The sequence below is a fragment of the Lynx canadensis genome, chromosome E1 (assembly GCF_007474595.2).
Source record: "Lynx canadensis isolate LIC74 chromosome E1, mLynCan4.pri.v2, whole genome shotgun sequence".
In the NCBI taxonomy this organism is placed as follows: Eukaryota; Metazoa; Chordata; class Mammalia; order Carnivora; family Felidae; genus Lynx; species Lynx canadensis.
The window spans coordinates 60,006,528-60,074,432 of NC_044316.2; the positions used below are offsets into that span (position 1 = coordinate 60,006,528).

Below are 67,905 nucleotides of genomic sequence, written 5' to 3' on the forward strand. Positions count from 1 at the left end.
ATTGAACTGTCTGGTGAGCACATGAAGACTGAGGGACACTCAGGGTGATGATGAGGTCCCTGGGCACTTCAATGCTATCCACTCAGCACCTTGACCTGCAAATGAAGAAACAAACCGCCAAGGTCAGCCTGGGCCTGTGGCAACATCGAGCGTACTGTCGTGCCGGCTGGAAAAGCACTATCGCCCTGCCTCGGTCACCTCACCACTGCCCAGACCACTCCCACCCTGCCATCCACCACAGACTGCTCTGGGCTGCCCCTGGGCCTCTAGAAGCTTCCAGGACACTTTGCCGTGTTGGTTTTCCTTCTGGATGTGCTGACCCATCACCTGCCGTGATTGCCCATCCTGGAGGCAGGGTCTCTGTTCATGCTGAGCTCAGGGTGTCTGTGCTCTGGGGCCACAGGGTTTGGGACAGAACTGGAAAAACATCCCTCTGCAGTTCACCTAGAAACATGGTGACAGCAGTCAGGAAGGTGGAGAACAAAGGTGTCAGTATGATTTCCTCCAAGGCATTAAAACGTCCTCTGAGGCTGTAACCAGTCTAACAGGGTGGCCTGGGCTCAGAAATGAAAGAGCCCCGAGCTCAGGGTCACCCAGGAAATGAGGCGTCCAACACAGGATGGAGGTAAGGTCCACCGGGACTGGGAGAACATGGGCTGGGGCCCCAAGGAAAGTAAATTCAGGTGGAATTTTACGTGCAAATGTGAATCATAAAAGCATCTAAAAATGAAGAGAAAAATACTGTGAATATATTTCTAGAGTCAGGAATGGCAGGGCTTTTGTAAGCATGACGTAGACCCAGAACCCAAGGAAAAGACAGATGGATTCAATTACATAGATCATTTAAAATTCTGATGCAGAAAAATACATTTAAGGGTCAAGCAGAAATGATATCCTCAAGCACCAAGTGGCATGACTCATCAAGAGGCAAGTAAGCATTTGTAACTCACGCTCTGATAACCCCACTTTCAGGATTTTATCCGAAATCCAAAAGCCAGATGTAGATAAAGATGCTCATTTCAGCGTTGCTGAAAGTCAAAGATCCCACAGAATGTACCACGGTTCTAAGTAGTGATGACATGGCATTGAGGTGAGAAGGTTGTGGTCTCGGAGAATAGCAGTGACATCACTGAGTAGACCAAAGGCAGAATGGCGGGGCACAGATCTTCTGTCTTCCAGGAGTCGGTGGAGGGGGCTGGTGGGAGCTGGGGAAGAAACCAGAAGCTGGGAGATTTCACAGCCAAGCAGAGTTTTCGCTTCCCAGGAGGTGGCGGGCAGGCGTCCGGGCTCCGGAGCCCAGTGGGGATGATGGGCTTACCAGGCACAGGCACATTCCTGCCCCTCGGTCTCCAGACGGCTCGGTTTGGCAGGGACTGGCTGCCGATCACCTCCGTGGCCGGGCCACAGGGCCTGGTGGGGCTTTTTCAGGCGCTCCCGGCCCCCGGAGGCCGGCCTGCGGGAGTCCCACCATGCCACCTCCCAAGGGTCCCAGTGGGAAGGGCAGGAAGAGCCAGCCTGGCCCAGGGAGCGTCGCCCACGGAGTCCGTGTCACCGGGAGGCACGCCCAGGGCTGCTGCACTTTGGAGGTTCTTTATCAACAACAAAGTCACACTTCAAAGTGCCTCCCTGTGTTCCTCATCTTTCCAGGAACTCATTCTTTGGGAAGCGAGCTGCACCTAAACCAGCAGGCACCACTGTTCACCTGCCCTGGCAGCTCTCTGCTGTTGGAGACCATGCTCAGCTAACGGACCCTCGCGGGGGTGGGGGAGGGGGAGTGACAGTGCTCGTGGGGTGCCGCGTGTGGCCCCGTCTGGGAGGGCATCCTGAGCGGCTCTCAGAGACCTGAACTCACGGGATTCAACACCTGTGCACACCCAGCTGACAGGTGTTCCTGATCTGCGTCGGGTAAAGAGCCGGCCTTGGGGGACAGGACGCGGGGGCTCCTTTGTCCCCTGGAGAGAGCACCCAAAGAGCACCCCCAGCTGTGGGGCCACCGTCCCCCAACCCCCACCAGGCATGAGAAGGGAGGGGAGCGCAGCTAGCAGAAGCTGGGAGCCCTCATCCCCGTGTAGGGGGAGGCAGGGGTGGCCAGAGTCCAGCCTGGGCCTCCGACGCCCACACACCACCAAACCAGGAATCCAAGAGCCCCAGTGCCAGGGCACATTTTTCCACCGGAATTCCAGACAGATGACGCGCAAGCAGGAAGCGATGCTGCCAGCGGCCCACAGCCAGGAGCCCAGACTTGCTTCTTCCAGACCGGCCGGTGCCCGGCCCCACGTGGGGGGCGAGGGGCCAGTCCTCCCGGAACCGGCCCAGGCCCCAGAGGCGAGCCCCGTGCCCTGAGCTGCCCAGGGCATGCCCCCAGGCTGGACAGCTCGGACCTGCCCCCTTCTCCCCACCCCCGGCCGGATGCTGACTGGGGTCGGAGCAGGTGGGGGGCTTCAGGCAGTCCGTGGCCTGGGGAACTCTTGTCTGGCGGGTCCGGCCCCACCCTGCCCTCCCTCCATGCGTGCACTTCCTGGTCCCCAGGGCCGCCCCCTTGGCGAGCACACCACTGCTCCCCTTTTTCATCAAGTTCTTATCCCTCTTTCACACCTGAGAAACGCGGACGTGGGGGCTGCCAGGCCACGTGGGGCCCAGGTGGGGGTTGAGCCAGGAACACCTGCCCCCCAGCCCCTCTCTGCCCTCTGTGGGCCTCAGGCCCCCTGCCGCAGGACAGGAAGCCCAGAGCCTGTGTCTCACCCCACAGCTCTGTGTCAGCCTGATGTCCCGAGGCTGCCTTGGGCCAAGGGGCTTGGGGCCAAGTGAGGGCTGGGCCTGGGGCCTGACCGGGGAGGGCGCCTCCGTTTCCGCCCTCTCCCTAGCAACGCACCCCCCTTCCTGTTCGGCGCCCTCCCTCCCCAGCCCGTGGCCTTCGGGCAGAACGGAGGTGGACAGATCGTGCCCACTGCATGCCAGTTTGGGCAGCAGGCAGCCGGTAGCCAGGAGCCTTCTGCACGGTCAGGAGGGGGCCTGGGGTGGGCGACTTTAGGGCTGAGGGAGGCGCTGACCAACGGCATGGGCAGGTGTGCCCACCCTGTTGGGCGGGAGACGGAGGGGTGGCTGAGGTCGGGGTCCCAGCTGGGGTCTCACAGCTGGGTCCTGACCCATCTGAGGGGTCTGGGCTTCCTTCTGAGGGGTACGGGCCCCAAGGCCCCCGAACACAGTGTGTCTGAGCCAAGACCCGCACGAGGCCTCGGCGACGGCTTGCGAACAGCCAAACCCACCCGCCCCCCTGCACTGGCCCACAGAGACAGGCACAGAGAGTTCCGCCATGTGGCCAATACCTCACCACCATGTCCCTTGCCCCACAAAACCTGCCAGCCCCCGGCAGCCCCACAGGTAAGGAGGGTCTCGGCTGTGTGGCTGGGGTCTGTTCTGGGGACTGGGGACCCAGGAGGCGGGGGCAGGTATAAACATATGGCCCACTTTTTCCTGGGGAGAAAGCCTTGGTCCAGTAACCCACCCTGGGCACGTGGAGACCCTGGGTGGCGCCCATCCCCTCCTCACCCTCATGGGCATTTTCCAGGAATAGGCCCCCCTCACATCTGTCTTCTCTAGCAAGGGGCACGAGAGGACAGGGAATGCTCCTGGGCCCGGAAACCCAGAGAGCTCAAGCTGGCACCGGCCAGCTGTGTGACTGGGGCAAGATCACGAGCCCCCGCCTCTCGTGTCCACGGGGATTGGGACGTCACCCATGATGCCCACCGTGAGGCCTTCTCAGGATGAGGGACTGCCTGTACCCCCAGCTCTGTTGGGTCTGCTTGGCCTCCAAGGTGTGGACCCAGAAGAAATGTCAGGGCAGGGCTGCAGGGGGAACAGGGCTCGGGCACTCGCTCTGGTCACCGGCTGCGGACCCTCCCCTGCCACTCTGTGGGGCACAGCACACACCTGGTGGGGGTGAAGTGGGGAACGGAGGGCAGGTGGGAGGCTGGGACGGTGAACAGGAACCTGCAGAGCCCCTGCCCAGGGAGGGGCGACCCGGATTCAGGGAGGGCAGTGGGCCAGCCCTACACTCACTTCTTCTGAAATTCAAGATCGAGTTGAACACCGGTATTTACGTCAGTCAGTCCAAAAGGGTCTGGACGAGCAATCAGTGACGCTCCTTCCTTCCCCGCGGCCCCCTGGAGCCTAGGGGCCTGAGGTTCAGCTGACGGTTAGTTTATTGGTGTCCTGTCCTCTGCTTGGCCTCAATCCACTGTCACGATGTCTGATCTGCTGCTTTGTACTTTGCCGGCGCTCCCCCAGATTATACGTGCCGTCTGGGGAATCGATTCCCGCTGCCCCACCTGGCCTACCCCGCACCCTGCCTTGCTATGCAGAGCATCACCGGGGCTCCTGCAGGGTGTGACCAGCTTGGTTTCTGGAAGATGCCGTGTCAGGAGGGACTCACATCACTGATGTCTCAGGTCCTCGGCCCCCAATGTGTCTCCCAGAGCCGTGCACTCACTGGACCTTCTCTACAGGTCATGGCATCATCCACATTCAAAAGTCAGTCTCCGGCGGATGAATCTGGATGAGGCCCAGGCAAATGATTATCTGTTCACAAATGGGAATTTCCACCCAGGGCCCCGGGATCCCCTCTTGAGGAAGGATCGCTGCTAGCTTCTGGGCCTGATGTCAACAGCACGCCGAAGCAAACACACAGTGCTTGGTGGTGAAAAGCTGCTTCCCCCTAATTTACTTACGGACGACAAATGATCGAAACATCAGGAAATCAAAATCCAGGGTGATTCATAAGGCACCTTGTTCAAAGGAAACGGGCTGAAATGGGGAGAGGAGGACGTTCTGTTCCGTGTGGCTGCTTCCCAGCGGGAGGGCGCCGTGAACAGGAGGGCTACGTGAACTCAGGGTCTGCGATCCCGTGGTCGGGGTTGCAGGTGAAGGCGATGGTGACGGCGTAGCGGGTGCCCCAGTGGACCTTCTCCACACGGTGCAGGTTCTCGGACCCTGAGGTAAAGAAGGACACCCGGCCTGGGACAGAAGAGAGAAGAGGGAAGTGACCCGGAGGCCACACACGTGGCCGGCCCTGACACAGCAAACCAGGAAATAGGACAGGTGTACCCACCATGGGAACGGCTGCAGCAGGACACCTCCATGCGTGAGGGGCACCCCAGCCCCCGCCCTGGCCCTCTTTGTGGTGGGTGGGCCCAGATGTGGGGGCCAGGTCCTGCCAGCACCGTCCAGGGTGCCCCGACAGGCCACGTGGCCTCCCCAGGCCCACCCCTCACAGGCTTTCAGGTTCTACTCCCATGTCAGACAAAACCAAACCCTGGAGAGTGATGGCAATGTCTTACCAAAGAATCAAGAAAGATATGTCAAGACAAAACACCCAATGCCTCGTCAGCTCCCTTCAAGTTGAGATAAAAGGTCTTCACCTTTCTGCTAGGGAAAGGCAGCTTCTGGGAGTCCAGAGTAGGGGCCCTTCCAACCTGTCCATTTTCAGACAATTCCATGTTCAACTGCTTCTGTCTTTAACTGGCCTTGCACACAGCACTATAGAATTTTCTACAAGCGAGCTGACCATTACCAAGCCATGATGGAGGAACCTGAGATTCAGCAGGTACTATGCTCTGGCCGCGTGACCGGGCCCCATGACAACCACATTTCCCTTCACAGTTACAGCTCAGCCGGTTGAGCGTCCGACTCTTGATTTCAGCTCATGTCATGAGCCCAGGGTTGTGGCATTGATTGAGCCCTGTGTCAGGCTCTGCATAAGCATGGAGCCTGCTTGGGATTCTCTCCCTTTCCCTCTGCCCCTCCCCTGCTTATGGTCTCTCTAAGATAAAAAGAATTAAAACAAAACAAAACAAAAAAACCCACAACACAAAAAACAATAAAAAAAACCCACAAAGCCACTGCTGGACAGTTGACTGCTTCCGTCAATACTTGCAAATTGACCGTAATCTTTGCAAAGGAGAGAAGCCACCTCAGACACGCCCTGCTTTCTAGCTGTAAACAGAGAACCGGGCTCTGTTTGGAAACAACAGAGCAAAAGAAATGGTGAACACACAGGAAACCTATGAGTGTGAGCCTGGGGGCTCCTGGAACTCACACACAGTGCAGTCCCCTCCTCTGGACCAACCCAGCCACCCCCATGGGAAGGAAACACTTTCCCAGTGCAATCTGGACCCACCACACTTTCTGAGAGTTACCTTTATTTATTTATTTTTTTAATGTTTATTTGAAAGAGACAGAGTGCAAGTCAGGGAGGGGCAGAGAGAGAGGGAGACACAGAATCCGAAGTGGGCTCCAGGCCCTGAGCTGTCAGCACAGAGCCTGACACGGGGCTCAAACCCACCAACCATGAGACCATGACCTGAGCCGAAGTTGGATGCTCAACCAACTGACCACCCAGGCACCCCGAGACTTACATTTTTAAAACACATCTTGTCCTTGGTCTCTTGATTCAAACTTGAGACATGGGACAGCAGCCAGGCCTGTCTGCACAGCGGCCGCCGGCCTCCCGTGCCCATCCACCCCCTCCGCCCATGTAGACAGACGCAGTTCTCAAGTGTCTGTGGACGCACAGTAAGAGTAGGGGTCTCCGTGTCCCTTCCAGCGTTTCCGCACAGTTTGTAGACAGAGGTGCTGAAGAGCAGAGAAAAGAACCTTGGGACAATACAGAGCCTTCCACCATTCATGCTGTTGGAGCCTCAGAAGAAGTTAACATTGGGACAGAAAAAGAGAACTTGAGGAAACAATGACCCAAACTTTCCCCAAAGTCGTGAAAACCTGGCTTTTAATCCAATCCAATCCAATCGGTGTAGCCAACCCCGAGTGGGACGCGGAGGCCCATCACAGTCAAACAGATGAAATGAGTCATTTGGGAAAATCTTGGAAGCAGCAGAGAAAAAAGGCAGTGACCATGGGGACAGTGACCCTGACAACGACTCTCCCTCAGCAAGAATGGAACCTGAAAATAAAATGATGTTTCTACAGAGAAAGGAAAATTCTATCACTCCAGAATTTCACAGCCAGTGGAAATATGCTAGAAAAGGTGAAATGAGGGCATTTACAGAAGAGCCACAGCCGGCAGACCCATGGGGCTGGGAGTGTTAAGGCGGAAGAAAAATGGTCCCCGTTGGAAACCCGGGTCTACGGAAAAGAGTGAGGGTTCTGGAAAGATCGAATGAGTGGGAAAATGTAAGTGTGTATTTTATTGTGTGTATTTTCCTGTGAATTTCCACAAGAGAGGAGAGACTGTCCAAGACAAGAACCATAACATTTAAATTGGTCTCATTGGTGGGTGAGCTGCTGTGCGTCTCTCCAGAGTCAAACGACAGCTCCCACGATGTCTGTGGGGACAAATGTACCTCGCTGAGCCCCAGGCAGGGACAGCACACAGTCAATCGTATAAAATAGTGTGGCTGCCTCTCATCTTGTCCACCTGGAAAGAGGCCCTCAGACCCCATCAAGTGCCAGTGTGGTAACTAGAGAAAAGTACGGCACTGGCTGCACAATCCTGAGCCCCTCTGTCCTGTCCAACCAGCAGGTAAGCCCTACACTTGATTCTGACTGGTGAAAAGTCCATAGTAATTAAGTAAGAGTAGGTACCACAGAAATGCTCTGAAGAACCCAGTGGCAGGCCGCTCGTATCAGAACCACAAGGAAATTATTAGCAGAGGATGAAATCACCATCTGTCCAGGGACCAGCGCTGCTAACTCACCACACGAGGCAAAGAGCAAGACAGACCTGTAACATTTACACTGGTGGGTGGGGCTCCCAGGGCCACATCCCCCAGAATCTTGTCTCCCAGGGCCACGTCTCCTAGAACCATGCCCCCCAGGGCCACGTCACCCAGAACCACAACCCCTAGAACCTTGTCCCCCAGGGCCATGTCCCCCAGGACCATGTCTCCCAGAACCACGTCCCCTAGAACCTATCCCCCAGGGCCACATCCCCCAGACCTGCGTCCCCCAGCAGTGGGTCTCCCAGGGGAGAGTCTCCCAGGGCCACGACCCCCAGAACCATGTCCCTCAGGGCCGTGTGCCCCAAGGCCACATCCTCCAGGACTATGTCCTCCAGGGGTGCATCGAGTTGTACTGCCCACCCAATTCTATAAACACAAAACATTTCAGGATTCACAAAAAGGTACTTTCTGGCTTTTTACACTCTTCAGTAAACAACTTAGATATTGAGCTCAGCAACTGAGTAACCAAGCGTGTGAGAGAAACTCAGTGTCTGTAATCCTGCGTGTTCTTTTTCTCTGGGACAACAAGGGCACCTCTCAAAAGCATGTGCATGTAACACCCAGCCTCAGTGACAGAAGCTTCTCTGGTTCTTTATCCATTAAAGCCTTGGAACTGCAGGGTGTCCAGGGCCCCTCCTGCCCACTGACTGAGCCGAGGTCTACACCTCTTCCTGTGCTCACTCCATGGAGGGAAGAGAGCAAACCCCGAGTGGTTTAATTTCCTTTTTATGCCTTTTGATTTCCAAGCCACTTGGTGTCCAACTCAGAGCTACTACAAGGAGCAGTTTGGACCCACCGGCTTGGGGGACTGCCCCATGGCTGACAGGAACATTCTGGCCAAGCCAGGTGGGCACCCTCACTGGCCTGACCGAGCTCCCAGCGGGTAGGAGCCCAGTGAGCAGGTGAGGACAATGCCACAGGCACAGGTGAGACGCGGCAGCAGGTGGACGGCACTGGCGCGCTGTCCGAGGTACCTGGGCTGGAGCCAAGTGGCCGGGTCTGTCTGTGAGTCCCCCCTCTTCCCCACAAGTGCCAGAGGGAGGGACACATCATCTGCCCAGCACCTGCTCACTGGGCAGCTCTGAGTGTCCGCACTGTGTCCGGGGAGGCAAGCCCCAGTGCTCAGCACTGTTATCAACACCGTCAGGTTGGGAGTATCACCTCACGTGAGCTGCTGAGTCCCTCTGGGGAGTGCACTACAGGGTAGGGAGGGGAGGGCTCTGGGAACCGCTGTGCCATGGCGGCAGCGACCGTGGGCGATGGGGCCCCTGGGTGTCCAGGACCAGCAGACGCATCCAGGCAAGCGCAGCATCGCTGGGCACCTGCCCATGCCGGGGGCTGCCGCGTGAGGGCCCTACCTGCTCTTGGCTCCACTGTCTTGTTGGCCCCCTCCTCCACGAACACAAATCTCCCTCCGCCGAAGTCGTCCAGGTAGTCAGAGAGGTAGAGCAGCGAGGTGTAGTCAAAGGAGCCATAGGTCACCTGTGGGCAGAGCGGAGGGAGCGCGTCACCACCGAGGTGCTCGTGGGGCACGCAAGCCCAGGACACCGCTCTCAGCCTTCAGAGGTCAGCATACAACACGTGCACCTAACAGAGGCCGCTCACTGCCTTCTTGACTTCAGAAACACCTTGGTTGAGCCCACGGTCGTGTGTTTTTGCTGGGACTCTGGCACAGCTCAAACGCCCGGACAGCTGTCTTCCGGAAAGGCAGCGTGTGCGGGACGCAGGGCAGACAAGCCAGCACCATAGCGATTCCTGGGACGGTGGCAGCGTCATTGCTGACCAGCAGGGCCAGTCTCCTGCACCAGCAGCAACGGCAAGTGCTGTCACTCTTTCAGATGCTGGGCGACTCCAACCTTTGTTCTTAACTCCAGTAAAAACACGTGCCATAAACTTACCATTTTAACTACCTCAGTGCGCAGCCCGGGGGGCAGCAGGCATGTTCTCACTGTTGTGCCACCATCCCCCGTCTGTCTCCAGAACTCCAACCTCCCACATGGAAACTGTCCCATTACACGCTCACCCCCGCCCCCCGCCCCCTGGTGCCGACCCTTCTGACAACTCTAGAGACCTCATAGCCATGGGATCCCACGGGATCTGTCCTTTTGTGTCTGACCCTCTTTGTGTAGACGCTCGTTTGCAGAGGAGGGGTACGTCTGAGCACGGACCCTCTGAGAATCGACCCCCACTCCCACCTGGACGAAAGAATGGAAACGGGGCGGCTATCGCTTGTTTCCTCAGATGCCCCGAAGTCGGGGACGGAAGGGACCCCTGGAAGCCACTGCAGGCCAGGGCTGCCGCACAGACACGTCATTTTCAATGTGACACCTTCAGGGTTTGGTTTAAAACCTCGGGCTGCCGAGAAGCTAACTGTAATATGAAAGGAAGATGTAATTTCCAAGGGCTTCAGTGACACAGATCAGAACAAAGAGCTTTAATAATTAATAAACGGAATTAGTGAGAGATGCACTTTTCTCGTGCAAAGAATTTTAATCACATAATAACGTATTCCAGGCTGATGAACCATTCAATTAGCAAGTCTGGGGTAGGAGAGGAACAGTAACGGAAGAGTCTAAGAATTAGTCTGAAACGTCACCCCGCCAGCCCTGACGCGCAGCCCGACCCCTGCCTCTAAGCTGCTGGGTTGACAGCCAGTCTTACAAGATTTTACTGACACCTGTAGGCATCAAGGGAACGGGACGCAGAAGCCCCAGGCCAACCTCCTGCGACATGTCTGACCACAGCTTGAAGAGCCTTCTCCCCTGCCACCATCTTTACCCCCATCACCATGACAACAGTCATCTCCTGACATGAGGTGGCCAACCAGCAAGGCTGCTGTGGTGACGGAGACCCAACATCACCTTGTGCCCTCTGCACCAGGTCACGTGAAGCTGGATTCTACACACCTGGGCTTGGCTCCACAACCCCACCAAGAGCCCATCTCGGCTTCGCCTTAACTGACGTTCGTTCACCAAACAAACACCAGGGTGATGGGAGACCATGATCTCCCAGGGTCCGCTTCTAGAACACCTTCAGCAGTGAACCTCACATGAGTTGAAAGCATACATGAGCCACGTAAGCTTAAAAGAGACCCAGGTACAGCAGGAGGGTCCAGGAGCCTGACCCTCTCATACCCACCCATCCCCAGATGCTGCACAGGAACCCCCCCAAAGCTCACGTGAAAACCGGGGACCTGGGTAAGGAGGAAACTGGAAGCAGCGGGCTCTGCTGGGGAGTCTGTCCTGAGCTAGAGACAGGAGCCCCGCGGATCACGAGCAGGTGCCACGGTCCAGTTCTCTTGTGTCTGAGGACGTCTTCTCGCCATGCCCACACGTGAGCGGCCCTTGGCTGCTCGCACTGCCCTGGCTCCTGCAGACCCTTCTGTGGCCTCCTGGCTCTAAGCACCCCTCTGGGGAGCCTGCAGCTTCTGACTTGTCACCGGGGCCTGTCTCTTCCCGCCTGAAGAGTATGATCTTCGAGAACGCGGCCAGGGCGTGTTTCTCTTGAACCGACTCTTCCTGGTGTGTGGACGGCTGTCCTTCCTTCGTGCAGGAAATCCTCCTGGACTCCAGCCCACGCGTGGGGCCCCCTTCTCCATGTGCTGGAAGTACCTGTCTGTCCTCCGCATACATCGTCTTTTCCCTCAGCACCAGAACACCCTCTTCTGCCTCTGTAGTGTCCGAGATCACCTTACACCAAAGGTCTCACCCTGTCCCCGAATGATGATCTGACAGTGGTTACCAATGGGTCAATAGCTGCCAATGCCACGAGGTGCAGGGGGATGGCGCTCCATCACAGCCGGATCTGAGCACATGGTGCCTGCCACCTGGAGGCCAGAAACCCCACACTCCCAGCCTGAATCTGGTGGAGCCCCAGAGCGGCGTGGGCCCACACGGGAGCCACTGGCCACAGATGCCACTTCTGTTTACACTGGCTTGAGCCGATTACATATCGGGGTCCTCAGTTTCACTAACCACACGCAAGTGCTCGCAGATGCATGCTGCCTCCTCCGTCAGCTCAGTCGAGATGAAACAGACACTAGGCGTCTGGCTGGTCTTGAAGCCAAAGCCACATCTGCAAGCGTCCATCCCAACCTGCCTCATCACTCACCCCGGTTCTGGGTATTTTCCACTTGCTTTTTTTGTTCTAGCATCTAGGGACACAAGGGGTGTCCTGGATCACCTGAGCACATGGCAGCCCTCGGGTGTCTCCCGAGGCAGGTCTCCCCTGGCAGCATGCCGAGACCGTGGGTGTGCAGGGCGGTGGGGGGTGGGGTGGCTGCAGGACAGGCAGGGACAGGCTCCTCCTGCAGCTGGTCAACATCACGGATCGAGAGCAGAGCAAGGATGGGAAATCCAGAGGGTCCGGAGTGGTCAAGAGATCTTCCCATGAAGAGGAAGAACATGGGGGCGGGGCAGGCAGGCCCGAGGAGAGGCCACCTGCAGCTGCGGGGGCAACAGAAGGCTGCCCAGGGGGCACGTGGTGAAGCTTATGGCACCAGTGGAGACGGCCACAGAGGACAGAGTGCCCACCACTTCTTAAAGCACTTTTCACCATCACTTGGGGACAGGTTCCCGCCCCCCCACCCCGACTACATCCTCGGGGTTCGGGACACACCTGAGCATCAGAGACAAAGATGTGTAAAACCCCAACCACAGAAAGGCCGCAGTGGACACTCAGAAACCCGGGCGGGCAGCTCGGGCAGCCACGAACAAGCCCCGGGGCCCATGCTGGAGAGCGAGTGCCCACCTTGTCCACGTGCGCGTGCCAATACTCGTCGTGTGCCGTCCGGGCTTGGGTGCTGTTGATGCGGGAGAAGAACGTGGGCTTGGTCAGGTGCAGCGAAGATGCGCTGATGCCAAAAGCCTGGGCGATCGTGAGCTGGACCTTCTGCCGCACGTCCCTGTAGAGAGGACACAGGCGTCACCCAGGAGCAGCGCAGCCTCAGAGGAGAGGATTCTCCACGGGCCCCACGGAGCCCACGCAGCGCCACGCTACAGAGTGACACGGCTGTGGGAAAGCAGCAAGATGGACAGACGTACATGTGGCCCACGCACGTGTGAAGGCGCATCGTGTGCAGAGCCAGGAACCCTGAGGACCGGCTCCTTGGGGCATGGCCAAGGGCGGGGGCCCCGTCTGCGGGGACAGACAGGCAGCTGCCGGGCGAGTGGCCCTCTGCACAGGGTGCCCGTGCTCCCGACAGAGGCCCGGAGGACGACCTCGGCCCTGTCTGAGAGCTGCACTGTGCGTGGTCAGGGGCTCGGGCCATTCCTGCCGCGGCAGAGGGGTGCTGCCCCCGGAGACACCAGCCCCTCCCTGGCACGTCCAGGGGGTCTGGGCTCCCAGCCCTACACACGCGGCTGTGCGGCGAGGTGCCACGGGGCACGATTCACCACACGGGCATTCGTGGTGGGGGCACCACCCTCCCTGGACCACTGCTGACCTGCACGGCCCATTCCACAGAGCCCCAGGGAGCCGACTCCTGGGAGGCCAGGATGCAGGGGAGCAGCGCTACACAGGCTGAGCCACACCTGTGAGGCGGACACATGCACTTGCTGTCCATCTACCTACACGCGTCTACACACGTGCACACACGTACCTACCTACACACATGCGCACACACATACACACACCATACACACTAACTCCCATACACATGCACAATACATGCCTGCAAGACATAACTACGCATGCACATACCTGCTCCCATATACACATACATACGTGTACACCCCCATACGCGCCTACATGTACAGGTGTGCACACACACACACATGTGCACACACAGGTACCTACCTGTGTGCACACTTACAGAATATTTGGTAAACTAGGTCTAGGACCACAAATGATGGAGCTCCAGCCCAAAAGGACATAAATCATTCCAACATTTCCAAACCACTGATGATGATGCTTCAACATGCACACCACGTGCTCAAGGGTACTCCCACAAGGCAGGGCACTAACTGGGGGTGCGCTAGACCCTTCCTGGGGTGGGGCTCCCCCAAACTCATCTCAGTAAGTAGTTATTCTAACATTAGTGATGCCCATGGAACTTCTGTTGGGCCAACAATTATGTTCAGAATTCTTCGGACTCCTCCATGGGGTAGGAGGGACATATGCATTCAGTAGCTCTTATCACCCAAGTCATAAAAAGTACTTATGAGCACATCACTTATCCAGCGGGCTCCGTTTCTTCATCTTTGTTCACCTTCAACGCCCAAAGCATTTCAGAGTTTAGCCAAATGTCAGAGTCCGACAAACTGAAAGAACTTAGAGACTCATGATATTCTTTTTTTTTTTTTTTCAACGTTTATTTATTTTTGGGACAGAGAGAGACAGAGCATAAATGGGGGAGGGGCAGAGAGAGAGGGAGACACAGAATCGGAAACAGGCTCCAGGCTCCGAGCCATCAGCCCAGAGCCTGACGCGGGGCTCGAACTCACGGACCGCGAGATCGTGACCTGGCTGAAGTCGGACACTCAACCGACTGCGCCACCCAGGCGCCCCAAGACTCATGATATTCTTCCATCTGTCACCAAACAGCACACGGTGTGGATGACGCGTTGACAATGCGATGGTGCTCCTGGAATCAATCCCAGCTTCACTCCACGCACAAGCTTCCTCTCTCAGCTTCTGCAGTACTTTCTGCTTCTCTCTCCTGGTTTCCTCACTTTTATTCTATGTTCACCAACTTAACATTTCCACCTTGGAGCCAGAAAGAGCCCCGCCCACTTGGGGCACACTGGCCTTCCACTTCTTGGTTCCCGCTGTGGCGACAGTTCCCGCTGTGGCGACGGCTCTCGCTGTGGCGATGGCTCCCGCTGTGGCGACGGTTCCCGCTGTGGCGACGGCTCCCACGGGGCCAAGACAGTCCTCAGCTTTCATGGTTCTGGCTTCTGTGCATATCATGCTGCGTATTCTCCCTGATGTCAGCGCACAGATGGCGGCTGAGAAAAGTCTGGAAGCGATCTGGTGGTTTTTATCTTCGGCACATCCAGAAAAGGCGGTTTGGTGACTCAGAGTCCAGGACACGACGTGGACGTGGTCCTGAGTGTAACAGCCCGAGGTGTGGTGCGGGGAACAGTTCAGACCAAATGTTTGCCTTGAACATTGGCCAGATAGCCCATCTCAGCCACCATTCTCCTTCCAGGTTTGTGAGACCCACAGACGGAGCGTTGCATTTTCTGTGAATTATCGTAATCCTTGTGTGGGAGACAGCAGTGGAGATGTCACCCAAACCCTGCTCTGTCACTCTGCAGATGTGGTCTGTGATGATCTAGACCATAAATTAGATCACACTGGTATCTCGTGCTGGTAATATTCTGGTCATGTCTCCAAATGCTCAGTTATTTTTAACCATAGAATAGACAAGATGAGAAAGAAGATTTCTCTAAACACTGCCATCTACTTGACAACACTCTTCAACAACATATTTTGAAAAGTTTTCATTATTTTTTTAGTTATTATTATTTTAACAATTGGTTTATTGTGTGAAACTGATTGGTTCCTCCCCTCTTTCTTCATTGATAATTACCAATCTCATTTATTAAACCTTAAGCTGCTAGAACACAGGGGGCATCGCCTGCCTCTTGGGAGCCGTCATATCCAGTGCCCACGTGCCCAGCGACAGCATGCATGCTTCTGGGTGCAACCACCGACTGGGTTTTCTCTCCAGAAATACAAACTCTTTTTCATTTGTGCAACCCTTCCTGGGTTCTGTGTGCGACCACAAGCCCTTCCATACTACAGAGGTGACCGACCCCCTTCCTCTCTGCATGTTCACACTCAAATGAGACAGAAATCTGCTGTTTTCCCTTCATTCACGGTGTTCATTCATATGTTTCATCGACCTTATGAACGTGAAAATACCGACCCACACTTTTTACTAAACGGTAACATGGTGAATGACGTTAACTGGTCACTGGGTAATCACAGACTGAGGCTCCTGCACCACCAGTGCCTGGCTGGTTGCACCAGGAGACCCTGTCGCGCTTCAGGCCCAGACGTCACAGCCACCAAGTGAGGTCACTAGCGCATGGCAGGGATCAAGTGCACCACTCACTGCCGTTACTATTCATGTATAGAGTTCATCCGACCCCTCACTTCTCTCTGGACCAGTAGCCCAGCTTTGTTTTCCAGCTGTCTCCCTGGAGACGTGACCAAGGGGAAGCGGCAGCTGTGTTTCCAGCCCAGGAGGCCTGCTGGCTGCTGGTTGGGGATGGGTGCTGGAGCTGAGGGCGCACAAGGGCAAAGTGGGGGCCGCGTGGGGACGGGATGCCCGGTGGCGTGACTGGCGGCCCTTACATGACCTACACGGGGACAGAACTGCACACACTCACACAAATAAGGTGAAAGCAGGGAATCTGAACAAATAGGTGGCATGGTGCCACATCCTGGGGGCGACACCCTACTCTCACACGAAGCAGTTGCAGTCAGGGATCCTGGGTGGAGGGTACAACAGGGTCTCCCTGTGCTAGTTCCCAAAACAGTATGGAGGTCTTGATTATCTAAAAGTTAAAAGTTTTAAGTAAAAAACAAAAACACTCCTGGGGCACGTGGGTGGCTCAGTCGGTTGAGAGCCAGACTCTGGATTTCGGATTCAGGTCATGATCTCACGCTTCATGGGAAGGAGCCCAGAGTCGGGCTCTGTGCTGGCAGCGGAGAGCCTGCTTGGGATTCTCTGTCTCTCTGCCCTTCTCCTCCCCCCAAGATAAAAAACAAAACAAAACAATAACAAACGAACACCTTGCCCCAGCGGGGGAGCTGCCAGGACAGGAGGGCTGTGTCTGACAGGGCACCAAGTGGGGGTGGCACTGGCATGTGTGGTGTGGCTGGGGAGTGGGCACAGCCCTGCACGGCGGTTACAAGAGCTGCTGGACCCCCCTGAGGCTGGATGTGCCTCCGTATGCGTGAGCTGTCGTGAAGGCCAGAGAACAGCCCTGGGCCGAGGGGCACACGCAGCCTCCACTGGGTGGCGTGAGGGCGATGGCCTGGCTAGACCCACAGCTGCGGAGGCGGCTGCCCTGTGTACTACCCACCAGCACAAAGCGTGCTCGGGTGAATTCCGCACCTCTGCCCTGACTGCGCAGAGGGCCGGAGAGGAGCCAGGGAAAGGAAACCTCGGAGCCGGGAGAGTAGACCAGTCCGCACAACCCCGCCTCCCCTCAGTATTTCTGCGGCCACTCGCTGGGTCTTTGGGTTCCCTGGCCTCCTGGGGGCAGAGAGGTACCACCCCTTCATCCACCTGCCCGGATTCCAACAAAGTGAACGGTGCATTTCACCTTTCGTGAGACCCTCTGTTCACAACATGCCCACGACAAGCCAGGGGCTGTTGGGGGGGGGGGGAGGGGGGTTGAAAGGGAACGCTGCTGGGGCGTGGTCAGCCGGCGTGGATGGGTGGTGGTCTTTGAGGGCGTGGTCGAAGCATGGATTGGATGGGTGTGACCAGTGGGCCACGGACTGGGAGGTGTGGTCAGGGGCAGGTTTGGACTAGGCCGGTGTAAGTGGATAGGCACACCACAGGGGGAAGGGGACAGGGTGATGATGGGGTGAGTGACCAGGACCAAGGGGGTAGGCGTGGCCTGGCCAGGGTAATGGTGGGGAGGGCTTGGCATAGGCCCGGGGTGGGTGAGGTCAGGGGTGGGCGTGGCCTGGATTGAGTTGAGTGGGCGGTGCTGGCGGGGTGGGTGTGGTCTAGGGTGCGTGGCGAGCGGGGGGGGGGGGGGGGCAGTGGGTGGGCGTGGACTGGATGGAGTGGAGTGGATCCGGGGCTAGTGGGCGGGACGAGGATGGGGTGGGGTTGACTGGTGGGCGGGGTGGGTGTGGTCTAGGTGGTGGGTGAGCAGTGCCGGTGGGCGGGGCACACTTGGGTTCCACCCCTGGTTGGGCTGGGCTTCTGGGCACACCGACCCTGGGCCCTCCCCACTCAGCCCGCTGTACCTGCCTCCACATCTGACCTCCTCACCCCTTTCCTCCTCACCGGTACAACTGGAAGTCCTCTTCTGAGAAGACGGTTTGTATTTTATCTCCAAAGTATCTGCGAAAAAACATAGTGTTAACAAATGCAACATTTCATTAAACGTTTATTGTTAACGTTTTATTATATAACATTTAAATCTTTTCCTTATTTCCTTTAAACTCAGTGTTTCCTCCAACTAACCAGTAGGTCCCTGAAAACTAGCTTGTCCTAACTGCTCCCTCTACAGTGACAACTATGTGATTAAAAGGCAGGGAAGTCAATACCAGCAGAGTGAGGGTGACATTCAGCAAGGCTGGGAGAATCCCTTTCCTTCCCTGGCCTCAGGGAGGATCAGAGTGCCCCTGACTCTTTCCAGCTCCCCTTGGCCCCAGAGCCTGGTGGGCACCGCCCCCCCTCCTTCCTCTAGCTGTCCCTAGGCCTCAGGTAGGTCCTGCTTTCCCAAGAAGCGCTCCCTGGGTGTAGCGCTAAACTATTCCCTGCAGCTGGTGAACAGGGACCCTGCGCCTGAGAAGGGCCACACCTCCCACTTCCCAGCTAAGAACTGCACAAGGGTGCAAGGTCATACCACACAGAGAGGGTCGCAGCCCCTCTTGGGCTCTCACCTGTACAGGTTCACAAAGTGCTTCCCAACAGACAGGGCTCCTGAGTGCAAGTCCAGGATGGACGCCTGGAAAAGACGTGCACAGAGCACAGGGTGACGGGGTTTGAAAGTCGCCAAAGGTAAACGCAGACCACTGAGATCCAGCCTGGGCCAGGGAGCAGTGCTGGGTTTCAAGAAAGTTGGGCCCAGGGTATGTATAGGACATCTCGTTCTCTCCTGCCTAGTCCGATTTTCTGAAAACAGTCCACAGTCTGTGAACTCCTGCAGCTGAATCACACCCCACCCACCCTCCCTCCTTCAGCCCTGTTGAGGTGTAAGGGGACCACACATCACACGCCCATGAACCACCATCAATCACCAAGATAACAACCACATCCCAAAATGTCCTTGCACCCCTTTACCATCCTGCTCCTGCCTCTCTCCACCCACCCCTCCCCACCCAGGGAACCACTGATGTGCTTCCTGCCATGACAGACTGATTCACACTTTCTAGAATTATCTGTGAATGCAATCATGTGGGATACGCTCTTTTTGGGTCTGGCTCCTTCCACTCAGCATCACCTCTCTGTGGTTTGCTCTGCCTTCGTGTCTACAGACGTCCACCATCCTTGTTGCTAAGGAGTACTCCGTGGTCCGGGATGCCACAGCCACGTGGCCTGTTTCCAGTTTGGGGCTATTACAAATCTGCTCTGAGTACTGGCGGACAAGTCTGTTTGGACAGATGCTTTCATCCTCTTGGGAAATCCCTAGGAGTGGAATTAGTAAGTCATACCTCTCTACAGGATGGCCAAAGTGTCGTGAACTCCCTTCTGTGGGCCCTTCCCCATATCTAGGAGAAGTGGTCACCAGCACAAATCATTTTTATGCTGTCTGGGAAGCTACTATATCTTTCCTCATTGATACAGCAACCAGCCTGGAGGTTTGAACATAATTTGAGGTTAATAAATGTTAACTGAGGGGTGCCTGGGTGGCCCAGTCGGTTAAGCGTCCGACTTCAGCCCAGGTCATGATCTCACGGTTTGTGAGTTTGAGCCCCGTGTCGGGCTCTGTGCTGACAGCTTAGAGCCTGGAGCCTGCTTCGGATTCTGTGTCTCCCTCTCTCTCTGACCCTCCCCTGCTTGTGCTCTGTCTCTCTATGTCTCTCAAAAAATAAATAAATGTAAAAGCAAAAAATTTTAAAAAAATAAATGTTAACTGAGCTTAAAGACATCAAATCTGATAATTTGCCACAAGACAGTTTCCTGGGGGAATGCCCAACAATGAATAAGAAATGAGTCCATGCACAAAATGGGTTTTTAATAAATGCTCCCTCTGAATCAAATCAAACCGAAATAAAAGGAGCTTAATTTCCAGGTAAAAGTTTGCAGAATAAAATAAAGCCATGCAGATCATCAGAGAAATACTTAGAAATTCTACCAAAGTCTGTAAACTAATCTTCCCAGGACTTTCAAACATGTAGACTGATTCAGGTCCGTGTAATGGCGATAATCCAGGGATCACCAAACAATGCAGAGGGGACTGATCTTCCACAGCTCCGCTCACTGGGTGAGGAGACCCACGTTCAGGATGCCACACGGGAAGGCAAGCTGACGTGCAGGGCTCGCAGGGACAGAGGCTGCCCAGGAGGCAGATGAGACACAGTGCTGGCCGCCTGTTCCCGGCAGCTGTTGTAACTAATCACCACCAACTGGGGGCTTGAACCAGCAGAACTTTATCCTGTCACAGCTACTGAAGCCAGAGGTCCTAAATCCAGGTGTGGGCAGGGCCACGCTCCCTCCAGAGGCCCCAGGAGAGAGTGCCTCCTGCGTCTTCCAGCTTCTGGTGGCTCCAGGCGTCCCCTGGCTGGTGGCGGCATCCCTCCACCTCTGCCTCTATCTTCCTGTGGCTTCTCCTCTTCTTCCTCAGATCTCCCTCTGCCTCTCTCGCCATTGGACTTAGGGCCCACCCCAGTCCAGAACCATCTCCTCTTGAGTCCCTTAACTTAGTGGCATCTGCAAAGACCCTTTTCCAATTAAGGTCCTATCCCCAGGTTCTGGGGGGGTGAGTCGTTCATGCGAGCCCTGAGCCCCCTGCACCTCACAGATGACGGTGCCCACACCGTGTCTGTGGGCACCTCCTGCCTGGGGCCTGGGGAGTGTGTCTGCCACCATTTCCCAGCAGCCCTCCCACTTCTGCCTCTCCTGTTTCCAGGGCTTGTCACCCTCCTCACTGGGCTCCTAACTCCCCCTAAGCTCACTGCCTGAGACCAGGTCCATCTGCCCCCAGCTGGGTGTCTGAAATATGAATGAGATCTGGAGCAGGTTGCTGTGACTCACCCTGAAGAGAGGGGACACTCCCATGTCCACCAAATGTGGCATGGGGGGAGGGGGGTACCCAAGAGCCCTGCAAATCCAGTGCCGCTGTCCCTCGGATGGTGAGCAAGTTAAAGGGGTAGAAAGAAAACTAAAGCAGGAACTCACCCCTCCATCAGATCCTCCCAGGGACAGCCCCTTCTCGGCTATGCTGTGGGGAAAGGTCATTGTAAGTCAGGATTTAGGCGGTAGAATAGTCTATGATATAGCCGGGCAAGTAACAACCAGCACGATTAATGCAATGTTAACAGATCATTTACTGTTTATGATATAAACACACATTCAGACCAAAGGACTCAATTTGCAAAGGCAAATGAGAAAATGGCAATATTTCATCATGGTCTTGTTAATTATATATGACACAGTTTAGAAACTACTGAGCTTAAATTTAATTTCCACCTTTGGCACTGAGAGCTGGTGCCCACTAAAATAGGCTGAACTACCCCCACTGGGTCCCTCTGGGCTGACGCGTCCCCCCCTGGTCATCAAAGGCTGGGGGGACACACGCGTCCCCCCCTGGTCATCAAAGGCTGGGGGGACACCTTTGCAATCCCCAGCTCAGGAGGTAGAGGCCCCACGGTGGCCTGTGCTGCATCTGACAGGACCATCCACATCACTGGAGACGCAAGAGCATTTTACAGACCGATCACAGCCTACCAGGAAGCTGTACTGGGGACAGATCAGCCCCTGAAATATCACTGACTCCTGCCCAACAAGTCCCTACACTGTTATGTAGAAGCATGGGGACTGTCTCCCTGCTGGGACCCTCAGCTGGGCACACCACCGGCAGAAGGCAGCCGGGACCCTTGGCTGGGCACATGGGCAAAAGGCAACTCGAGGGTCAGACTCTGCTCCACTGGGCACTTGGGATGCGTGTCTAAACAGCTTTTGTGTCTGAACAAGTTGTTGTAAAATCAAAGCCTTAAGATCTTGTTGTTAGGAACACCTGGGTGGCCCAGTAGGTTGAGCGTCCAACTTCAGCTCATGTCGTGATCTCACAGACACTGTGAGTTCAAGCCCCGTGTCGGGCTCTGTGCTGACAGCTTGGAGCCTGGAGCCTGCTTCGGATTCTGTGTCTCCCTCTCTCTCTCCCCCTCCCCCACACGCGTGCGCTCTCTCTTTCTCTCTCTCTCTCTCTCTCCCTCTCAAAAATGAATAAACATTAAAAAAAAGTTTTTTAATCCCAACAAAGGAAAAGCCAGTGTCAACTGTACCTGAGTAAGACTTCCTGCCCCACCCTGAGTCACAGCTAGTTGGCCAAAGGGCCAATTCCTAGCCAGTCTCGGCACAGAGACTGAACTGCTCTCTAGTGACCACCTGCTCTCCACAGGTGTCCCAGGGCTCCGCCAGCAGCTCAAGGAAGCAGCACTGCCCCGACCTCCTCTACAGGTCAGAACCACTTCCCGTGAAGAGTGGTTAGGCTTCAGGCAGGTTCCATCAGCGGCCACATGACTGAGGGCAAAAGCCTTCGCTCCTGGAAATTGGAAAAGCCTACCTTTGCCCTTGGAAGCATACAAGAAAATTCTTAGGGAGTTCTAAATGAATCTCCTTAAATCATCTTTTTCGTAGTAATTGTCTGCTTCCTGTCCCCCAGCCCCACTTTCACACTTGTTCAGGACAGAAAAAGCTTGGGTACCTGCGAATCCTCCGGGCTTCATCCCTGGTGATGACGGTGTCGGTGATGCCCCGCCCACACTTCCTAGGGGAGCAGCCTGGAGAGAGATAGCCAGAATGAGATGCTGACCCCATGCTGAATCCCAACAGAGCCATTTGCATTTGTTGAGGATTTACCTGTAGCTGGCCTTCCCCAGGGACAGTTTTGTGGGGTGGGCTGTGCCTTCCACAGGATTGGGGGGACAGATTTGGCAAATAAAATGCAAGACACCTAGGGGTGCCTGGGTGACTCAGTTGGTTAAGCGTCCAACTCTTGATTTCGACTCAGGTCATGATCTCACAGTTCATGAGTTCAAGCCCCGCATCAGGCTCTGTGCTGACAGTACAGTCCACCCCCCACCTCGATAAATAAGTAAACATTAAAAAATAAAATAAAATAAAATAAAATAAAATAAAATAAAATAAAATAAAATAAAATAAAGGACACCTAAACAGGTATGAATTTCAGAGAAGCGACAATGATTCCTCAGCGTAAGTGCATCCTGTGTAGGACACGCTGACATCCCGCTGGGCACAGCACACTCCTGGTGGTCCCACACCAGGCAGGACGCTGGGAAGCATCTGGCTCATTGCTTACCCTTGGGAAGAGAGCCCTGAGCCACCCCAGAGGCGGCATCCATGACAATCCATGACCACAGACCCAGCCTTCCTAAGCCCCCGTGAGAAAGTCCTTCCAGGACAACTGAAGTTGTGCTTGTAATTCTAGCCACTGTCCTATCCCAGGGACCCAGCAAAAGCTGCCACCAAATGTGCTTACCACATGTCCCACCCTGAGCTTCCTCTGCCTCTCTGCAACCAGGAGGTGCAGCTGCTTAGGGGCATGAGGGTAAAGAAGCCCAGTTGGGGATGGAGCCAGGGCCAGGTGGATGAGGCCAGGAAGAGGCAGAGCATCAGAGGCGGACAGGCTCTGCAAACTCCTTGTGTTTCAGCACTTAAGGTGGGCCCAGCTCCCTTGTACTAGGTGGGCCATCAACAGGTCCTGGCCAATGAGATGGAGACTTGGGACACTCAGGACCTGTTGGGCTGACCTTTAACTTTTCATCTTTTCTCCCCCCTTCCTGCCTGGAACGTGAGCCTGGTGCCTGGAGGTCAGAGAATGTCCTGAGACCGTGTGAGCCACACACTGAGTACAAGTGGTGAGGGGCTCACAGAGCACCAGGCCAGCCTGGGGGCGGGGGGGGGGGCTTCTCTCTGGGCCTTGTTGTGTGGGGAAAATAAACTTCTACTTGGAGGACCATCGGGGGAGGGGTGCTTCAGTGCCAGAAGGCTGAATACAATCCTACTGACACAGGTGTCTTCATTATAAACAAAAGCCAGATGTATGCTTTTCATAAAAAATGTAAATATGAGACACAGAAGGGTTAATAATAAAAAAAATACAATGATCACCAAAAGAAAAGTTGGAGATCTGTATAACTAATGCACTTTAAGCCAAAAGAATCATTACAGGGAAAAAGAGGGTCATATTTAGAGGTGATAGAACAGTTTACCACGAAGATGAAGGTGTGACAAACAGCATTAGATAGTACCATCTCAAACGCGAAACAGTCAACATGACAGAAGCTACCAGACCCACAGTCGAAGTGGGGATTCCTGCACACCTCCCTCAGTACTCGACGGACAAAGGAGGCAGAAATCCATGAGGATATAGATGGTTTGTATACATGGTAGGAGACTAGGAGAATTACATAGAACTTTGCACACAACCATTAGGAAACATTTTTCCAGGTGTATATGGAACATTTACAAAAACACAAAATGAAAGTCTGAGCCAAAATCAGAGGGTCTATATCATACACGTTATTTTATCTGCCTACAATGCAATTAGGTTAGAAATCAATTTTTAAAAAAAATCTAACCATTTTTTAAGTTCATTTATTTTGAGAGAGAGAGAGCATGCACGTGCACGGGGGAGGGGCAGAGAGAGAGAGGGGGACAGAGGATCAGAAGCGGGCTTCATGCTGTCAGCACAGAACCTGACACGGGGCTCAAACTCACGAGCCCTGAGATCATGACCTGAGCTGAAGTGGGCTTCGTGCTGTTAGCAGAGAGCCCAATGCGGGGCTCAGATTCACGAACCGTGAGATCATGACCCGAGCCAAAGTTGGACACTTAACCGACTGAGCACCCAGGCGCCCCCCATTGTAACCATTTTTAAGTGTACAAGTTCAGGGATATGAGGCAAATTCATACTGTTGTGCCAACATCACCATTCATCTCCCGAATGCCTTCATCATCCCAAACTGGAACCCCGTGCCCCCCCCCCCCGCAAACTGTTTTAATGTGGCTAAATTATTAAATGGGCAAGAAGAAACTTCACTTCTAACTACTTGAAAAATACTTTCTCAAAAGCTGGGACACAGGTTAAGAGAGAAAGGCCGAGGGAGTCAGGGGGAGGTAATCCCCTCTGGTGTGCGTCACCACAGCGCCCCTCAGTGGAAAGACTCGGCAATCTTCTTCCAGTTCAGGTCCGAAGCATTGCTCCGAATTAAAAAATTAACTGAATTTTGTCCTTAAAACCCAGTGGCGCAGGCTAGGTTTTTAAAACTGAGAAAGCGTCCAGGCAGCAACGAACGTGCAGGAAATAAAGCCGACAGTGCCCAGTGCCGGGGCAGGCGCGGGGCGGGGCGGGGCGGGGCTGGGAGGAGGGGAAGGGGGGGAGGGGGCTCTCCAGGGTGCTGAACTCCACGGCCGCTGCCTCTGGGCAGCACTCCCCTCCTCCCCTCCAGAAGGGGACACACAGGGACACACTACACGACACCAGGAAGGGCTTCTGGTAGGGACATTTTTCGTTGCAACATTTTCTGCAGCAAATACACCTAATGACACTCTACAGCTAATGCCTTTTCTGGCTTCAACTTTTTCATCCCTGCCTTTCCAATTCTGTTATGTCCCTTCAGGCAGTCTCCTCCAACAGACAGTACCCACAGTGTGGGGCACCTCGGTGATCAGCAGGCCTGCCCTTGCACTTCCCAGCCCACGTGTGGGTTAACCGACCTGAAGGAGGGAAAGTTTGACTGTACCCCCCTGACCCCCACACCACGTCGCTGCAGCAAAAGACCCACGCATCTCAAACGCACCACGTTCGGTGTTCGCGAAAGGCTCTTTCCCAGACCAAGGCTGCATCGCCTACCTTCAAACCTTCGGTGACTGTCATAGTCCTCCGAGCAGGGCACCTCAATGAACCTGCCAGGCAGGATCTCCCCACGGTGAGCCAGGACCTCAGTGACGCCATCATCACCCCCCAGGCTGCTCCAGAGCAGGAGCCCAGTAAGCACAGCACAGGCCCCCAGGACGGTAGTTCTCAGCCACTTCCTCCGCACCTCCCAAGGTGCCCGGACATTCTTTGTGCTGAGGACAAAACACAACTGCACTCACATGTGCTGAAAAGTGGGCCACGATGACCAGGGAGCATGTTCACACTTAATCACAGGGAGCCTTAAACTGTTCCTGCCCTAACAGAGGTCAGAGCTACTCCCAACCAATCCAGAAGCACTCGCCAGCCTGGAAGGATATGGTGGGGAGTGTGGCCCCCAGCCCCATCTGACCAGGCAGGGCCCACTGTGCCCTGTGCTGGCAACCAGATGAGCTGCCGGCCAGTGTCCCTCCCAGCCCAGCCAGGCTCATGGAGAACCTGAATCTATGTTGCCAATGCCAATCACGTTCCCTGAAACCGAAAGTGACCCTCCAGAACCACACATGTGCCCCTGGTGGACGTAACTAAGGTGTGAGTCCACCCACAAGCCAGCCAAGAGGACAGTACAAGCAACGATGAAAATCATTCATAATTAAGACACTTCTTGCACAACCTGGGTTAACTGTACGTCTAACTAACGTAATTACTGATGTTGCATGCATGTGTGTGTGCACGTGTGTAACTGAGAAACTGTGTGCTCTGTTGTCTAGGAAAAACTTGGTGACTGTAGGGCTTAAAGAACTTGCAAAAAATAAGAAAAAAGATCTGGGCACCCTTGCTTTAAATATGTAATTAATTCTTGAAAAGGAGGGAATCTGACTTATTTTTATATGTGCCTCCCCCCTTTGCAGTGCTATACGAAGAAAACGAAATCCAGTTAAATAAATCCCAAGGTGGGCACAGCATGGTCAGACCATGTTGAGTGGATACCTGATTATTTTAAACAGGGATCATAGGTATCCCCGGGGCGGGGAGGAGGAGTCGACCCAGCTGCGCAGCACGCGCTCCCGAGGCCCCGCCCCAAGCAGACCACGCCCATCACACGGCCCCGCCCCGCCCGCCGCAGCTCGCCCCTCCCCACGCTGCCCTGTACCTGCACGGGCGCCGGCGCTCCGACGCCCCGCTGCCCTCGGGCGCCCTGAGCGCGCCCCTCCGCTGAGGCGCCATCGGGCCAGGCCGCTGCGGAACCGGGCCGAAGGCGGGAGCCGCCCCGAGCCCGGGACGAGCGCCGCGAGGGGAAGCGCGAGGCCGTCGCGGCCTGGGACGCAGAGCGAAGCGCTCGGCCGTCGACCCCGAGCCTGGCGGCCAGGCCCGAGCAATCGGAGGCCGAACGCCGAGCAGGGCGGGGCGCCGCGGACCTGGGCGCGCACCTCGCCGGACACCCCGCCCACCCACGCGCCCCCCGCCCGCCTCTCCGGCCTCGGAACCCGCTGAGCCTCAGAGCCTGCAGTCAGAAGTGCGTCCTCGTCCGCGTGCGCGCCCTCCTGCCGGGCTCTCCGGGCCCTTCTCAGAGGTCTCCGAGCCCTCCTCCCGGGGTCTCCGTTTCCTTCCCTGGGGTCAGCGCCACGCCTGGGGTGCTGGGCCCGGCTGGTGCTCCGCGCACGCGTACCTCGCGAGGGCCCAGCTGGTGTGCAGCTTTCCGTTTCCGCACAGGACCTCGTCCGGTGGGTGAGAAGGCACCGCTCAACCAGCCCCGCCAGCAGCCTGGTTCCGAAGGAGCGCAGCTACCAGAGAGGTTCATGCGCGAGGACGGAGTCTGGAGAAGGCGAGCACCCGGAGGGAAAATGTTCACACACTTGCTGGTCTGAAAGGCCTGCCCACACTCCCGAAACTGGGCAGCGGAGTGCAGCTCGGGTGCCATTCGGGGTGCCATCAGCGTCGGGTGCACACCCAGCGGAGAGGCTGGCCAGTGACCTCCTGCCCCGGTCTTCGGGATAGTCTCATTTCTGTAGACTTCGTGCAGGAGGGAGCCGGAGCAAAGAGAGTAGCACACTCTTCAGAGATGAAACACTGACTTCTGTTTCTTTTCCTTCAGATTTTGCGGAGATTTCGCGTTGTTAAGCCACCGTGTGAGTTTCAGGTGAGACGTCGGTGCTCGCTTACCTCGGCTTGCAGGGGCGGGAGCAGGGCTTGTCTCTGAACCGGAGGGGATGTGCACACCACCAGTGCACACCCCTCAGCCTGGAAGTATTTCTTTTAAGTCTGTTCCCTGGAGAATGGAATTGGTCTGTACGATTTTAAATAATTCACCTTTAAAAGCGGATTTCAGAATGCTTGTTCACAAAACTCATCTACCCGGCAGCTGGTAACTTAGGTAATTGCTTCGAAGATTTTGTCATTGCGATTGTTTTGAATATAATTTCTTAAAAAAAAAAAAAAACCAAACCGGTTTCTGTTGCATCAATTTCATCCTGCCTGCTTTATAATAGATTTCTTAAGGTTAGGGGTTTGTGAACCCTTTCACAGAATGGGTAGTTTGAATTAGTGGACTGTAAAAATGGCCACCATGTAAAGATTTTCTTTCGCTTTTTGCATCTCATCCTCTGTGCTTTTATGTTCACTGGCGGGAAGATTTCAGTCTTTCCCAACTACTTCATTACCTTCTAGATCTTTCCTGTACTTTAACGTAAACTAGTCAGCTCTAATATACTTGTGGCTCACTTATTTTTCAAATTATCCATGGCCTCTTTTAAATCCTAGACAGTTTTCTCTGACCTAGACTTAATTTTTACAGTTTCTTCCTCCGTAACCAAGTTCACTTGGGCTCTAGAATGTAAATGATTTTTAATGCTCTTCAAAGTAAAATAAAATTGAAGGTAAATTTTCCACAGAAACATCATACTGTAGGGCCTGAAAAATGTTTACACTTACCTGCCTGTTTTCCCCGCGTGGTACATACAGCTCAAGACAGTCTTTCAAACAAAATTATTTTGCGGCCCCTTGTGTTATTACAGCCATCTTGTGAGGAAACGAGTGCTGTTCTGTGTTAGGGGCAGATCGCGATTAAGTGGCAGAGGTCCCTTTATCTGAACATGAGGTAGATTTCTTGATTCATTTTCACGTTGGTAAAATGAGTTTCCTCCTAGTGGATAAAGCACACCTGGGCGTGTCAGAACAGAAACACAAAGTGTGAGGCCAAGGGGCAAAAAGGAGCCTCCGCCGCTTCTAACTTTGAATTTCTCCACTAGGAAGAAGTGCCCAGACCAGAGATTTTGTCATATGACTTCATGACAAATAGTGAAATGTCAGGTTCTTCACCATTTAAGATGCGATTAGTTCATCTGGACCTTAAAGGAGCTCCACCAAAGGTCTCCTACCTCTCTGAGGTAAGAGCCCCTTTTCCTCTAGTCAGTCTCCCTTGCCTTGGCTTTGGTCTCCAAAGTGGTAAACAGTATTCTGTAGAAATGTGTATTTAGAGCACAGCCACGGGGCTCCAGGCTGGGGCATGATGTTGGCAGCAGCACAGCTTTTGAGTTTCCCCCAAATCCCTTTGTAAAACTGAGCAACTAGGATAGCAAAAGGGGGCAGGGGGAACAACAAAAGAAACCCACAGCTTCTTTGCTGTGGGCTGAATTGTGTCCCCAGAAAAGATATGTTCACATCCTAACCACTTGTACCTGTGAGTGTGACCTCATTTGAAAATCGGGTCTTTGCAGTTATAAGCGACATAAGATGAGGCCTTGCAGGAGTAGAGTAGTACTAATCCAATGAGTGATGTTCTTATAAGAAGAGGGAAACGTAGACGTGGGGCACCCGTGAAGACAGAGGCAGAGATTGGAGGGATGCATCTATAAGCCAAGGAACACCAGGACTGCCAGAGACACTAGGAGCTGGAAGAGGCAAGGAAGGGTTCCTCCCTGGAGCACCACCCTGCCCACACTTTGATTTTTGATTTCTGGCTCGTAGAACTCAGAGAGATTAAATCCTCATTGCATTAAGCCACCTAGTTTGTGGTGATTTGATACAGCAGCCCTAGAAAACTAATACCCTCTTCAACAAAAGTAGGTGTGAGGGTGTCCCCATGAACCCCAAGTGGTATAGCCAGACCTCAAAACAGGGTAACACCCATGTGAGATTAGTAACCAGGCAGGCAGTGATGGAGGACAGAGGAAGGAATTCTGACAGGGCCAAGACCAGAGAAGCCAGAAAATGGCCCTGCAAGTACAGGTCCTCCGTGAGAGAAGAACTGAGGAGAGGTTTCACTGGCTGCAATTTGAGAGTGAGTGCAGAAAGACTCAGAAGAAGATGTTGCAGAGGCCCAAGGCTCTCAGAAATACCTTCCAGAAACTTCTAGAAAGACAGCCCCACATTAAAGACAGCAGCGTTGGGAAGAGAATCCACAGTGAGCTGGGCAAGAACATTGAAAGTGGAGCAGAGGAAAGGTTCCAGTGCCAAGAGAAGGGATGCAGAGGCCAAGTGCTATGGAAGTGGCTGCATGGTGTCTGTAACTCCTGATTCTTCTTGTAACCACAGAGAGGGAGCCCTGGACCGGCCCATCTCCATTCCAAACACAAGAACCTGTTCTTAGGGGCACCTGGAGGGCTCAGGTGGTTAAGCATCTTGGTTTTGGCTCAGGTTGTGATCTCGCAGTTCATGAGTTCGAGCCCTGCATCAGGCTCTGTGCTGGTGGCATGGAGCCTGCTTGGGATTCTCTCTCCCTCTCTCTGCCCCTTCCCTGCTCACGTTCTCTCTCAAAATAAACTTAAAAAAAAAAAAAAACCTTAAAAAAAGAACCTATTCTTAAAAATACAAGAAAACACATCTCATTTAAACCTGAGCAGTAGTGGAAAAAAAAAATTTTTTTTTAAAAAAAGGGAGGGCGCCTGGGTGGCTCAGTCAGTTGAATGTCCGACTTTGGCTCAGGTTATGATCTTGCAGTTCGTGAGTTTGAGCCCCGCATCAGGCTCTGTGCTGATAGCTAAGAGCCTGGAGCCTGCTTCGGATTCGGTGTCCCCCTTTCTCTGCCCCTTCCCCGCTCGTGCTCTGTCTCTCTGTCTCTCAAAGATGAATAAATGTTAAAAAAAAAAAAAAAAATTAAAAAAACCTGAGCAGTAGTGGGGCGCCTGAGCGGCTCAGTCAGCTCAGCATCCAACTATTGATTTCACCTCAGGTCATGATCCCAAGGTTGTGGGATTGAGCCCTGCCTCAGGCTCTGCACTGAATGTGTAGCCTGCTTCAGGTTCTCTCTCTCTCTCTCTCTCTCTCTCTCTCTCTCTCTCTCTCTCCCTCTGCCCCTATCCCTTGCTTGTGCTCTCTCTCTAAAATTAAAAAAAAAAAAAAAGGGAAACAAAAATAATATAAAAACAGAGGGGGGAACAAAACACGAGAGACTCATAAATATGGAGAACAAACTGAGGGTTACTGGAGGGGTTGTGGGAGGGGGGATGGGCTAAATGGGTAAGAGGCATTAAGGAATCTACTCCTGAAATCATTGTTGCACTATATGCTAACTAATTTGGATGTAAATTTTAAAAAATAAAATTAAAAAAAAAATACATAGTATAAATGTAAAAAAAAAATTTTTTTAACTTTTTAAATAAAAAACATGAGTAGCGGAAAAGGATTGTGGTTAACTATCATACACAGGCACTGTAAGACAAAAGAGAATCGTGATCTCAGGAACACCGTAATGACAAAGGTGCACCAGGAAGATGCGACCGCAAAGCAGATGAAGCTGTATGTAATATTTCAAAATAAGATAAAAGATATTAAGAAAATGATAGGAGCTATGAGCAAACAGTGTATTCAGAAGTAGAGAAGCCCAGCAAGTAATAGCCAGACAGAAGGGTACAGAGCAACTGCTTACCAGGCTCAGGAATGAGTTATGACAAAAAAGGAAACAAAGTCAGAGACTAAACTAGAAGGACAGAAGTGAGCAGACACCATGGAAAGCATACTCTTGGGAAGTAAATAACGAAGAAGAAAATGTCACACATGAAGAGATAAAAAGCGTTGTAACAAATTGATAAATACAGAAGATAAGCAAAGAAGGTCCAGCTCCCCTACTGCTGGAGCCACTGCCTCAGTGACCTGCTGCTGGGGGGTCGACCACCCCAAAATTAGAGGCTTCAGACAGCAATTCCTTCCGTCTGTTTCTTTGGTCTGGTGGGTGGCTCTGCCGGTCTGCCCCCGTTCCCTCCTGTGTTTGCAGTCCCCTGACGACCAGGAATGCCAGACGGTCCCAGATGGCCTTACATGTCCAGCAGTTAGTGCTGGCTGTCCGCTGGGCCCCTCAGTTCTGCTCCACGTGGGTGCCTGGCCTCACAGAGGGTAGGCCAGCCTCCTGTCTGCACGGCAGTCACAGGGCAGCATTTAGGCTCCAAAGTTGCAAGCCGTCCTGGGCCTTGCGTGATTCTTGGTAAAGCAAGTCCATGTCAGCCCAGATTCAAGGCTGGGGGTAGACCCCACCTCTTGATGAGGAAGACGCTGTGTCTCAGCCATGCTCAACAGTCCTCCGAGCAGGGAACCAAAGCAGTGCTCTAGGACAAATGCTCAGAAACTACAATTCAAAAACGCTTTTGTGAAATTAAAGAATACTTGGGTCTGCATGTGGAAAGGGCATACTGTATACCTGGGATGACGGACACTAAGACATCCTTTGGTAAAGGTATCAGATTAAAGAAAATGAAAATGAACAACTCCTTTGGGCACACAGGAAAAAGGCCCAAGTTCTATATGAGGGAAGGAAAATTAGGCTGGCATCAGATATTTGACAGTAACATTTTATGACAGAAGACCAGGAAAGAACATATTTAAGGTACTCAAGAAAATGAAACATGAATCAAGGATTTTGTATCCAACCAAAATGGTCTTCATGGTACAAAAGCTACAGACCAGCTATTGTAAACATCCAAGAGAATTTACTGACGAACCACCAGCGGCAGCAGTGGCAGGACTGGAGTAACCAAATAATTGCTGAGAGAAAATTCTGCCCTAAGGAAGCATTCCAGCCAACAGGCATGAGGAATGACGTCATTGGAAAGTCACCACCTCACAGTTCCTGTTCAGGGTGCCCTAGGTAATGTCAGTGGTAGTTGAAACCATTGGGCAGAAGTTCAAGGCATGGGTCTGGCTGATGCCCCTGAACCCACTGATCAGCCTGACATCACTCCAGTGGAGCAACCAGACTCGTGATTTCTAGAAGCATCTATGAAGTACTCTTGCCAAAAGAATGAAACCTGGATCTAATCTCACCTTCATGTCTAACCGCCAGCACACACGAGAACAGGAAACACACGAAAGGACATCTTAAGAATACCATCCATCAAATCCAAAATTTGGGAAACCATGCAAAACAAGGGACTCGATTTCCTCGACAAATAAATTTCAAATTAAAAAAAGGGTACCGTTAAAAATCAGAGAACCTTAAAAAATCTGTTAAAACAGTGCAGTGTGTGGGTGTCGTCTGGACTGGGCTTAAGCTGCACGTGAAAAGATTCTAGACATGGGAAAATGTGAACGTGGATGATTTTAAAGAGTGGTTTGGTTAGGTGGGATGGTTGCTATAGTTGTGCTTTTGTGAAAAGTCTTCGTCGGGGATATGTGTTGAATTATTTATAGGTGAACAATCGTGTTGTCCGGGATTTGCTTAGAAATATTCTAGTCAGAAAAGTGGAAATTAGGTAAAACGATTTTGAGTCTTGACAGCAGGACACAGGGGCCTAGTCTGTCACGTGTGTGCATGCTTGTGCGGTTTCACAGCGAAGACCTTCTCCCCAGCTGGGTCCAGTGCCGGACGGAGTGTGTGCTGGGGACAGCCAGGCCGCCCGGCCCCACAGCCTCCCCACCACCCACAACACAGAGGATCACCACCAACCCCAGCGGTCGAAGTGCCAAACGGCTGTGGTGGTCAGATGGCCACGACAGGCTAAGAAGGAAACCGGAGGGAAAAATGCCGAGGAAAATGGAAGATACCGAGACCATTATGTCGCGTTATCCACATGCCTGACCTGCATGAGCTCTTTCCTTTCCACAATCTGTCTACCTCTCTTTGTAATTTGCAGTCTACTACCGATTATGAACTTTCTACAGCTAAGTTTTAGCCCCAGGCTCCTTTGCTCCTTCCATCCAGCTTGCGTCAGAATGTCCCCACACTTGTGGAGAGAGAAAGCTTGACAGATACATCAACAGGAGTGTTAAAATCTTGTGGAACCCGTAACGACCATCATCCAGGGAGGGGCTGCTCTTTCAGATACCTGCAGGAGGCCCCTCCAGCAGCACCCAACATGTGTTCTTTTCCACCCTGGCCTTGACATCAGACCAGAAAGAAATCTCAGTTCTGTGTATGGCAGACATGAACTAGTCCTGAAAGTCCTTGAGAATAGGAAGTCATACCCTTTGAACTAAAGGTAGAGGAGGGGGTGGGAACATTTCCTGCCACGCCCTCAGCCCCTCGCTGTCCGCAGGCTGAGCTGCGCCTCTGCTCCACAGGTGCAGACCCACCCTGTGTCAAGTGAAGACGTGATGTGGTAGAGGGTTCGATTTGGTGTGACACAAAGTATGCATTCTGGTTAAACGTTTCCAGGAAAAATGTGAATCTCAACTACAACCATGCCCTCGAGCAAGAAGGCAGACCGCGTGGGGTACAGCTGTCACCTTCCTTCAGATAGTCGCGTCCTCACAGCATCCCTGTTCCCCCAGGTCTTTCCTCTGTTCCATGCCCTGGGCGCCAACGGGCTGCTCCTCGAGTATGAAGACATGTTTCCCTACGAGGGCCACCTGAGGCTGCTGAGGGCCAAGCACGCGTACAGGTACCCCAGCCACGGAGAAAGCGGCTGCTTGGGGCCGCCCGGAGGTGTGGGCAGGGCAGGCGAGGGTTTGGCAGGGGTGGGGCAGCCCAGTCTGGCTTTTAAACGCCTGTCTTAGTTACGAAAATAAAACACACTCACTGAAGAGAGTTTGGAAACATTTAGGGGGAGGGTGGAGGATTGGGGGAGGTGGGGGGGTGGGGAAGGGGATGCTGCTCTTTAAGGCCATGGTTGGGACCCTCATCAGGAAAACCAAGATTAAAGGAAAGGGGGTCAGAATCCGTAAAAGTAGATACAGTGCTTGTGGGTGTACCTTGCCGGGCTTTAGAGTTATGGTGTCCATTTTATTATTTTTTTAATGTTTATTTTTGAGCGGGAGGGAGACAGAGGATCTGGAAGCAGGCTCTGTGCTGCCCAATGTGGAGGTCGAACTCACAAACCATGAGATTATGACCTGAGCTAAAGTTGGGTGTTCAACCCACTGAGCCACCCAGGCGCCCCTAGAGTTACGGTGTCCATGTAAATCAATAACAAATAACCCAAAAGGAAAATGAGCAAAGGATATTAACGGGCAGATCCCCCAAAAGAAATTAAAATGTCCGATAAGCATACGATAGTAATAAAGTAAATTAAAACAACAAGTCAAACACCATTTTGGCTATCCAATTGGCGAAACTTTTTAAAAAGTTCTAATGCTCTGTGTTCACAAGGTCAGAAAAAGCAAACCTCCCACTGGTAGGCTCCGAAGCACCCCACCGTTCTGGAGGGAGGTTTGGCTCTATGTCAGAACTCCCCAAAATGTCCATGCCCCATGCGCATGCTCAGAGTGTTAACATTGCAGTGAGGTGTCTTTTCACACTATTCCGTTTTTCTTCATACAGTGAACACCTTTTGTTTATTTAGTGTGTTTTTTCAAGTGGAAAAAGTGCTGGGGTACCTGTGAAGCTTGAAAAAGGTCTATTTAAAATCAATACATTCAGAGAACTGATTAACTTAAGAAATGGTTCAAACACATACAGAAACTAGAAATCATTTTCTTTTTGAGATAAATTCATGAACGACAACTGGTAACGCAGTAGGCAACTAGCCCTCCTGCGTGTGTCCTCACCACCCGGAGCATTCCTGCCCTCAGGCGTGCTCACAGATGGAAGCTAACCCCCACGGGGCTGAGTCCCGCCACCGCAACCTTGAAGCTCTTTTCTCTTTCCTCTATCAAAGGGGTCACCGGCTTTTCTGTAAAGGGCCAGACAGTCAGGATTTTAGGCTGTGCAGCCCACCTGGCCTCTGTTACAACCATCTGTGGAGCACAGGCAGTCATGGGTGATAATGTAAATGAGTGAGCATGGCTGTGTTCCGATAAAGCTGTTTGTGGGTACTGAAATTCGAATTTCATATGATTTTTACATGTCATGAAATATTATTCCTCTTTTGATTTTTCTCCACCATTTTAAACTACAGAGACCATTTTTAGGTCATGGGGCGTGTGAAAACAGGCAGGCAGATTTGTCCTTCAGCCCATCTACCATTCCTGCTCTAGGATATGATTTCTAATTTCTTGTAAAATGACTTGCTTCTTGTAGTTTGGGTAAGAATAGCAAGTAAAAAGCAAACTGTTATTTGAGAACATAACAGCATCATTTTCCAAAATTCTAGAGAGCCCTCTCTGAAACCTTAGGCATATCTTTTGTACTTTTTGGAATAGTGACCAATGGCGACCATACCAGTTTCCCAAGGAGAGTCCCCCTGGAGCCTGACAAGGGAGAGGGAACGTGAACAGGAGCATGAGTGTGTGTGTGTGAACATGGGCTGGGGTGTGAACAGGAGGTGGTGCGAACTGGAGCTCTCGTGTGAACGGGAGGTGTGAATGGGAGCTCTTGTGTGAATGGAGGTGGTGTGAACCTCTCTGGGTGATCGATGTTTGTCTCTCTAGCCCCCCTGAAATCAAAGAGATCCTGCATCTGGCTGCACTGAATGAGCTAGAGGTCATTCCATTGGTACAGACATTTGGACACATGGAGGTAAGTGGGAGGAACAAAGGTTCCTGATACCCAGGTGTGGGGCTCAGGGGTACACAGGCAGGGAGCAGCTCTTTCTTGCAAGCCCCTGCCCTGCAAACGACCGGAGAGCACAGGACTCTAGATCAGAGCGACTTTGTCCAAGGAATGGTGGGAAAGAGCCAGTGGGGGATGCATGATTCCCATGGAGCCCTGGGGGCTGAGTTGTTTTACTTTTTAACTTGTATTCATCATTCAATACTGAAAATATTTCCCCAAGCTCTTGTGTGATCTTCGGAAACATTTTTCACGTCTGCATCAAAAATGAAAAGCAAATTAAACGCTTAGTGGCTGCAGGTTCCGTTTTTCCCTCTAACAGATACACCTGCTAGACCCACGGGCAGCCCTTCCCTTCTCGAGCTGAGCACCCAGGACCGCCCCCGCCCCCACCCCCCCCACCCCCCCCACCGCCCAGGCCTCTGGCCTCTAACCTTCCTGTCGCAGCTCCGTGATGCGCTCTCTGCGCTCCTCACTTCCCACCACCAGGGGCCACAGAGCATCTCCACAGCACCCCCCCCACACCCCGTCCTCCGAGTCACTAAATGCAGCCACGGGTTCTCGTCCCTTTAACTTGAGTCTCGGGCTTTGCGTGGCCCCAGCTGCTCCCTCCCAAACCCCACGCTGTCCCGGCCCCCCACTTCTGGCTGTGACGCCATTTCTGCCAGCAGCGTGCTATCCTGTAGCTGCCGCTGAATGTGGCGGTCCCCACAGCTTCTCTCGAAACCCTCCCTCCTCACGCTCTCCCTAGACAGTGCGGTGCCCACTCCTGCCTCCCCTCCCCGTGCTCCGTGACCCCCAGACCCAGTCTCCGCTGCCCTGTTCGGCACCCCTCCCACCCCTGCAGTTCGGGCCATCGTGTGCCTTTGCTCCTCAGGCTCTTGAGTTGGCACCTGCTATCCCTGTCTCCACCCTTGTGCGAACTACCACCTGACCTGCTGGAAGGCCCCCCTAGCGGTGCCCTCTGCCCCTTTCTCTGTCGTTCCGGAGCACAGCCTGGCCCCCCAATCCTGCTTCTTGAGGGGGCCCTTGCGGGGCTCTCAGGGTGCATTTGTTTCCGGGGGCCACTGCAGTAAAGTGTTTCAACCAAGCGACTTGAGACTACGGAAGCGTGCTCTCTCTGTGCTGGAGGCCACAAACCCAAAGTTAAGGTGTCCTCAGGTTGGTTCCTTCTGGAGGAGGTCCTTTACCTGTGTTTACGTACCATCAGGACACCCCCTTTGTTTTTTGGGTTAAAAAAATTTTTTTTTAATGTTTATTTATTTTTGAGACGGAGAGACAGAGTGCAAGCAGGGCAGGGGAAGAGAGAGAGGGAGAACAGAATCCGAAGCAGGCTCCAGGCTCTGAGCTGTCAGCACAGAGCTCGATCAGGGGCTCGAACTCACAGACCGCGAGATCATGACCTGAGCCGTAGTCGGCCGCCCAACCGAATGAGCCACCCAGGCGCCCCAGGATACCCACTTTGTGACATAGCTGTATGAGTATTTGCACATTTTGTCTTCTGAACTGTTCGGTTTTTAACGTTCTCTGGACATTCTGGATACAAGTCTGTTAGATGTGTGATTTGCAAGTATTTGCCCCCAATCTGTACTTTGTCATCATCGTCTTAGTGTATCTCAAAGAGTCTCTAATTTTGATGAGTCCAGTTTCTCAGCTTTGCTCTGATGGGTCGTACTTTTGGTGTCATTTCTCTGCCAGTCACCAGATCATGAAGATTTTTCCTGTTTCCTTCTAAAGTTCTACATTTGCACACTTCCCACTTGGTGTTATGGTCCGTGTTGACTTAATTCTTGTGTAAGGCCTGAGGTGTAGGGTGAGGTTTATTGTATTTTGCACATAGCCCATGACCCCTCGAGATGGCTGGTCATGCCAGCACCACTGATTGGAAGATTATCCTTTCTTTGGAATTTGAAATTTGGAATTGCCTTTGTGTCTTTGTCAAAAACCAGTTGACATTATTTGTGGCCCATTTCTGAACCATATATATTTTTTAATGTACATTTATTTATTTTGAGAGAGAAAGAGCATGGGGAGGGGGGCAGAAAGAGAATCCCAAGCAGGCTCCACATGGCTGTCCTCAGAGCCCAGCGCGGGGCTTGATCCCACCAACCGTGAGATCGCGACCTGAGCCAAAACCAAGAGTCGGACGCTCAACTAACTGAGCCACCCAGGCGCCTCATGCTTCTCCACATATATTTTAGACTAAGTTTATCTGTATGTCTTTAAGAAACCTTGCTGGGATTTTGATTGAAATTGTATTAAGTCTGTAAGTCAACTTGGGGAGAAATTACCTCTACTCTGATGACTTCTCCAATCCGTGAACAGGCTCTGTCAGCCTTTCCTTATGTTATTATTTCCCAAAGTTTTTTCTTTTCCTGATGCTTTCAGGACTTCCTGTGTACGTTTGCCTTGCTGTAGTGGTTTGGTTAGTAGGACTTCTAGGTCTGGGTTTCTGTGCAGTTATCCTGCTTGGGGCTCGTCGAGCTTCTTGGAACTGTAGATTATTTTCATCACTTTTGTGAAGTTTTGGGCCACGTCCTCAAGTGTTTCTGTGTCCATTCTCTCCTCTTGGCCAGGGCTCCCTTTGCATGTGCGTTAGGGCACCTAATGTCACCGCACGGGCTTCTGAGTCTCTTTGTTCTCCCCACCTTTTCTCTGTGTTGTTGAGCCTGAGGAGACTCTATTGGTCTGTCATCCCAATCACTGTTTCTTCTGATGTTTCAAATCTTCTGTGGAGCCCACGAAATGGATTTTCATTTTTCATTATTATAGTTTAATTCTGGGAACATTTTCATAATGGTTTCTTTGAAGTAATTGATAAATCTGACATTTGGGCCCACATCAGTGTTAGTTTCTATCAATTGGCTTTTTCCCTGAGTCTGGGTTCCACTTTCCTGTTTATTTGCACATCTCATGATTTTTTGGTTGAAAATTGGACATTTCGGATAATATGTTATAGAGAATCTGACTTTTTCCCCTGCAAGTGGTTGGAATTGCCTGGATTTAATCTGCAGGCCTGTGTCCCCAGCTGTGTGTGGCTACTGATGCCTGTGTGTGTGTGTGTGTGTGTGTGTGTGTGTGTGTGTGCGCGCGCGCGCGCGTTAACGCTTATTTATTTTTGAGAGACAGAGACAGAACATGAAAGGGGGAGGAGCAAAGAGAGGGAGACACAAAATTTGAAGTAGGCTCCAGGCTCTGAGCTGTCAGCACAGAGCCCAACATGGGGCTTGAACTCACAAACCATGAGATCATGACTTGAGCTGAAGCTGGACGCTTAACCAACTAAGCCACCCAGGTGCCCCTATACATTATTTAAAAAAAATTTTTAACAGTTTATTTATTTTTGAGAGACTGAGAGACAGAGTACAAGTGGGGGAGGGGCAGAGAGAGAGGGAGACACAGAATCTGAAGCAGGTTCCAGGCTGAGCTCTCAGCACAGAGCCTGACGCAGGGCTAGAACCCATGAACTGTGAGATCATGACCTGAGCTGAAGTCAGATACTTAATCAACTGAGCCACCCAGGCACCCCATAGTGTCTTATTCTAATTTGTATTTTTGCCCTGGCCTCCTAGGGGCCACCCCTCTGTCTTTATGGCTGGTGGTCAGCCAGGGCCCAGGCAGCCGTGTGCTTGAGCCGTCAGGACCCACCCTGTGCTGCAGGCGCTGGGGGCTCTGGGAGTTCACCCAGTCCCCTGCCTCAGCCGTGTGTGCACGCGGCTCTCGTTTCCACGGTCACCCATCACATTTCTGGCTGGTGGTAGCCGCCCCCCCCCCCCCCATGAGGACCGCAGAGTTCGGGCGACTTTGCCGCCTTCACAGACGGTGGCCCCAGGGGGTCTGCGCTCAGCCAGCGCTGGGTGGTGGGGGGGGCCGCAGACTCTCTGTTCTTACCACAGTGCTAGCAGGCTTCAGGTGTGGTGTTCACCTTCGGTTCACGTCCAGAGCCCTGAAACGGCTGTTTTGACCAGTGTTCCGTTCTGCACGTGTTCAGGGGAGGACGTGCTGACGTCTGTACCGTACTGAACAGCCCGTGCAGCCTGGTTCTCGTGTTCTTCTCCCAGCCCGGGCAGACCGGGAGGAAAGAGAGGCTCAGCCCAGCCCGCCAGCGCCCTCTTGGCGACCTGGAGCAGGCCCTGCCTGTGACTCCGCAGGGTGGCTGCAGCGTCTGTCACCTCCTGTCACCTCCTGTCATCTCTCCGCAGTTTGTGCTGAAGCACGAGGCTCTCGCTCACCTCCGAGAAGTGGCGCTCTTCCCTAACACCCTGAACCCCCATGAGGCGGAGTCCCTGGCTCTGGTGGGAGCCATGATCAGCCAGGTCATGGAGCTGCACCCGGGCGCCCGGTGGCTCCACGTCGGCTGCGACGAGGTGGGTCCTTCGACGGTCCTTCTGCTGAGCCTCACCCACCGGGCGTCCCTCCTGCCGCAGCCCCTGCTCCTGGTCCCACGTTGTGGGTTATTCTCTTACGTACAAAAGTAGTCAACGTACCAAAGGACGAAGGATAAAGCCAGGTCGTCCCTCCCAGCTGACCCGTGACCTCATGCGGGCAGAGCCGTGGAGCTGGACGAGGGATGGCCTGTGGCCCGAACAGCCGTGCTGTCCTCGCCCCCGGCAGGGGCAGAGCCAGCCCCCATGTGCTCTGCGTACTCGTTGGCTGGCAGACACTCAGGTTAGCTCGCCTTCAGGCTGCTGTGAATGTTCAGAGGGAATCTTGGGTGGGGTTAGGTCTCGGTGTAGCAGGAGGGCCCCCCTCACCAGCCCCACCCCACAGGCAGCTGCCACGGAGATCCGCCAGACATGGCCCGAGCGCGGGCTCTCCCCCCAGTGTGTCTGCAGCGAGGCCGGGCGATCCGGAGGCGGGCCTGTGTTTCCTTCCAGGTCTATTATCTTGGAGAGGGTGAGGCCTCGAGACGGTGGCTGCGCCAGGAGCATAACACCAAAGCAAGACTGTGTCTGTCCCACATGAAGGCGGTGGCCTGCCACGTGCTGGCCCGGCACCCCGCCACGACGCCACTGGTGTGGGACGACATGCTGCGGGCCATCCCCGAGGACCAGCTCGCAGGTTGGCAGGCCCATCCCCCAGGCTTCTGGTGCCAGGAGTAGGGAGTAAGGAGGCCAGCGGCTCCCAGACCCTGGTCTGGGGAGGGAGGAGCACTCTAGGACCCCTGCCCCGAAGCGCTCTCTCCAGGCAACCCCCTTGGAGCCACTTTCTAGATTTTCTCACATAAAAGGGCCATTCCTCCAGAAGGCATTTTAGAGTCTTGTAGGCGTACAAAGTGATGAGTCTGAATGGAGAGTAGCCATGGGGCCCTAATGGGGGATGGGGGCGAAAGGGTCCCACTGGGCCTTGAGTGTCTGGTGCCTCTAACCGCCTCAGCCTCACACAACCCTGTGGCCAGCCCCGCAGGGGTCGTGGCTGAGGCTCTGGGATGAGACAGAGACGTACCCCATGGTCCAGTCACAGCCTCGGCCTAGAGCCTAGCCACTGCCCCCACTTCTGCAGGACTGGGGTGTGTCCGTGGCAGCAGCCCTCCCCAGGTGTGGCCACTTGGGTTCTCACTAGGACTAATTAGAATTAAATCCAAGTAGTAATGTGTTCCTACTGCACTAGTCCTAGCGCCCCCACCGTCACACACAGACAGAGCCTTTCCCCCTCATAGGAAGCTCTGGGACCCCGAGACTGGGGGTTCGCTTTTTACAGATCTCCCAGAGTCTGGTCATTTCCAAAGTTGGCTGGCTTCATGGTTGCAACATTTACTGTCAAGAACTCAACTGTTTCGAGTCTGTTCTCAAAACCCACAGCCCGCTGGGGCGCCTGGGTGGCTCAGTCAGTTAAGCCTCTGACTTCGGCTCAGGTCATGATCTCACAGTTCGTGAGTTCGAGCCCCGCGTCGGACTCTGTGCTGACAGCTCGGAGCCTGGAGCCCGCTTCGGATTCTGTGTCTCCCTCTCTCTCAGCCCCTCCCATAGAGCTCATGCTCTATCTCTCTCTGTTTCTCAATAATAAATGTTAAAAAAAAAACAAAACAAAACAACAACTCACGCCCCCTAAACAAGACAGCCTGTGCTACGTTGTAATGCAAGGCCTGTGGGCAGCCAGGATGTGTCCAGACGGGCCTCAGCTCACAGCCTCTCTCTGCCCCCAGCATCAGGGGTGCCACAGCTGGTGGAGCCCGTGCTCTGGGACTACGGGGCCGACCTGGACATCCACGGCAAAGGTCAGTGACCTGGCCACGGCCTCTGAGACCCTGGAGCCCTGGCGGCCCAGGGGCTTGAGGTTCATCAGAATCCTGCTAACCGCCTCAGCTTCTACTCAGGCCCCTCCCACGTGAGCCCCGGGAGCCCCCTGGCACACGTCCCGTCGCGGGTCACACCGGGATAGCCTGTCCTCTGTGGTATTTTCCACGAGTCTCTTCTCTCACTGAGATTTAAGCCTGCCCGGTTGTGGGCTCCTCCTGGCTTCTCAGTGTCTGGGCTCTGCGGCCACGGCCCCTCGGGCCCCGGGCCGGTCACACCGCACACTCTCTCACTCAGCTCTCCTCATGGAAAAGTACCGCAGGTGCGGTTTTCTCCGGCTGTGGGCCGCCAGTGCCTTCAAGGGGGCCACAGGGGCGAGCCAGGCCCTGACCCCTATCGAGCACCACCTCAGAAACAATGTGCAGTGGCTGCAGGTGGCGGCCAGCGGGCCCGCAGACATGCTGCAGGGCATCGTCCTGACCGGCTGGCAGAGGTAAGGCCACACAGGCCCCGGGGAAGCTCCCGGGCCGACCTGCTCGGAGGGTCGACGCAGCGCTGCTGCCCGGGACGACCACCCCTCCGTGGCCCATCCATTCTGGGCCTCAGTCAGAGGGGAGGCGCCTGGGCGCCTCACACCCCACGGCCAGCCAGCCCCCAGACTCTGCAGAGGGCCACTTCGGCAGCCCCGCCTCCAGGGGGCCACACGTGACTCGTCTCACGTATGGCGGGCATGGGGACAGATTTTGGCTCCTTGGGGATTTCACACCATTTGAAAAGCGGAGCGGCACGTGAACCCCTCCTCCGGACCAAGGCCTGGTCCATTGCTGCGCCCGGGAGGGCAGAGGCGGAGGCAGCTGCGGGCCCCCAGGCAGGGCCTTCTGGGTGGGATGTTTCCAGAGGCAGCAGCCAGCTCTGTCTCGTGTGCAAGCAGGAGCTGAGCGCCCCTCTCCCCTGCACTTAGGTACGATCACTTCTCCGTGCTGTGCGAGTTGCTGCCCGTGGGAATCCCGTCCCTGGCCGTCTGTCTGCAGTCGCTCCTACACGGTACGGTCTCCTGCTCCTCCCGGGTGGCGGGAGTGCCTGATGCCGCCGACTGTATCTCCTTGGGGCTGGACTCTGGTCTTTCACACCAGCAGAGGGGGGCTCAGCCACCCCCCCCCACCCTGCTGCCCCCAGAGAGCCCGTGAAGGAAATTCACCATGGGCGAGGTGCAGAAAAGGGCCCTTGCTATGTAAATCCACTGAATGCCCAGGCTGGCCCCGGCACTTGGCACTTTGGCAGAGACGGGGACTCGCAGGTGGCACAGAACCACGTGCACCTGAACCACAGGACTGCTTGGCGCACGTGGTGCTGGTGCAGAAAGGTGTGGGAGGCCCTGGGGGGGGAGCAGGCCCGGCTCCCAGACTGCGTGCAGGCTGCACGCAGCAGGAAAAGCACAGACACCCGCCCTCCGCTCTATTCGATGGCTTCTGAAGCGGTGGTTGTGAACCGCTAGGAGGAAGGCACAGGGACACCCCAGCGGACACCCCGTTCATGCTGGGCGCTGGCTTCAGCTTCCCTGCTCCGTGGAGGGCACTGCTGCTGTGGAGCCCTCCGCCCTCCGCGGACACAGGCCTCCTGCCCTCCCGGCTGGCGCCCTCCTGCACCAGTGGCATGTGTCCACCCACACTGACGTGGAGCCCGGCCCACAGTGGTGCCCGCAGGCCTCTCTGGTTCTTCCCAGTTGCTCGGGACGGCTCCACGTGTGAGAAACCACACTTGCCGGGTGCCGCGTGCACCCGGGACACCGTGGGGGCGCCGGAGGCACAGCCGGTGGTCTCCCGAGGGGTGTCGCTGCTCTTGATTCTCTGTTTTCTTGTTCTTAGCATAATGAGCCCGTTTTCATGTGTTTAATAAGAAGCCACGGGCCCATCTGTCCCCGAGGTCTCCTTGGGGCTGGCACCTGCATGCTGGCCTCCTCGGCCACTTTGCCCACCACCAGGCCAGCACCGTGGCACAGGGCCCCTGCCTCGCTCCCTTCCAGCGGCCCCTCCAACCACCTCCATCTGTGGTTGGTTGCAGGAGGCTTTACCGAAGACGTTAAAGCAAGAGTGGAGAACTTTCTTGGGATCTCAAGCCTAGAAATAACTGATCTTATGAGGTAACCTGCCCACCCCCAGCCCTGCCTCTGCCCTCGCACTCTGTGGACCCGTCTCAGCACGGTGGCTCTCCGTGCAGCGAGGGGGCCGGCTCCTTCCCTGGCAGCGACATCCTGGCCCTCGTCACGCACGTTGGCCTCCACCTGCGCAGCTCTGTGGACACGCTCCTGGAGAGGGACAGGTGAGCAGGCAGGGGCTGAGCCCCACCCCGCACTCCCCGCGGGACAGGGTGAGGGTGGTCACAGACAGACTTCCGGGGGCAAGCAACTGTTTAAAATGCCTCCCAGACTCCTAAGTTTTTTACAAGTATGATCTTAAAACCACCGTGAGGCAGACACGTCAGCTGCAGCGGGTCTGCCTGTGCGGACTGCCTGCAGGTACGTGACCGGCTGGTTCAGCCCCTATCACCGCGGGCGGAAGCTCATCCACCCGGTCATGGTCCAGCACATCCAGCCCCAGGCGCTCAGGTAGCCGCCCCCTCCCCGCGGTGCCCACCCCCAGGGCTGCGCGTCCTCTGCCGCCCAATGACAGCTTTCTGTGGCTACTGGCTTTGAACCAAGACAAGCTCTGTAGGTATTGCAGCCACGAATTCCTAGGTGAGTCAGCTTTGCTGACTGCTGTGGCCATTCCCGCCTGAGAAGGTGAGGGCCCGGGGCTCATCATGGAGCCAGACCTGCTGGAGACCTGTCCTGGCCTTGCTGCTGCCGCATGCCCCACATCCCCTCCCCCCCCCCCCCCCACCAGCACCGTGGGGGCAGAGTCCCAGCCACCCAGCCAGCCCCCCTGCCCCCGGGCTCTCCTGGCTCACAGCTCTGAGCCAAGGCCAACTCAGTGTCCACGCAGGGTTAGATGCCGTCAGATGCTGTCAGGTTCGCACATAAAGAAAAACCCTGCCGGCTAGATGTAAAGAGCATTCCAGTTTTAGATGTGAAAACACAACAATCACTCATTTATCCCCAACAACACTGTGAGGTGGGCACTAATAGCCATGTTTCGTGGATGGGCAAACTGAGGCACAGAACCATACCGACCTGTAGGGTTGTTCGGAATGTGAGCGTAGCGCACAGGCTGTGAGCTGTCACCCAGGGGTGCCCGGCAGGCGGGCTCACCACGGGCTCTGGTCCTCAGCCTCCTGGCCAGGTGGAGCACCTTGGTGCAGGAGCTGGAGGCCGCCCTGCATCGTGTCTTCTACCCGGACGCCGTGGAGGAGTGGCTAGAGGAGAACGCGCGGCCCAGCTTGCAGCGACTGCGGGCTTTGGTGCAGGACCTCAGGGAGGCGGCCGGCGCCGGCCCCGGCCCCAGCCCACACTCGGGTCAGGACCCCTGAGGGGAGGGGCCGAGCCTGAGCCATCCCCTGGGGCCCCCCTAGGTCTGCCAGGCGCCTGGGACTGCCGGCCACGGGCAGCACCCACGGCGCGGACCGCCGTCGTTGGAAAGGTCGATGGAAGGCATGATGTGCCGGGCCTACTTGCTAGTCTGCGTGGGAGCTTCAGCTCTTTTGAAATAAAGGGAGTGGAAGCTAGAACTGCCATGGGTCTGGCTGGCTGCAGTCAGGCCTGCACAGGGGTCCAAGACCCTCCTCACCCTGGGGGCCCAGCAAAGGGGGGGGGGGGGGGGAGCCGCCTCCAGAGTACAGAGCATCTATCGTCTGGGATGAACACACCACAAACCCATTACGACGTTTCACACTTTATTTTAGAAAAAGGCTTTCAGACTTAACCACTTAAAAACCTAACTTTGGCTTGTATAAATGACTGTGTCCTCAAATCAGGGCTAGTTGGCGGCCACCATGGAGAAGAGGGAGTGTCTTGTTTCTCTCGCTTCCTAGAAACTACTGTCCTCACTCACCCAGGGCCTGGGGACACTGCAGTGCTCTGTGTCCTGACCATTCCTAGACACGGCCTCCTGAGGGCCTGCTCAGAGGTGCCCTCGCCGCCCTGCGGCCCTGGGCCCCACTGAGGGGCAGCTGTGGGCCCAGCCCACCTCTTGCCTGGGTTCAAGAAGCTAGGACCTGATTCTTAAGGGAGATGCCCTGGCTTAGGCCCACCGTGAAGCCAGGAGAGCCTCCTCTTGACCAGCAGGCTTCGCCTAGGCGGAGGCCTTCTCTGCCCTGTGACAGCCCAGCCGTGATCCTGGGTGGAGACTGTTGTCTGTGGGCTGGGGAGGTCTCAGGCATGGCCACAGTGCACACAGCCAGACAGGACCCTCGCCATCTGCCCTGGGCCCTGCAGGCCCTGGGCAAGGAAGGACCTCTCTAACCAATGAGGACATCCAGCCGGGGAAGGGAGGTTGTGTGTAGGGAGCACTGGGATTCCTGGGGACGACACGCCAGCATGGGCATCCTCAGAGCCTGACCCAGCTGCTGGCCCTGTGCTCACCTGCTGCACCGGGGGGTTGAACAGCTCGGGGGGAGCCAGTGCGGGCAAACCTTCCTCCCCACCCTGGGGAGCCTGGGCATCCTTCCCATTCCAGAGACCCGGTCCCCACGCTGCCCAGGCTGGAGCCGTCCGATGCCAGGAAGAGGCAGATCTGAGGCTCATGCCCTCCCCGGACACCTCAAAGCCCGCAGAGGAAGTCCAGCCTGTGGCGTCCTCAGAGGACAGAAGCAAGCAGCAGGAATGGCTGAGGGTCCCACCCCGGGGCTGCCAGGGACACAGCCAGGCGCTGGAGGAAGACTGGCTGGTGGCCCAGGAGGCCCACGAGGGTGCCACCAGAACCAAGGCCAGGGGCTCTGCGGGCGTCAGCTCTGGCTCCCTGGACCATCAGCCTCACTGTCACTGCTCTGAGACAGCTCCACGGGGCTCTCAAGGCGGTGCAGTTCCAGGAAGGTTGCAATAAGCTTGGCAATGGCTTCCACGTCACTGGGCCGGGCAACAACGGGAGGGGCAAGTTACCCCGGCAGAGGTGCTGGCCAGGAAGACCACACCTACCTCCTGCCGGACCGCCCACTTCCAGGACCTGGTGCCTTCTGGCCCCGACCCTCACTTGACCCCAGGTGAGGGTCACTTGACCCTGTCCTCAAGGAGACCCTTCTGTCCCTGTGGGGACTTCCAACATTCCCCTAGTGGCAGGGACAGTCCATGTTTCCCCAAGTCCCCTCCCTGTGCCCTGCCGTGCTGGGCAGTCCACTGTGAGGGCCACCTGATGGGGGTGAGGGGCACAGGCAGCGAGCCCCGGCCAAACGAGTCCCCTGCCCACAGCTTACCTGCGGTGACCCATGATGGCACTCTGGGTGAGGGGGTGGGAAAAGCCCGTCACAAGCCGCAGCACCACCACGTAGCCCTTCCCGAAATAGCGGACCTTCTCCTCCTCCACGTTCACGTCCCGGATGTCATTCAGTAGGACCACCACTGCGGGGGAGCTGGTCACTGTCTGCATTCTGCCCACCTCCCGCCTGCCCCTCCTGCCTGTGTGCTGGGCCCAGCCACTTCAAGGCTACCGTACAGAGACCCTCATCACTGGTCAGTGACCACAGCGCAAGGTTGGGCCACTAGCATTGTCTGGGCATCTAGCACTCCTGCCGGCCCCTTGAAAACTCTACCCGTGCCCTCCAGCGCATCAGGGAGGAGCTGAGCTCTATTTTGCCCATCTTTCTGCTTCATCTTCCCCCAACTGCTGAAAAATGCCTTCCTGGTCCCTGATGGCTGGCCACTGAGCTAGGGGCTACCCGGCAATGTCTGGGGACACCCTGTGTCCACCAGGCAGGGCAAAACCCCAAGTCACTGAATGGCCAGCTTGGACCCACCCCACTTCCAGGCCTTAGGCCTGGTCTCTGTCTTCCACTCACCACCCTCCATCCAGCCTGGGGCAGCCGGCCTCCCGCCACACCCCGGGTCCCGTGCACTCTCTGTGCCTCACCTTGGTCGTGACCAGCTCGGAAAAGAGTCAGCAGCTTCTTATACAAGCTGAACGTCTTCAGCACAACCTTCCCGGTGCCCTTGTTGAAGACAGCTTCCTGGAAAACCGGCCAGAAGGTGATCACCTGGCTGCTGGCCTCTCTGCAAGCCAGCCACACACAAAATTTCCAGAGAGGAGGCCCGGACTCGGCAGAGCAGACGCTCCGGAAGACACCCAGCTGAAACCCAACCCTGACGGCCAAGTGCTCTGCCAGAGCCAAACACCTGCAGCCAGATGCTCTCGTGCTCCTGTCTGTTGGGAGCACGGGACCAGGGTGTGTAGAGAGAAAGAGGGGCCTCAAAGCAGGTGCCCTCTGCGAGCAAAAGAGGAGTCAGCACAGCAGCTGAGGTTGTCAAACAAAAGCATGGAGGTCAAAGCTCGGAGGTCAGAGAGCAGCGCTGGGTCATGTGGTTCCTCACGAAGGGGACAAAGGCACAGGGGAGGTTGTTGGCCACCAAGGGAGCCCATCATTCTATTCTGCGCTATGGCAACACTCAAGAGTAAAGAATTTGGCGCAAACAGTCATGAAGAGCTTCTAGGAGAAAAACAGCTTCAGGAGATTTCCCTGCCCAGGAGCCGAATGCCACTAACCAGAAACCACTAAGCTAAAAGTTCAGGCCTCAGAGCCTCTCCGTCTGCTGTGATGCCCACGTGGGGAAGCCCGGAGCAGAAACACCTGAGCGCCCTTGCCTGTGCTGACCTTACCTCCCAGTCCTCCAGGTTCTGCACGGCCACGAACAGGCAGCCAGTAACGTAGAAGAGTTTCCAGCCCAGACTATCTGAGGAGCAAACACAGGACGCAGCCAGGTGAAGGGCAAAGGCCACGAGGGGCCCCGCCCCAGTGGACACTGGGCAGGAGTGGTGTCTGGGGCTGGCTGGCTGGCTGGCTGCCCGTGCCTGCAAGGAACCCTGGCCCAGGACGGCCAGCCAGCTCTGGGTGCCCTCAGCTCCCCCTCCAGTGTCTACTGGAGACAGAGGAGTTGGGCTGGCATAGCCTGTGACAATGGAGGGGCAGGAACTTACAGGGGGGCTGCGAGTATGGCTCAGCCTGCACCGGAACATCAGGCTGGCACAAGAGAGCACGTTTTTGCAGAATATTTCATGACACAGGAAAATGCTCCAGATATAAGGGGAAGGCACAGGCTTCATGGCACAGGCATACTAGGAAAACCACACCAGTGCACAGAGCTGGGGCTACAGAGGCAGGGGCGCCAATTCCAAAGGCTATGCCTCAGTGGGTCACGAATGAAGGGTTTTGTTTCTTTGCTCTATTTCCCAAACGTCAGAGGAAGTTACTTTGCGGGGCAGGGGGTGAGCAGATGAAGCACCTCACCTCCACTGTAGTAGGCGGCAGCCAGGCCAATAGACAAGATTCCTGCAAAGACAAAAGAAAGCAGGTGCCTCAGTATTGGGCCACGACCAGCCCAGAGCCCCCTCCTCCCAGGAGCCCCAGGCCCAGACAAGCAGGCCTTTCGGGGGCCAGGTATGGCTGCAGGTGGGGAGCAGGGGGACAGAAGACCACCTGGTTCACAAGTGGGGGAAACACACTGTATGTTAAGTAACTAGAATTTAAATTTAAAAAAAAAAATTGTTTTTAAGTGGGGGAAACATCCAGGGAGTACACTCGGAAACATGGCAAATGCCATTCACAGTGTTCCCTGGACACGCTTCTCGACTCAAGTTTCCAGGGCTGAGTGGGAACCAGACAGAGGAACCCGCCAACAGCATGTGGTGTGGAACGAACACAAGACATATATAAAGTTCACTACATGGCACATGAGGCAGAACAGGCAAGAGGCCACATGCAGGGTGACGGGAAAGATGAACCGGAGACCACTGCTGATGGCACAGCCATTCCAGCCCTCACTCCTTGGATCCCACCAACACAACACAGTCGGGTGCTGGACCCTCGGAAAGACGGCGCCAGGGACAGAGAGAAAACAGGAATGAACTGTGGCCCATCACGTGAGCCTGCAACATACACCTGCAAGCAGGTGTACGAAAGCAAGTAAAAGGGGAACGGCAAGACCTCAGAAGAACACACACAGTAGGAGAAGCTAGGTGGTGAAAAAAGCGCTGTGGGAATTCTCTGCAAAGGCATGCACAGAGAGTAAAGGCTGGGAAGATACAAAGCAACAAAACAGTTGCTATACTTGGGGGTAACGGAACAAAGGAAGAACAATTTAGTTTCATTTTCATCTTTTTTTAAAGGTAGATTTTTAACTTGAGGGAAAACATGGAAATTCTTACCAACAAGCAGAGACCAGGACCTGATGCCTGGAGCCCTCTTCAGATGGAGGCAGGAGCTGGTGCGTGACTCCACCTGCATGTACATCCCTGGACCGCGAGGGCACCACTCTCAACAGGAGACGGGCTGCGGACGGGCAGACAGACAAATGGAGTCCTCCCGCCACTGTCTGCACACAAGCGCCCAGCTCCTCCCCAGGAAGGAAGCCTGGGCACCGGTGGAACCAGTCAGCTTGTGCCCACGGCCATCTCTGCAGCCCCCAGAGACCCTTTCTTTTTCAAGGCCCTTCTCTGCCCAGTTACACCGACTGGACTGGGGCTACCTGCCCTGCTCAGACTCGCAAAGCGTCAACAGGCACCTGACCGCCACCTGCCCCCGTCCAACTTGGAAACCGTTAGCCCTCCGCAGTGTGCATTCAAGCTTCTGACACCGCAGCAGAACCCACCAGCTCGCCCTCATTTCCCTGTGCCGGCCTCCACCAAGAAAGGGAAGTGAAGGCTCGCGGTAGCTTGAGTACGCCCTGGAGTTGGCCGAGAAAGCCACTCTACGATCCCCTCCGGCCGCTGGGACAACAGGCTATGCAACGGAGGGTCAGGACGAGCACAAGCATCTGCTGAGTAAATGCTGCGCCGAGCGGCCTAACTGCCCCGAAGACCGCAGCGCCCGCAAAGCATTACTCGAGGGACCCAGCTCGTGAGTGGCTTTGCAGAAACTCCAGGAAAGTCAAATCAAGCATCTGACAGTAAAGGGTGCATTCAATCGACACACCCAGGTCCTAGATCTTGGACCACCACTGGGCTGCCCCCGACCCCCACAGCCAGGCCCTGCGCGCTCGGCCCGCTTCCCGCAGCTCCAGGACACCCTGGAACCCAGGCGTGGCCAGCCCGCGCCACCTGCAGCCCGCCCGCAGCCCTCGACGGTGGCCCGACCCCCGACCCTACCGAGCGCACGACCCGGCGGGCGCGAGGGCAGGGCCGGGACCTCGCGGCGGACAACCAGCCGCCGACTTCCGGGGTCGGGGGTGGGGCGACTGACTTCCGGACTGCCAGGGGCGGGGCGGCACCGACTTCCGGACTGCCGGGAGCTGGAGTACCCACTTCCGGGCTTGGGGGCGGGCTGTGGGTGGTTTCCGGGGAGGAGGGCGGAGCGGCTGACTTCTGAACTGCCGGAGGCGGGGCGGCTGACTTCCGGACTCTAGTGAGCGGGCGTCGCTGACTTCCGACATTAAGGGGACGGATTGGGGGAAATTTCTGGACTGCCGGGGGCCGGGCGGGGTGGCTGACTTCCGGATTTAGGGAGCGGGAGTTGCCGACTTCCGGGGTTGGGGACGACCAGGGAGTGGCTTCCGGACTTCCGGGGATGGGGCGACTGACTTCCGGTGTTTGGGCGCGAACTGTGGGAGGTTTCCACCCTGCGAGGTGCGGAACGACGGACTTCCCTGACTGCCGGGGGCGGAGTAGGGCGGCTGATTCCCGAGCTGGGGCGGGGCTGGGGTAGGCCTTCAGGCCCTCTGGTTCCTCCACCGCTTGGAGGGAGAGTGAAAGGGGTGCCATTAAGGCACCTAGGTGTTGTGCGGGAGCAAAGCTAGCAAATGCAGTCAGAAAGCAGGTCGCCTATGCTGTTGACAGCCACGTGCTAAGGACACCACTCTAACTGGGGGTAACTGAGCCCTAGAAAGTCTGTAAATTATGCCTCAAAAAAGCCTCACTTAAGGGGCGCCTGGGTGGCGCAGTCGGTTACGCGTCCGACTTCAGCCAGGTCACGATCTCGCGATCCGTGAGTTCGAGCCCCGCGTCGGGCTCTGGGCTGATGGCTCAGAGCCTGGAGCCTGTTTCCGACTCTGTGTCTCCCTCTCTCTCTGCCCCTCCCCCGTTCATGCTCTGTCTCTCTCTGTCCCAAAAATAAATAAAAAACGTTGAAAAAAAAAATTAAAAAAAAAAAAAAGCCTCACAATGTCAATAAAAAGCAGTCTCTGAAGTTAATGTAACAACAGATGTATACAGACTATGGCAAAAAATGTAAAAACTTTAATATCGAAGTACAGCTAAAATCATTCATGGTTTGAAAAGTTATTGTAAAAAATAAATCCTGCTACTTTGATCTATAGATTCAATGTATCCTATTAAGATGTTAACCTTAAAAATAACACCGCCAGCTATTTTACCAGTAAAGATGGGGTTATTTGAGAATAGCAGAGAATCCCAACCCAGAACAACAAGCAAGTCTGGAGACCAGGATGTGGAGGCTCTTTTATACAGTCGGTGGGTGGGCGGGGCTGTTGTAAACAGAATGTCCATTGGACTAAACTGGGAGCTGGGAGTATAGTGTCCTCTCATTGGCTGGGCTGTTGCCAGAGCAGCAGGAAACCTTCCTGTTGCTGGGTAAGTAGCATCCACCTGCAAGGTGCCTCTCCTCCTGTTGAGTCTGTGAAAGAGCGGACCTACGCCGGCCGACTCCATCTTGTTCTGTGTCCTCCACCTTGAGTGACTATGCCCCTGACATGCCCCCTTTCCGGGAAAATCGCAGAAACCTCAGACCACGCCTCCTCCCCTTGAGTAACCTGCTCACCCGTTCAAATTTCCAGATCAAAACACACCTGGTGACCTTCGTAACAGGACTCCAACCCTTCCCCAGCCAATCACCGAGGCCACGACCCTTTCCCAGCCAGTCGGCTGAGGCCACAGCCATTACCTCACCAACTGCCCCTAGACCCCTGTAAAACCTTTGTGCTTTTGAAACTCTCTCTCTCCCTGGTATCTCGCCGCTGTGTCGGTGCAGGTAGGGGATTGAGCTCGAGCTAGCTCGAATAAAGGCTCTTTGCTTTTGCATTGGACTCGGCTCCCTGGTGGGCTTTGGGGATCATGAATTCTGGGCATAACATCTGTAATTGCTAACTAATGCTGGGCCAACAGCTCCCCCTGCCTGCCTCCTAACTCCACTCTAAAGTTTTCCTTTTATTATAGTTCCCCAAGTATATTAACAGACTACAAGTTTAAGCTATTTTTTTTAAATTTTTTAAATATTTATTTTTGAGAGAGAGCGGGAGAGAGGGGAGGAGGTGGGGGAGGGGCAGAGAGAGCCAGAGACACAGAATCCAAAGTAGGCCCCAAGCAGGGTTCAAACTCAGGAGCTGGAAGATCATGACCTGAGCCGAAGTTGGACACCCAGGCGCCCCTCAACAGGCTAAAAATTTAAATCTAAACAGCCCATGCAAGGCAAGTGGAGGAGGGTAGGTGTAAACCAGAGATCCTTAACCCCAAAACAACTTTCCCACTGTAGCTGGGAAAACGAAACACTCACGTGTTTGTGATGATAGTTTATCTATTGCTAATAAACATGCCCTGATGTCTGCGAAAAAGAGTTGTGGTAAGAGAGACTGTTTTCTCCAGGAAAACCTTGTGATGCCCGCATAGGTGGCCTTTTCTGCTCCCTCTCCACCAAAACACCACCTTCCCTTACTGCGGCCAGATGAGGACCCGAGTAGGATCCTAACTTGCCTTTCTAATTCTGACCAGATGAGGAAAGGACCCTACCTGTATGTCTTCACCGTATAGTCACTGTCTACCTGCCTCAGTGATCTCCAAAGTGGTAAGGCCAAGTGATATGTGGGGTGCCGAAAGGCCATAGGAGAGTTTGTATTCCTGTTTTTCTTTTTTCATATTTATTCTCGGTGTTTTATAACATGCATAACAGTATAACACTGCATATTACCTTATAAAGAAATATATGAGGGGCGCCTGGGTGGCGCAGTCGGTTAAGCGTCTGACTTCAGCCAGGTCACGATCTCGCAGTCCATGAGTTCGAGCCCCGCGTCAGGCTCTGGGCTGATGGCTCAGATCCTGGAGCCTGTTTCCGATTTTGTGTCTCCCTCTCTCTCTGCCCCTCCCCCGTTCATGCTCTGTCTCTCTCTGTCCCAAAAATAAATAAACGTTGAAAAAAAAATTAAAAAAAAAAAGAAATATATGAACATCAGTATGCATAACCCTACAAGTTTACCAATATAGGCACGTGATCAAAAATTTGGAGATGACTTTTATACTTTACCAGTCTCCTTCAGACACTCTCTGCTGTGGTTCCCGAGCCTGAGCATGCATCGGAATCACCTGGCAGACTTACTGAAACAGACGGCTGGTACCTGTGCCCGGTCATGGGTGGGGCTGAAAATACACATGTTGCTAATACCGCTGGTCCAGGAACCACACCTTGAGCACTTTGAGACCGTCTCCTCTAAGCTGTAGCAAAACTGGGCTCTGTCTGAGCATAGCCTCGCCGACCTGAGCCCTCAGCTCACATTCCTTCTTGAAGTGGACTTCCTTCTTGAAGACTGATTGGAGTTGTTAGTACTTCCTTTAAGTTCGTCCTGCTTACTGCAACTGCAACAGGAAGTGGTCTTACTCAGAATTTGGGTAGAACTGGGATGATACCTAGGAAATTCTACTTTGCATTACATTTATTTGCGTAATTTGACCTTTTCTACTAGATTATAAGGTGTTTAAAAATGAAGGCTGCGCCGGACTCTTAGAAATGTCAGATGTGTAACCAAATGATAGTCAATTTGGTTAAAATCCTGCTGACTATTGGCAAAAGCAAGACTGGAAATACAACATCCATAAAGAGGGTACTGAGTGAATAAACCTGTATATTGTGCCAATTACCAAGGCATTAAATCCGCTCTAAACTCAAACTTCATTGCCTGATCCCTGAAAATGGACCTGAACCCCTAGTTTTGTGTGCTCTCTGGCATGGTGTTAAGCTTTGCCAGTAGAGGGTGCTGGAGAGACACTGCAGGAGGAAGAGCTTTTCTTCCTGGTTGTGTTTTGCGGGATCTGCAGGCCTGCTTTGGATCCTGTGTCTTCCTCTCACTCTCTGTTCTTCCCCTGCTCTCTCTCCCTCTCCCTCTCCCTCTCTCTCTCAAAAATAAACATTAAAAATTAAAAAAAAAAAAATGTCTCTTAATGCTGTCCACTGGAAAGTCCTGGAAACGATAACCAATGCAGTAGCAATGAACAATACTAGTACAGATTTTGTGGTTTTTAAATAGCAGTTGCTACTAAAGGAACCAGGCTTTTGGGAGAAAGGAGTGATTTCAGGTCTAAAGCAAGAAATGCACAAGCAGATGTATCAAAAAACAAACAGACTATTAGCATCTTGTTAAAAAATTTTTGGAGCCTAGCTGAAGAGATTTTCTATGCCAAAAAGAAAAAAAGGGGAAAAAAAAAGGATTTGAGCATCAACAAGAACAATAATTCAAATGAATCAAGGCACCTGGGGGGCTCAGTCAGCTGAGCGTCCAAATTTGGCTCAGGTCATGATCTCAAGGTTCATGAGTTTTAAGCCCTACATCCGGCTCACTTGTGTCAGCACAGAGCCTGCTTCAGATCCTCTGTCACCCTCCCTCTCCCCCTCCTCCACTCATGCTCTCTCTCTCTCTCTCTCAAAAATAAAACATTTAAAAAATATGAATCAAAAATCTTCAAGGGTTTAAATCCATAATTCATAATGATCAATTTTAAATCCTTCGTTCACTTTCAGAGGATACTAAGAAAGGAACTTGGATTTTTTTTTTTTTAACAGATTCATTCATCCTGCCTTTCTTTATAAAATTTACAACAGAGTGGGCCACCCAGGTGGCTCAGTCAGTTGAGTGTCTGACTTCAGCTCAGGTCATGATCTCACAGCTCGTGAGTTCAAGCCCCGCATCGGGCTCCGTGCTGACAGCTCAGGGCCTGGAGCCTGCTTCAGATATTGTCTCCCTCTCTCTCAAAATTAAATAAACATTAATAATAAAAAAAATTTTTTTACAACAGAGTAACCAAATAGTGAATGAGAGGAATTTATCATTATGAAAGTATTCCCACTAGTAAATTAATAAGAAACTGGGGCCCCTGGTTGGCTCAGTCTGTTGAGTGTCTGACTTTTGATTTCAGCTCAGGTCATTATCTCACGGTTCATGGGATAGAGCCCCACACTGGGCTCTGCACTGATGTATTCTCTCCCTCTCTCTCTTCCCCTCCCCTGCTCGTGCCCACTCTCTCTCAAAATAAATAAACATTTTTTTTAAAGAAGAAACGGTAGGGTTAAAAATTGCTATAATAAATGAATGGATCCATGCAGTTTCATCAATGTGCGCTAATTAATATCACAAAAAAGATGGTTAGTATAAACTCCTGAAGGAATTACAATATATATGAAATAGGCTTGCCAACAAATTTAACCCGTGATCAAAGCATGAGAATGTTCTAACTACTCTTTACTGGAAACTCAGACAACAAGGATATATGAAAGGACTCCACAAGGACACAGGCAGCCCTACAGCCCTACAGCCAAATCACCGGATTCCTTTATAGCGATATGCAAGGAGAAGCCAGCAGGATGTGGATGGAACCTACAAATTCAAACGCACACACAAGCCTTTAGACCAGGAGCTCTCCATGGTGTCTTTGCGACTTCTAAGTGAGCTGCAAGTTATTCTAAAACAAAATTTTTAAAAAGAGACACAAGAAACACTCAAACCAATGAATATATTAGACCTTATTTAGGTCCTGATTTAAACTGGAAAAAAAAAAAGGTTCAATTTAGGGAAACCTAGACACTACATATTTGATGAAATTAAGTAATTGCAATTTTCTTTTTTCACACATTACGGTAATGGTATCATGGTTACGTTTTTAAAATAATAATGAGAAATATATACAAGTGACAACCGCAAAATACCCTGTTATTCATGCTTAAAACTGAAGGAATGTGTTTTCTGAGAGCTGCTGACCTAGATTTGAGTAATGCAGAGAGTTAATCTGGGAGCCATTTAAGACCTCCTGAGTTTAGGGGCACCAGGGTGGCTCAGTTGGTTAAGTGTGGGACTTCAGCTCAGGTCATGATCTCACAGTTCATGGGTGTGAGCCCAGCATGGGGCTCTGTGCTGACAGCTGAGCCTGGAGCCTGCTTCCCATTCTGTGTCTGCCTCTCTCTCTGCCCCTTCCCCGCTCGCACTCTGTCTCTTTCTCTCTCAAAAATAATAAATAAAACATTTTTAAAAAGACCTCCTGAGTTAACAGAGGCATTTGTGAAAAGCTGTATGAAGCACTAGAAATCCTGAAACTGAATCAAGGAAACCCTCTTTAGGCTGGGTTGGGGCCAGGCAGGGGCGCTCTCCGTCCACGACCGCTGGTCTCCAACGCAGACCCCGCAGGATCCTTGCAGGTACTCAGCTACTGCAGCAGGACAGCCCAGCCAGGAGAAGCAGTCAAGCTCGGTGCTGAGAGGCCACTACTTTACTCCACTGGACTTTCTGTTTACAATAGCCTCTGCCAACATCCCCTTTTCCTCTATAAAAGTGTGCTCATCTCCTTTGTTTCCAGACTTGCCTATTATGGTTTTGGTACAGCTAGCTTAGTCCCAATTGCAATTCTCTGTTATTCCCAAATAAACCCATTTTTTCTGGTAAAATGGCAAGTCTATTTTTAAGGTCACCAGTTACTTTTCCTACTCTCTACTCAAGTTTTCTAGGCATGCCTCTCGTTTCTGATCATCCTGTAAGGAGCAGACGCTGATTTTGTAAAGTGTTTATTTTCATTATTAAGAGTTAAACATTTTCATTTTAGCCCCGCAGGTGGAGTCATCACTCCCAGAATCAGTAACTGCTCTCTATTTGTAAAGCAAGCATCCACACACCTGCCGAGAACTTCCGGAGGACTCATTTCACACCCAACTTCGTGCGCCCTAAGGCGCCACGTGGTGCACACCTGCGCGTGCGCACTGCCACAGGGACCGGCCTACGTGACGCGCCTCGGGGCGGCAATGGCGATGGCCCGGCGAAGCCTAGAAATGGGCGTGAGGCGGCGCCGAGCTGACGGCCCAGCGCCCCAGGACAATTCGGGGCTGCCTCCTACAGAGAGGGTCCGCGCGTCCACGTAGCACCCGTCCCCGACCCGCGCGCTGCCAAAACGGGCGCGAGAACTTGCCGGGCCTCCAGGGCGGCCGCCGCACCCCGCCCCCGCGCACTCCGATTGGCTCCGGGGCCCGGCCCGCCCCTTCCCGGTGCTCTCATTGGCCTAGGCGGAGCCGTGCGGGAGGGAGCCGCATCGCCCTTTTCTCACTTCTATTGGTTTAGTGGTGAGGCCTGTCCCTTCCCAGCGCTCTCATTGGTCGAGAGGAGACTCCGGGGGTGGGGCCGGCCGGGGGCGACTACAACAAAGGGCGGCGGGTGGCGGGCGTCAGTGACCGCGTCTCCCGGTGCTCTTCTCAGGCCGAGCCCTGGCCCCCCGCCTGCCCCGCTCCAGATGAAGTGTGAGCACTGCACGCGGAAGGTGGGCTCCGCGCACTCGGGGTCGGGGGTCTGGGCGTGGGGGTCGGGGGCTGCAGGGAAAGGCCCGGCTGCTCGAGGTCAGGAGGTCGGGGGCCGGCCGGGCTGGGGTCCGGGGCCGGCCCGGCTGAGATGGGCCGCTCCGGGTCAGGGAGTCGAGGGTCGGCCTGTCCGGGGTCGAGGCTGCTTGGGGTCAGGGGATCGGGACTGCGGGGGCTCGGGGCTGCCCGCGTCTGCGGGCATGCGGGAGCCCCGGTGCCCAGAGCGGGCAGCGCCAGCCGCTGCGCGGTCCTCGCTCCCGGTTCTCCGGATCGCCGCTCCGGGCGCCTCTGCGTCCGCGTCAACATGCACCCTTGATCGCGTGTCTGGCAGAACTAGTTGGGGTTTTAACTGGATGGAGGGAGACTGTAGATGGTTGGTAAGCTCCAGGCGCTGCACCTTGCCAGGTGTCTGGAGCTACTACTGCGTGTCGGGTGACGTTTTCAGGTGCCTTGTAGTTAATGTTACAGTTGGGGTCATGCTTCGTCTTTCTAGTTTTCCGTGCACTTGTCCATGCTCGCAAAGTATTTTAGAAGCCAGAAAAAGAATACTAAAAAACCCCCCAAAACACCAACCTCTGCAACCACTCAGGGCAGTCACGGAAAACACCATTCTTGATGTGGATGATTGAAACCATGATCAAAAAATGTTTTTGAGGAGGCTTTTCTACAGCTAACATGCTTATAGTAACAAAACTATACAGGCAGGAAGGTCTGGGCTGGTCCTCTCCACCTGCGTAACCATGGTAACTGGGATGGCTTTCCACACTTGTTTCTAGGCAGCGGAACATACATAGCCATTCAGTGCATGAATGGGGTTTTTGGTTTGTTTTTCCACAAATTGGCTCATATAAATACTCCATCACTTTTTTTTTTTTTTTTTTTTTTTTTTTTTACTTAACATACAGCAAGTGCGTTTTCAGAGCTTCGCGTACAGTTCTAGTCCATTGTGTTCTAAATATGATGTGTGCAGGTAGTCGGTGTTGATTTACCTGTGGATGGAAGCCCCCATTGTTTCTAGTTCTCAGTTACTAAAAGGGATACAGATACAGATAGAGGAGGGTGTGTGTGTGTGTGTGTGTGTGTGTGTCTGTCTGTCTGTCTGTCTCCGTGTGTCCACAAGTACGGCCGCTTTTATTTTTGTAGAAAAAACTTCTACACATGAGGTTAACGGAGCGGAGACTATGTGCATCTTTGCAAATTCAGGGAGTCAAATTAAAAGTTGTTCTTTTATATGTTCCTTTGCCTTTTCAAGGAATGTAGTAAAAAAACAAAAACCGATGACCAAGAGAATGCATCAGTCGACGTACCAAGTCTGGCCCTGGAGAACGGAGAGGCAAGTAGTTTTTCAGTGTTGTATTCGCCTGGAGTGAACGGCTGTGGCCGGTTTTGTCCTCTTCGAGGGCTCCTGTCCCCAGCACGTCATGCTCTAGGAAAGAAGGTACTGAAGTGGTGCCCTGCCGGGGGCCACACACACACACAGGTCCGTCATTCCGAGGCACATGACCTTTTGAGACAGAGGTGCCCAAGAGCCAGCCTTCCGAGAATACACCGAGCCAGAGAAAGCTGCATGAGGAACAGAGAAAAGCGTCCTCCTTAATCGTTTATTAGAAGGAGTGTTATAGTATTGGAATATCCAATTTTATGTAATGAAAAGCTTCATTCTGTAAAATGGGAGTTTAGGTAGGTAACTTATAAAATAATTCAAATCTGATCCTGTAAGGTTATTTTTCTAATGGTTTCTTCTCTAAGTCCGTTCTTGAGTGTTTGCATCCTCCTCAGCTAGAAGTGACGGTTTGTGTTTACCGGGTAGGGGGAGGTCGCTCTTCCCTGGAAAGTCCTGGTACCGACCTCACTAGTGGAGAGCTGGCAACGTGGGGCGAAGAGCAGCAGGGTTCTCTGTAGTCTCAACGTCTGGCCCGACAGGAACTGGTCTCGTCCCTCCTGTACTGGCACCCCTCTGTGGTCCGGCGGCCGTAGGGTTTGGCAAGCAGTAGGTGAGAACGGCACCCAGGGCACAAAGGTGGAAGAGGCGGGGAGTGCCCGGTGCCTCCCACACCCACCCGCTGGCCTCGTCATCTCAGACAGACATCTAAACCCTGGAGCCCCAGTTTCCTTATCAGTGAGCTGGAGAGTCGAGTTACTTCCCTCCCAGGGCCGTGGTGACACAGAGATAAGGTGTGCACACGGCCTCAGTGGACGCCCTGCCGGCACGGTGGGTGGTACCCCCTATGTGAGCAGGTCAGGGGTGGGGTGCGCTTTCCAGGCACAAGGGAGGTGTGGACAGAGTGCTCTGGGGGAGGGGCAGTGGAAGCCATCGAGGGCGTCTGGGTAAGGGGACAGGTCGTATGTGTGTTTGGGGGCAGGTGGCTTAAGGTGGCTAGAGCAGGGGAGGATGAAGGAAACGATACGGGAGTCAGGGTGGTGGGGCCTGGGCAGGCCTGCCAGAGTGGCAAAAGCAGGAAAGGACGCAGCGCAGGCAGTAGAGGGCAGTTCTGGTTCCACAGACGCTGAGCTTTCTATGGGATGGCCGTCTGGAGCTCAGGAGGGTGAGAGCCCCGCTGGAGGTGAAGGCTGGGGAGGTGTTGGGGGTGGGGAAGCTGGCACTGCTCTGGAAGGTAAGGCTGATGGCAGAGCAGGGGTGCTGGGCAGTCTTCCGCACAGGCACACGTTCAGGAGACAAGAGGCAGGGGAAGGACCAGACCTGGCCCAGGAGAGCCTGCAGAAAGGACGGGGTGGTGCACCGGGCAGGGAGGAGGTCCTGCTGGGCACAGTGCAGAGTGTGCTCACAGACACCCCTGCAGGCACGGAGAGGCCGTATTCTCGGTGGAGCACAGCAGTATCTACCAGGCACCGGCCGTGTGCTCCAGACCCTGGGAGTGGCAGGTCTGGCCCCACCTGGGAGCACGTTAGAAGTGCAACCTCTTGGGCCCCATTCAGACCTGAGGCCAGGCCACGGGTTTCCATGGGGAGCTCACCCGGCCAAGCAGGAGTCCTCAGGGGCTACACAGAAGGGGTACAGGGAGGAGAAGGTCCGGGCCAGCTCCCAAGACACAGGAATGGAGATTTTTTCCCACCACACGACAGTGCCGTCCTGCTCCTACCCTCGATTGTCCTCTGTGAGACTCCCTGGTGTCATTGTGGCCTGTTCTGTGCCCCTCCAGCCCCTCGAGCTGCAGGCCTGGCTCTGTGCTGTTCAAGGGGGTCCATGTCCCATGCTGGTCTCATGCTGCCACGCTCCCTAGAGAAGCACATGTTAGAGTTTTTACTGAAATATCAGACCAAAACCTACCTCATCTTTCTTTTGTAGAAGGGAGAATTCCATAAGTTGGCTGATGCCAAGATATTTCTGAGTGACTGCCTGGCGTGTGACAGCTGTGTCACTGCAGAGGAAGGGCTCCAGGTCTCCCAGCAGAACGCCAAGGACTTCTTTCGAGTTCTGAACCTTAATAAGGTAGGGCTTCCGGGGCACCTGCTGGTGTTGCGGCCCAGGGGGCCGGTGCAGGTGAGTCGTGAAAGCCTCTGCTGGGGTCAGGGCATAGGTCTTGGCCCTGGCCCTGTGTCCCTTGCCTGACTCTGCCCTCTCCAGAGTCCGCCGCCAGCCAGAACGATCGCCACCCAGGGCTACGCTCCCCCACTGACGTGGAACGAGGCAAGGTCCCCGGTCTATTCACAGAGGTGGGGTTCTGGTCTAATGGGCTCATCAGGCTGGGCCAGTGCTGTGGTCCCTCAGCTGCCCTGTAGACCTGTGTCACTCAGCTGTGAACAGTGTCTTTCCTGACAGGAAGACAGGTGAAAGGAATGGCCAGGGAGGCAGGGGAGCTGGAAGGCACACCTGGGTCTGCCCCTCGCAATGCGCGGTGTGCCCGAGCGGGGCAGAGGCCGGGAGGAACATGGGTTTGACGTGGCCCAGGACAGAGCCAAGCGATGTTCTCTGTGTTTGCCACCCTGTGGCGTGTTCTTGGGTACGTCCTTCAGCATTTTGGGGGCACAGTTTCAGATAGAAATAACATGTTGGGTTGTCAGCATGGTGTCTGTCCGTCCCCTTCCTGGCGTTCGGGCTCCCTGGGAGGTCTGTGGGCAAGCAGCGGGATGGACTTTGAGCCGGGAGACCTCACCCTGTCGGCTCCCGTCACCGTGCTCGCCCGTCCCTGCCTGCTCACCCTTGTCCTTGTCCGAGCAAGATGGCTTCAGCTGTCTTATTACACTGAGCAGACTCGGCTCACTTACGACGCGTCTTGGTCCCCCCCCACACTGGCACATTCCACGGAACAACTGCGGGCTTTTCTTCTTTAGTGGCGGTACTCTGTGCCAGAATCTCCCTTTATGCTCCTGCAAGTGATAGGTGAGAACGCCCACGTCCCGCTATGCTGACCATACCTGCTCTCAAACTCCTTGTTTTTCCAGTGTGATCGCTAGAAGATCCCGTTTGCATTTTCTTGATCGTTGGTGAGGCTGAACATCTTTAACATGCTCATTGACCATATTGTATGCCGCCTGTTCACAGCTCTGTGAGTTCGAGACTGCACTCGGCTGCCAGGCGTCGAACAGCTTGGAGGGCCGTTCCCTCGTGTAGACAAGTCCAGACTCAGCCATTCCCAGCCCCTCCCCCCCAACCCCCTCGCAGCACCCTGGGCCCGGCTCACAGGGCACAGGTGTTTTCTCCCGGGTGGAGCATCTCCCGTAGTGTGTGTGCGCACTCCCGTCACACTTGAGTCACTAGATTTCTGGAGCTGTGCAGGGCGCTCTCTCCTCACTAGCTTTTAATTTGCGTTGTCATAAGAAGGCTTTTGTACTGCCAGGCGCACGTACGGTTTATTGGATTCTATTTTAACAGGCCCCAGCTGCTGGTAGACCCCATCCTTCTCTTTGTTCTGTGTTCTCCTCTCTCGGCTGACCTTGTACTATTGGGTATTAACTGTGGGACTTTGACGCGAGTTGCATCGAGTCGATAGGTTAATGAGGGAGAAGTTTATATTTTACTGAATAATCTTTTCGTCCATGATCGTGGTTTGTGCCTCTGGTTAGGCTGTGTGACCCCCCCCAAGTGTTCATGTTGCCTCTTTGTCTGTTCTCTGCAACTGTGATGTGTTCTTGGTGTGGCTGGGTCTCTGTGGTTGTTTCGTTACACATACCGCCTCTTATCTGTTAAATTCTGTAATACTGATTTTTGTTGGGGTGGAAAGCTTTTGGTTTTCATGTATCATTTGTATGTAGCTATTCTGTAAGCTTGATATTCTCCTAGTTTCCTAGGTTACTTCCAGTTTTGTAGGTGTGTTGTCTGCCAGTGATAACTTTTTTTTTTTAAGTTTATTTTGAGAGAGGCAGACCGCATGAGCGGGGGAGGGGCAGAGAGAGAGAGTGAGAGAGAGAGAGAGAGAGAGAGAGAGAGAGAGAGAGAGAAACCCAAGCAGGCTCCACACTGTCAGCACAGAGCCTGAGGCAGGGCTCAAACTCCACAAACTGCCGTGTCCCTGACCACAACTCGAGTGGCTGGCTCACCAGCCCAGTTTCACAAAACAACCATTTCCTTGTTATTTATTCCAGTGAGTTGCGTACCCATTTGCTGCAACTGAAATGCTGACGCCTATGGGTATCTACCAGAAATTCTGCAAACCTCTACTTAATAGTACATCTTTATGAGCATTTCCACCGAGGTCTGAATCGAGATGTTAGTACCATTTATCAGCACTGTTATCGGAGGTTGAGTTTAAAGGACCTAGACAATACAATCAGAAAAAGAAATCAGAACTGTGTAGGTCAGAAGATGTAAAGGTTATCATTGGCAGGGGCGCCTGGGTGGCTCAGTCGGTTAAATGTCTGACTCTTGATTTCAGCTCAGGTCATGAGCTTACAGTTTGTGGGACAGCACAGAGACTTCTTGGGTCTCTCTCTCTCTCAAAAAAATAAACATTAAAAAATCAAATTGACGAAATCTCTTAGGATGTACTTTTTTTTTAATTTTTTTTTTTTCAACGTTTATTTATTTTTGGGACAGAGAGAGACAGAGCATGAACAGGCGAGGGGCAGAGAGAGAGGGAGACACAGAATCGGAAACAGGCTCCAGGCTCTGAGCCATCAGCCCAGAGCCCGACGCGGGGCTCGAACTCAGGGACCGCGAGATCGTGACCTGGCTGAAGTCGGATGCTTAACCGACTGCGCCAGCCAGGCGCCCCATGTTTTTCTTTTTTTTTTTTTTTTTTTTTTAATTTTTTTTTTCAACGTTTTTTATTTATTTTTGGGACAGAGAGAGACAGAGCATGAACGGGGGAGGGGCAGAGAGAGAGGGAGACACAGAATCGGAAACAGGCTCCAGGCTCCGAGCCATCAGCCCAGAGCCCGACGCGGGGCTCGAACTCACGGACCGCGAGATCGTGACCTGGCTGAAGTCGGACGCTTAACTGACTGCGCCACCCAGGCGCCCCAGGATGTACTTTTTTTTAATTAGAGAGAAAGCGTGAGCAGGGGAAAGGGGGCAGAGGGAGAGAGACTGTCAAGCAGGCTCCACATTCAGCGCAGAGCCCCACAGGGGGCTTGATCTCACGACCATGAGCTCATGACCTGAGCCAAAATCAAGAGTCAGACGCCTAACTGAGCCACCAGGCATCTCAGGACGTCCTACTCTTTAATCCTAACTTTTTCCATGTCCTTAATCATACTTGCTAGTGCTTGTATATTTAGGAGGCTTTCCACAGAACATCTATGACATTCTGTCTCTTCTGACCTTTTTATTGTAATGTCTTACTTACTTTCCGTACTCCCCCCATGAATGACACTCTACTCTGTTTCTTCCAGAAATGTGATACCTCACAGCACAAGGTGCTGGTGGTGTCGGTGTGTCCTCAGTCTCTGCCTTACTTTGCTGCCAAATTCCGCCTCAGTGTGACTGATGCATCCAGAAGACTCTGCGGCTTCCTCAAAAGTCTTGGTGAGGCTCCTTGATGTTGTTTGTGCATTGAGGATGCCAGTTTGTAGCTGCCCTTTGTATCTCCAGAGTTCAGCTTGCAGGGGCGCAGCGTAGACGAGGACTTCCATGAGCACCTTGAGGAATGTAAGAGGAGACCCCGCGGGTGTCCCTTACCCCTAGCTGTGCAGACAGGTGTGGCCTGGCCTCCAGGAGTGGCAAGGGATGGAAGGGAAGGGGTGGCCGGGGACACGCTGTGGTTCCTGCACTTGCCGAGGAGTGTGGTCTCGTCCCGGCTCCCAGGGCCCACGGAAGGCGTTTCGTAGAGCCTCATTCCTGCAAGATGACTGGCATCTGAGTTCCCAGGATGTGCTCTGAAGAGCAGAGCAGCGAGGGAATGGGCTGTGTCCTGTGCACAAAACAGGAAGGTGGTCCCTTTCAGACATGGTTAGGAGCTCGGATGTGAATGAGCTAGAATGGCACTGTGCAAAATGGCGGTAAGAAGGCTCCTGTGTCACCCGCTGTCGTCGGACCAGAGCTGCCCAACCCCAGCCCCCCACGCCACCATGCACAGAGCATCTGCCGCCCCGTGTGCCCTCGTGCACACCACCGCCAGGTGGGCTCAGGAGAGGACAGCGGGGGCCGTTTGCCAACACGAGTTTGTTTTTCTGCAGTGGTTTTTAGAGACCAAGCACACGGGGGATTCCTAATAGAATAAGGTGACGCTCAGAATAAAGACGGCCGCCTCCTCGGAGCGCTGGGCGTGGAGTGGGTTCCCCGCACACTGCCTGCTCCCAGTGGGGCCACAGCTGCGAGCGCGGCTTCAGCTACCCCTTCACACGTGTGATCTGAGAACGCCTCAGGTCAGCTCGGCCTTACCGAAGGCCAGAGCTCTCTTCTCATGGGGAAAGGCCCTATTTTGGGAGGAAACTTTTTTTTTTTTTAAGTTTATTTATTTATTTTGGCAAAGAGGTTTAGAGCTTGAGCAAGGGAGGCAGAGGAGGGAGGGGAGAGAGAGAATCCCAAGCCGGCTTCGTGTTGTTAGCACAGAGGCCGACACGGAACTCCATCTTATGGACCACAAGATCATGACCTGAGCCGACATCCAGAGTCGGATGCTTAACCGACAGCCACCCAGGCACCACTGCTTGTGAGGGAATTTTTAAAATTTATTTTGACAGAGAGAGAGACAGGGAGACACAGACTCTGAAGCAGGCTTCAGGCTCTGAACTCTTGGCACACAGTCCAATGCGGGGCTCAAACCCACAAACCTCAAGATCATGACCTGAGCCAAAGTCGGACGTTCAACTGATTAAGCCACCCAGCCTCCACTTGCGGGAGAATTTTTTGAAAGACAATAATGGGCATTATATGTTAATAAAATATATTTGTAGCGAAACTGATTTAAGGTAATACTTTAAGTGATAAGATGATGCTTATCTTTATAATGTTTCTTTTTAGGAATAACTTTGCTTTTAAGATTTAGACTAGCTGCAGATATTAAAGTTATTTTAACTTTATTGTAATTATTAAAAATGTATCATCCTTACGAGCCAATATTAAGAAAATTTATTTTTAAAAGATCGCTGAAAAAAGATAGATGGTTACAAATCATAACAATTGCAGCCATCAAAAAGGCATGACCTGCCAACTTACTCATTTATTTTCAAGACATCAAGGATCATCACAGACTGAAACGTAGCCACTGATTGGAAGAGAGTGGTGCTGGTATCTTGAAATATTCCATTACTTTTGTGGGCTACCATGAAGTGTTTATGTAGGTGTAGAGAGAACAAGAAGAAGCCAGAGA

The 67,905-nt window shown here is 53.9% G+C and overlaps 4 protein-coding genes across 14 annotated transcripts in view; 2 read left to right on the forward strand and 2 right to left on the reverse strand.

Annotated features, from left to right (window-relative positions):
- Positions 1-4,767: 4,767 nt before the first annotated feature.
- Positions 4,768-26,718, reverse strand: OGFOD3 (2-oxoglutarate and iron dependent oxygenase domain containing 3). Of its 2 annotated transcripts, none has more exons than XM_030294923.1 (9): positions 26,628-26,718; positions 25,472-25,689; positions 22,301-22,376; positions 20,773-20,815; positions 18,315-18,379; positions 17,713-17,769; positions 12,483-12,636; positions 9,092-9,215; positions 4,768-5,013 (listed from the first exon to the last, which is right to left on the reverse strand). In XM_030294923.1, the coding sequence occupies exons 1-9, from the start codon at positions 26,699-26,701 to the stop codon at positions 4,877-4,879; spliced, it is 948 nt and encodes a 315-aa protein (XP_030150783.1). In that variant the 5' UTR covers positions 26,702-26,718; the 3' UTR covers positions 4,768-4,876. The 2 variants fall into 2 exon arrangements, with proteins under 2 accessions (XP_030150783.1, XP_030150785.1); XM_030294925.1 differs by lacking the exon at positions 4,768-5,013 and adding an exon at positions 6,434-6,630.
- A 231-nt stretch (positions 26,719-26,949) lies between these two features.
- HEXD (hexosaminidase D) lies at positions 26,950-46,228 on the forward strand. Of its 4 annotated transcripts, XM_030294919.1 has the most exons (14): positions 26,950-27,299; positions 27,581-27,614; positions 28,723-28,860; positions 34,175-34,284; positions 36,212-36,299; positions 40,535-40,699; positions 41,210-41,393; positions 42,478-42,549; positions 42,866-43,061; positions 43,530-43,612; positions 44,630-44,708; positions 44,786-44,887; positions 45,084-45,173; positions 45,835-46,228. In XM_030294919.1, the coding sequence occupies exons 1-14, from the start codon at positions 27,274-27,276 to the stop codon at positions 46,031-46,033; spliced, it is 1,566 nt and encodes a 521-aa protein (XP_030150779.1). In that variant the 5' UTR covers positions 26,950-27,273; the 3' UTR covers positions 46,034-46,228. The 4 variants fall into 4 exon arrangements, with proteins under 4 accessions (XP_030150779.1, XP_030150780.1, XP_030150781.1 ...); XM_030294920.1 differs by lacking the exon at positions 45,084-45,173 and having other exon boundaries at positions 26,953-27,299; XM_030294921.1 differs by lacking the exon at positions 28,723-28,860 and having other exon boundaries at positions 27,160-27,299.
- A 155-nt stretch (positions 46,229-46,383) lies between these two features.
- Positions 46,384-51,899, reverse strand: LOC115500478 (cytochrome b-245 chaperone 1). Of its 2 annotated transcripts, none has more exons than XM_030294926.1 (7): positions 51,793-51,899; positions 50,854-50,977; positions 49,937-49,978; positions 49,309-49,382; positions 48,565-48,661; positions 47,912-48,056; positions 46,384-47,567 (listed from the first exon to the last, which is right to left on the reverse strand). In XM_030294926.1, exons 2-7 carry the CDS (start codon positions 50,936-50,938, stop codon positions 47,447-47,449), a joined length of 564 nt encoding a protein of 187 aa, XP_030150786.1. In that variant the 5' UTR covers positions 50,939-50,977; positions 51,793-51,899; the 3' UTR covers positions 46,384-47,446. The 2 variants fall into 2 exon arrangements, with proteins under 2 accessions (XP_030150786.1, XP_030150787.1); XM_030294927.1 differs by lacking the exon at positions 51,793-51,899 and adding an exon at positions 51,297-51,674.
- A 7,124-nt stretch (positions 51,900-59,023) lies between these two features.
- NARF (nuclear prelamin A recognition factor) overlaps positions 59,024-67,905 on the forward strand; it is a 20,676-nt gene continuing 11,794 nt past the window's right edge. For 5 of the 6 annotated variants that reach the window (XR_003964600.1, XM_030295263.1, XM_030295260.1 and 2 more), the window contains exons 1-4: positions 59,034-59,157; positions 60,447-60,527; positions 62,502-62,645; positions 65,987-66,119. Coding sequence is in view for 5 of the 6 variants with exons in the window: in XM_030295263.1 (XP_030151123.1) it covers positions 59,131-59,157; positions 60,447-60,527; positions 62,502-62,645; positions 65,987-66,119 (385 nt within the window). In the remaining variant the exon portion in view is untranslated. Of the gene's footprint in view, positions 59,158-60,446; positions 60,528-62,501; positions 62,646-65,986; positions 66,120-67,905 lie in introns of all 6 variants that reach the window. The other variant, XM_030295264.2, reaches the window with a different exon arrangement.

Bases quoted from the DNA above. Each gene is read 5' to 3' on its own strand.
- LOC115500478 (XM_030294926.1), bottom strand. From the start codon at position 50,938: ATGTACATGCAGGTGGAGTCACGCACCAGCTCCTGCCTCCATCTGAAG. The intron at 49,383-49,936 runs GTGAGGTGCTTC...TTTGCTCCTCAG, and splicing joins TGCCGCCTACTACAGTGGAG to ATAGTCTGGGCTGGAAACTC. The intron at 48,662-49,308 runs GTAAGGTCAGCA...CCGGTTTTCCAG, and splicing joins AGAACCTGGAGGACTGGGAG to GAAGCTGTCTTCAACAAGGG.
- HEXD (XM_030294919.1), top strand. From the start codon at position 27,274: ATGCGCGAGGACGGAGTCTGGAGAAG. The intron at 40,700-41,209 runs GTGGGTCCTTCG...GTTTCCTTCCAG, and splicing joins TCCACGTCGGCTGCGACGAG to GTCTATTATCTTGGAGAGGG. The intron at 42,550-42,865 runs GTCAGTGACCTG...TCTCTCACTCAG, and splicing joins CCTGGACATCCACGGCAAAG to CTCTCCTCATGGAAAAGTAC.
- OGFOD3 (XM_030294925.1), bottom strand. From the start codon at position 26,701: ATGGCGCCTCAGCGGAGGGGCGCGCTCAGGGCGCCCGAGGGCAGCGGG. The intron at 18,380-20,772 runs GTGAGTTCCTGC...CGTCTTTTCCAG, and splicing joins TGGGAGGATCTGATGGAGGG to GCGTCCATCCTGGACTTGCA. The intron at 12,637-17,712 runs GTGAGGAGGAAA...TCCTCTCTACAG, and splicing joins GAGGACTTCCAGTTGTACCG to GGACGTGCGGCAGAAGGTCC.